This window comes from Erythrolamprus reginae, chromosome 1 (genome assembly GCF_031021105.1).
Source record: "Erythrolamprus reginae isolate rEryReg1 chromosome 1, rEryReg1.hap1, whole genome shotgun sequence".
In the NCBI taxonomy this organism is placed as follows: Eukaryota; Metazoa; Chordata; class Lepidosauria; order Squamata; family Dipsadidae; genus Erythrolamprus; species Erythrolamprus reginae.
Genome location: NC_091950.1, coordinates 97,108,453 through 97,180,541, shown reverse-complemented (window position 1 = coordinate 97,180,541; position 72,089 = coordinate 97,108,453). Strand labels below are relative to the sequence as shown.

Below are 72,089 nucleotides of genomic sequence, written 5' to 3'. Positions count from 1 at the left end.
GGAATCTTAATATTGTTTTAAAATCTTTGCATGGATCCATCTAAATACCTGCGATCAACTCAGAGGATATTCTGGAAGGGCTTGTGGGAACAAGTGTATTCCAAGAAATCTTAAGGTAAACAAAATATACCTAGTTAACTCTAGTATTTTTACTTATTAAAATAATAAGACAGAGACATTACACTCACTGTGATATTCCTATCCTTGCTAGACTCAAGAGAGAGAAATGTATTTTCCTTCATATGCAAAACTACTGGACATTGCGTAGTTGGCTCTAAAGGCCATAGGGAGACCTTATTGGCTGAAGGCTAAACATAAAACACTCTAACAGACCATACTATTCAGAAGACACCATAAATACAACATATTGTCCAATATGTATTTTAAAACAGCAGTGCATTAATCTAATAGACTGATAGAGACAACATGTTTCCTGGATCCCAGTAGTTAACAAGGTTTTACAGAAGGGATCCCAGAATATGCCCATCATCATATCTATCTATCTATCTATCTATCTATCTATCTATCTATCTATCTATCTATCTATCTATCTATCTATATCTATCTATTTATTTTTCTATGCCGCCCAATCCAAAGGACTCAGGGCGGCTTACAACAGTATAAAATTACAAATAACAATAACAATAAAAAGAAGTAAAGGAAAAAAAAACTAATTTCTAAAATCCTAATTAAAACTTTGGTCAGAAATCACAAGAGAAAAGCAGTCCCACAAGAAACCTAGCCCTGTGACATATAGGGTTTCAAAGGTGACAACTAATACTGTACTTTGAATTGAATCCAAATTTTAAGGTCCAGATCAGTTTATGTAACAGTGAGAGTACAGTGGAATACTGTGTACACTCAAAATTGTGCACACCAAATATTCTGGATTGGCTGAAGTTTATAACTCAAAGTAAGCTATTATCAAATCTTTACTGCACATGTGTGAACCCAAAGGGTTAAAGACATTTTCATCGTAGTTTAAGGAATATGCAGTACATTTTAGAAAAGAAGGGGGGGGGGAACCAGATAGGAGCATAAGATGGTCTCTAAGCTTTCTTTTGAATTTGAGTTACAATACATTGAAGAAGTGGTACCCAATAAATCTGCTTGTCATTTATAAAAAAAACAACAACAAATAACCAGAAAGAGATTTATAGGCAAACTGGACTGAAAGAATTAACCTAGGTATTTAAAATGAGTTTCATTAAGCACAAATTAACCAATACAACAATAGTAATAGTATTTCAAAACATATAAATATACCATCAAAACTGAGTTAATTTTAAGTGTTTCTATTTAATCATTTAAACAGAATAAACTTTATGGGCTTCCAAGAGTAACATTTAAAAATAAGCATTCCAAAGCTAGAGAATTAAGCAAATTATTTTATTAATACATAACTCACTACAAGTTTAGATAATACAGTTTTGTTTGTAAGGCTATATCTAATTTTAATACCAGTTTCACCCTGAAGTCTAAATGTCCTCTTTTTATTTAGGTTTGGAAACAGTCTGGGGATGTTGGGACACAAGGCAATATTTTCAATCTAGGTTACAGCCATTGAAGTAGAGATGAGATGAACATTTTCCCAAACATGATCTTCTATTATAATTATTACAGAGGCATTTGCATATTGTTTTCTTCATGGAGCATAGCATTTATCTCTTTTAACTACTATAATTGAAAACACAAACATCAATTGCCATATTTAGTTTGGGTCCCTGCGTTATGTAAGCTCTGGAAACATATGACTGTTTTCACCTACATACTGTTTTCATTCCCCATTAGATTTCCATATATACATGGAAGTTAGTACAAATCACCACCAGAAATAAGCATGAATATGCATAGGCATTGTGGATTTGCAATAGGTCTAGTATGCAGTCTAATTGTGACACTAAACTCGTTTATTAGAAAGAACATTTGGCTGTCCTCATATTTTTAGTGGATTCTGAAACAGTGACAAGCATTTGTAATGAGGCAAAATAAACTGTAATGGAACAAAACAATACTCTAATGATATTTCATTTTGGATTGGGTTTTTTTTTAATAAAGTCCAGGATGGTTTTTTTTAAGTTTTATAACATATTCACATATTAAATCTAATAACTTGGAGGAAGCTGGATCCAATTCTTATTCAAGAATAGCAATATAATGAAAAGTGCATGGTGTTTTTGTATTTAAACATCATTGATTTTTAAGCAATGTTGTGTGTCTTAACATTAAAACACGATGTTGAAGATGTGCAAAGATCAACATATGAATATGTATTTTGGAGCTATAATTCACCTACTTTTTCTTGATCTTTGGAAAATGCATTGGAACATATACTTATTTTGGTGAAGAAGAAGAAGAAGAAGAAGAAGAAGAAGAAGAAGAAGAAGAAGAAGAAGAAGAAGAAGAAGAAGAAGAAGAAGAACAACAACAACAACAACAACAACAACAACAACAACAACAATAGGTATTTATTACCAGTCTTTTGCATACTTATCTCAGCTTTGCCTATTTCTTCTCTTTTATAACTGCCTGCAGAGAAAAACAAGAAATCTCTCCTTTAGTCCTTTCACTCTAGAAAACTAAACTGAATGAAACAACCAACCAATCATTTAATTAATATGCATGAGCTAAGAACCACGAATTTCACATAGATGTCCTTTTTTTTCTGAAAGAGGAAGAGGAGGAGGAGGAGGAAGAAGACAAAGAAGAGGAAGAGGAAGAGGAAGAAGAAGAAGAAGAAGAAGAAGAAGAAGAAGAAGAAGAAGAAGAAGAAGAAGAAGCAGTTTTCTGCTACTAAAATCTGCACATCTCTATCTGTACAACTTCTTCATTTCTGAAGGTTTTTAAGAAGAGGCCAGATGGTTTAATTGGCTTTCCTGCAGATTGCTGTACTAGATTATCCTTGTGGTTCTTTCCAATTGTCATTGTTGATGTAAGATAACAAATGAGACTCATGAATATCTCCCTATATGGGAATATGTTGTTTCACTGAGCATCTGATCAGAAATCTAAAGGATTGAGATAATGCTAAGATTCCCTTCTCTATTCAGAGTTGTAGATCAGAGGTGTACAACTTTAGACCTACAATCTTTAAGACTTGTGGGAGTTGAAGTCCACAAGTTTTAAAGTTGCCAAGATTGGAGACCCCTGTTATAGATGGTTATAAATAGGTTAGGTATAAATTGATTATATGCATATTTAATAGAATATTAATCTCCTATTTTTTCTATTATATTTAGAATCTGAAGAATCAATATCCACAGTTAATATTGCAGGTCTGCAATAGTTACAATTATAATTTATATCAGTATTTTGCAATACAGGACATTTCTTGTTTGAGGCATAATGCATGTGTACAAATCTGATTCAAAGACTACAACTTTGAAATACTGTAAACTTTATGTCCTCAACTTCTTGTTTTCAATGCTGATGCCTTTGAATTGCAGTAGATTAATGAAACTCTAGTGCAGTGGTTCTCAGTTTTTCTAATGCCATGAACCCTTAAGTTCCTCATGTTGTGATGACTCCCTACCATAAGCCTAGTGACAATTCTCCCAACAGAGCTTTAAGCTGATTGGCAGGTAGGTCAGAGGGACACTCCAACTGTAAACGCCTCATTGGTCGGATTGTAAAAATACGTCCCAAGACATCAGAATAGACGCTTTGGTTCCTAATTTCCATGGGAAATTTCTCTTATCCCATGGTCTTAGGTTATCCCTGTGAAATGGTCGTTCAACCTCCAAATGGGTCCCAATCCCCAGGTTGAGAATCACTGCTTAGTGCATTGACAGAATGAGATTTAATGCTAGTTAGATATTTTTTCCATAGTGGAATGTCCATAATCAGTGACTTACAGTAAATAACATTTCCTCACCCTCAAAGACATGGAAACATTCACTTTCAAACATAATTATGAAAGTTGCATAATGTCTTACATTCTAAGATGCAATGCAGAATTGGCAGATTGTAAGAAATTTTGCAGTTGATTTTAATTGTAGATCACACATCATTGGCAGAACAGATGATAAGTAAGGTAAGGATGAAGGTCGTAATTCTATGCCATATATCCAATACTAACCTCCATCAATAAATAAGAATTTATTACTGATCAGAAAGGTATGAAATTGCTTCTTTCTATATGTAAATTGTAGTACTTTAAGATGTTGCTTACACACTGTTCTCTGGAATAAAAGATGAAAGAGATATACAGATTTGTAGATTTACAGATCAGCCAAAAATGTGCAAATGTGAATATCATATATGCATATTCATAAATATTTTTATTCTTTAAACTTTAAATAGTGTGCTCTGACCAGCTCAATCGTTTGTCCACAGAGATGAGAAGAAATCTGTTGTGCTTGAATTTAAGCCCAAACATACTTTATTTGTCAGTGCAGCACATTATTAAAAATATGTACCATATACATTCGATATAGATAAACAAATAAAACAATTAATGTGCATTTTGAATGACTAATGTAGAAATAGCACAAAATTAATTTAAAATTGGCAAAATGTGAAAGTGAGAGATGGAAATTGATAGAATCCTATCAATTTCCATACCAAATCAAGAACTATTATTTCTCTGGTTTTGTTTTGTTTAAATTCCTTAAACTAGGCTTAGATTGGACAACCCATGAAATGAAAGCTTTTTTCAGGAAAATAATTCTCCTTTTGTTAACTCTTCTAATAAACTATTGTCCTCCTTAAGGAGCGACACATAGCCACTCTAATGTCCTCTGTCAGTTTTCCTTAATGGGTTGACCTCCACAACTATTGAACCACAAGTTCCATAGACCCTAATCATAACCATCAGACATCTGAAGGAAACCATTATAACCTTGAAAGCCATTTTTTTAGTGTTCCTGCTACTTAAAAGATAAGCAAGAGCATAAAGGTATCAAATGTCACCCCAGGAGGTGGCCATTTTCCAAACTTTAGATAATGCCAGATTGAGGGAACTGTAATTCTTTCCTATCTTTTAAAAGAAAAATGAAATGAAATGAAACTCTAACATAAGAAGTCTCAAAGTCTAGCTGTTTTGAGAGATGACTTCAGTATAAAGAATGCTTTTTACCATTTAATGTTGTGGCCTTGAACATTAGATGCAGCACGAAACAAAACCGAAGACCAAATGTAAGAGGGTACATTTTGACCGGAAAAGTTTTAAAAACTTAAACACTTCTCTTTTCATTACTCCTGACAAATACAAGCAATCTTCACTTAAGTGACATGATCTTTAAGAAAAATATCACGTGACTGCAGCTTGTGGTGTTACTGTCACCTTCTTCATTGTCTCTGCTTGTCAGAAGCCATCTGTGAAGCACACAAATTGTAAGCACATGACCATAAGACCTTGCAGTGGTCATAAAACACCTGCCAATTGCAAAGTCCCCAAAATCTCAATTACATCATTGTGGGGACACTTTGATGGTCGTAAGTGCAAGAAGTTCAAGAACCATTCATAAAGTTACAGTTTTATCCTTGTCATAAGTTTGAACAAATACTAAACACAGCAAATATTACCTTTAGGCTATATCTTCACACTCTCTCTCTCTCTAACTCTCTCTCTCTCTCTCTCTCTCTCACCCACACTCACACCCACACCCACACACACGCACCCATACACACACACACACGCACCCATACACACACACACACATTGGTATTAAAAATCATCACATAAGGTCAATCATACAGAAAGCAATGAATAGCATAGGATAGGATAGGATTCTTTCTTGGTCAAATATGATTGGACACACAAGGAATCTGTCATTGATGTATGTTGTGTTCGTTTAAATAATTGAAGAAAATCACTGATTGGTTAAGACGCGGCTAATTGTAAGTTGCCGCCAAAGTTAAACGGTTGTCAGTTAGAAAAGCCTGCGCTTTATAAAATGTATAAATAGGGAATTGCTTTGCTGGAGAACACTTGCTCGTTGTGTTTTATTGAATAAACGTGTTATGGTTCAACAGAAGTCTCCGGTGCAGTGATTTAACAGTGGCGACGAGGAGGTCGAACTCCCGCCAAACAACCATGAGTTCAGTCGTGGCTCCACCACCACCTTTCTTCAATTCAGACTTGGAATCCTGGACATCATACATGTCCAAATTTAGAATTTTTCTACAAGCAAGCAACATACAAGATGCAGATGACGACAGGGATTTAACAATGTATATGCTGTCAGTGTACATAAGGAGAATAAAATGCATTCATCGAGAATAAAAAGATACAACACTTGGTTATAATCATATTACTAATAGCTATAAAATTGTACTAGGAAACAAATAAAAACAATATAAATTGAAAGATACAAAGTTTAATATTATATTTTTCTTAGTTTGGGTCATCCATAGGAAATGGAACAGAGGTGCAATTCAGCAGGTTCTGACCAGTTCTGAAGAACCGGAAGAAGAAATTCTTAGTAGTTTGGAGAACTAGTTAATACCATCTCTGACTGGCCTGCCCCCATCTATTCTTTGCTTCCCGAGTCCCAGCTGATTTGGAAGAAATGGAGATTTCACAGTAACCTTCTCTTGGAGTGGAGTGGGAATGGAGATTTTACAGTATCCTTCCCCTGCCACACCCACCAAGCCACAGCCACCTTGCCAAGCCAAGCCATGCCCACCAAGCCATGACTATACCTACTATTGAAAACAGCTTCAATGAAAACATATCTAGCATAAAGAGATTTGACTTAAAATGTGGATTGTCCATTGGCAGATAAATCTGGTAAACTTGTGCATAGTTGACCAGGAAAAGGACATCCAATAAAGCAAATAAATATTATTTTCAACAACGGACAATATAAACTTAAGGAAATCTGTAGAGAATTATGAACACTGTTTTGTTTTTCTTAGGCAGAATTTCACTGAGGGTTTTTCCTCCTCTTAAAGTAAATTTAGATGTCTACCCTGAATGGCTAAGGGGTAGTAAAATGGGATTTAATAACAGTTCCCTATTCAGTTGCCAGCTCTTTTTGTTTTCCTGATAGCTTTGTCTTCTGTTGTGTTTGGAACAGCGTGGAAGCCCTGAGTAGTGCTGTTTTTAAACAACTATTGTTATTCTTTTGCCTAGTGTGCAGAGCTGACCAGAGAGATGTGGAACAAAAATGTACTGCCAATTTATTAACAAGTGGTTCTCCAGTCACAGATTTTTCTTTATTCTGTTTGTTTGTCAAACATGTACAAGATAGCAGGTATACATATAAACATAAACATATACTGTACAAAGTAAGTACAGATACGTGAAGACAGTAAGACATGAATGGTAAGCAGGTTGGTGCACTTATGGAAACCCCTTACAGACCTCTTAGGAATGGGGTGAAGTCAACAACAGAAAGTCTAAGGTTAAAGTTTTTGAGGTTTGGGGATGAAACCACAGAGTCAGGTAGTGCATTCCAGGCATTGATCACTCTGTTGCTGAAGTTGTATTTTCTGCAGTTGAGTTTGGAGCAATTTACGTTTATATCTATTGTGTACTCATATATTATGATGGTGGGGATAAGGAGTGTGTGTGTGTCAAGAAAATTCTTTCCTTGGTGGTCCTGGTAAACAAACTCACAATTTTTTCTTTAGCTTTCCTTTTCTGCTGGTCTACTTTCACTTTATGGTCTTTAATGGTGTAGCACAGGTATGTCAAACTTAAGGCCCTGGGGGCCAGATCTGGCCCAACGGGGTGCTTAGATCTGCCTGCCCTAAAAACAGTTAAGGACTGTTCCACAGTGCCTCTGCCAGTGAAAATGAATCTCAGAGGGCTCTGTTTTAGCTGGCAGAGGGTTGCAGGAGATGAAAATAGTACTTGGGAGTCTGTTTTTGATGGCAGAGTGCTCGGGCCAACAAAAGCGGGCCCCGACATGAGTGACATTGATCTGACCACACTCACCCTGGCCACGCCCACCCCATCCTCCAAGGTCAAACACAAACACAACCCTAATGTGACCCTCAATGAAATTGAGTGCCAGGTTCCAGTAGAGTTTGATGACTCTAGTGGAGTATAATGGTGAAACCTCCCATTAGAGAACCTTGAACAAATATATATTTTTCCATCAACTGAAGACATCCATCCTGAAGGAGGACAGGAAATCTGGAAGAATCAATCAATTGTTCTCCTTATTGTTCTCCTCCACACATATAAATATTGTGCCATTTGGTAATGAATGATAGCAAACACAATAATAGCTGGACTGGGTTCAGCAAAAAATGGCCACAGAACATTTTGATGATTCAGAGACAGGATTTTAACTCAGCAGTAGAGGGTCCTTGAAGATTCCTGGTGAGGATGGAACTGTAGTTTAGGAGCTTTGAGGCCTCTGATTCATAGCATGAAATTACAGATTAACAAAGTTGGAAGGGTTCTTGTAGGTCATCTAGTCCAGCCCCCTAATCAAGCAGGAAACCCTATATCAGTGATGATGAACCTAGGACACGGGTCTCACAGGTGGCACACAGAGCCATATCTGCTGGCACGTGAATCATTTCCCTAGTTCAGCTCCATTATGCATGTGTGTGCTGGCCAGCTGATTTTTGGCTCACACGGAGGCTCTGGGAGGCTGTTTTTGGCTTCTAGAGAGCCTCTGGGGGTATGGGGAGGGCATTTTTACCCTCCCCATCTCCAGGGAAGCTTTGGAGCCCGGGGAAGGTGAAACACAAGCCTACTTATAGCTAATCTTAAAATTAACTTTTGACTCTATTTTTCAAAAATACCCTTCTGTAATATTGGTTATCAGGTTAACTCTCCTCTTTTCTGCAACATGAAGCAATTAATTTGAGGGAGGGAGGTGGATATATCCAACATTTTGCACATCAGATTCTAAAAATGAGGTGAGATATAATAATGTAAATAGCCATGGGCAAAGCAACAGCTACTGTACATGTAAATAATTGAAATAATTTGTTCAACCTGATAGGAAAGTAATCACTCTACATCCATCAGCCACATGAAACGTTGCATAGTATTGTGAACGAATATTCTTGTGAGGTAGGATATATGAGGTAAAAGTTCTATAATTTTTTAAAGCGATTTTTTTCTATTTTCTCCCTGAGGCCCATTTTTTTTCCTTTTTGGGATTTCTATTTTATATAATGCTCTTTCTTTCTTTCACCACTTGTGCTTGTCTGTTGACAGCAGGAACAGCTGCTGGTTCTGGTACTTCATTTTACATCATTACCTTTTTACCAAATGAAAGCATTCCCCTCTCCTCCTTTCCCCAAAATAAATAAATAAGGTGTTCAGATCATCTTACAGTTCTGCGGAGTAATTCCTCCCTTAAGCACCAATCGGTTGACAAATAAATCTTATCCCAGGTAATTGATGCTGCCAATGTATGCAAATACTTTTCTTGTTTTGAGCACAATTGCCAGGATTTTCTTTTGCTACTAGGTGCTTTCAAAGTACAGTGATACCTCGTCTTACAAATGCCTCGTCATACAAACTTTTCGAGATACAAACCTGGGGTTTAAGATTTTTTTGCCTCTTCTTACAATCTATTTTCACCTTACAAACCCACCGCCACTGCTGGGATGCCCCACCTCTGGACTTCCGTTGCCAGAGAAGCACCCGTTTTTGCGCTGCTGGGATTCCCCTGAGGGTCCCCTCCATGGGAAACCCCACCTCCAGACTTCCGTGTTTTTGTGATGCTGCAGGGGAATCCCAGCAGAGGAATCCCAGCATCGCAAAAACACAGAAGTGCAGAGGTGGGGTTTCCCAGCGAGGGGAGCCTCAGTGAAATCGCAGCATAGCAGTTCTGGAAGTGGGGTTTCAAGGATTTTGGTGTTTTTGTGATGCTGCGATTTCACTGATGCTCCCCTTGCTGGAAACCCCACCTCTGGACTTCCATTGCCAGCGAAGCGCTCATTTTTGCAATGCTGGGATTCCCCTGCAGCATCGCAAAAACATGGAGGTGGGGTTTCCCATGGAGGGGAGCCTCAGAGGAATCCCAGCAGTGCAAAAACAGGCACTTTGGCTGGCAAAAGGGGTGAGTTTTGGGTTTGCATGCATTAATAGCTTTTCCATTGATTCCTATGGGAAACATTGTTTTGTCTTACAAACTTTTCACCTTAAGAACCTCGTTCCGGAACCAATTAAGTTCGTAAGACGAGGTATCACTGTACTTTGTTGCATTTACCTGCTGATCACAGACAGATAAAAAGTCATATCAAAGGACCTTAGGAAACTCCAAATCCAAGGGTCTAATCTTGCACATGAATATTTCCTGAACTGACGTACATACATATTGTATTTCTTGACTTCACTGCTGGAACTCTCAGGGTGTCTATAGGAAATGGTTATAAAGTCAAGATGGATACCATGACAGTATCACAAAGATTCACTTGTTTTTTTATGTGCATTTCACGGGCAATAGGAGGTTAATCGCAGAGTCAGCCAGATGTTTAGACAGGATTTGCATTTTTATCCACATATCAAGTTCCTTCCCAGGACCTGGCATAGGCAGATGTTGTTCTTTGATGGTGTTAAGGATATTGTAGAAGGAAGTAAGCTGTTCCAAGTAAAACTGCCATTTGCAGTTGATTGATGGTGATTTTGTCAATGCCGATGGTGTTCAAATGGTGATCCAGATGCTTTGAGATTGCACCCAAGGTGACCATTATTATTGGTTCTTTTGCTATTATTATTTGTGTTCTTTTGCCACACTTGTTCCACTTCTACTTGCAGATCTTTGTATTTTGTATTTTCCCCAGTTCTTTCTCTTCTCTTATGCTGAATCCAGGCCCTTGTTATTATTTTACAATTTAATTTATTTACATGGCCTATGCACCTCTTACAAGGACTCTAAGTGACTCATAATAACCCATTTAAAAACATGCTTAAAAACAGAAGTAGTACCTTTCTCCCAAAGTGCCAGATCCCACATCTTTATGACTCAACTGTTATGCAAGTCCAATCCGGGGAGGAAGGATCAGGTTTCCCTATTAAGGAATCAGGTTTCCTTTTAAGCGCTCTGGAAAATTTAAAAATGGAAAAGCAATAAACATAACCTGTGTGTCTAGACAAACCACACACCACACATATACCGCAGCAAACAACTCTATTGATACGTTGCTCCTCAAGGCCTGGGAGAACAGCCAAAATTTTTAAACATATCCAGAGCATCATCAGTTCAGGAGGTACCTAGATTTCTGGGGAGACACCTTAGGAACAGACAGTGACAAGAGAAAGAAGACACATTTTTATAAAGTCTATCAAAGACACCTGAAAAAACAATATGTCCCTGGTGGTTAGTAAGGCTCAACAAAGACATTGTTTCTTTAGAGCAGGGGCAGGCAAAGTTGGCTCTTCTATGACATGTGGACTTCAAATTCCAGAATTCATGAGCTAGCATGATTGGCTCAGGAATTCTGGGAGTTGAAGTCCACAAGTCATGGGAGAGCCAACTTTTCCTACCCCTATGTCCTACAGAAAAATCAGGTGGAACAAGGGCTAATTACTTCTTTCTATTGGTCCACAATATAAAGTGTCCTCACATACTGCATAACAATGGTTTAACAGCCATGTTTGCCATGTTTAATAAACACGTGGTTTAACAGCCACAGACAGGAAAGCACTACAGAAAGTGATTAATTCGGCACAAGAAACCATTGGTTTCCCCCTAACACCACTGATATTGTCAGGTCTTGCTGTTTCAGCAAAGTAAACGAAGATACTTAGGGACAAACAGATTTAAAACAGCATTTACCCATGGGCTATCAAACTCCTAAACACAGCATAGCATCACAAACTGATTGATATGATGAATTTATTAGTGTCAGTGTAGTGTGTAATATGTACATACCATGATGTAGGATCATATACCAGATTAATATAAAAAGAGAATATGACATACAGATGAAAATGTATGACTAATTGTTTTCCTTATTACTTGTGTGAGGATTATTCTTTACATTATTCATGTTGTCTTGTATTCTTGTACAGACTGAACCAGGAGTGAAATCCAGCAGGTTCTGATTGTTTCTTGAGAACTGGCAATTTTGGTAGCAGAAATTTTGATTAGTTCAGAGGACCAGCAAATACTACCTCTGGCTTGCCCCAGAGTGGGATGGAATGGAGAGGTTGCAATATCCTTCTCCTGCTACACCCACGCTCACAGAATCATTAGTAAAAAAAATTGGATTTCACCATTGGACTGCACCAGTAGAATCTAAACCAATTTCGTTGTATACATTATGTACAATGACAATAAAGGATTTAAACCTTAAACTAAGCATGGAAAATCGCAGAATCCAGAGAACCCTCAAGTACATAGCCATTTGGTCTTGGCCAAATTGAGCACGCCTGTTTCTCCTCATTCAGATACAGACATCTCCGATCACTGAGACTGGATATTGATAGCGTCACCAGGTCACCCTGGGCTAATAGGTACATCTAGGTATCCCACTGCCTATTGATACAACTAGACTTCAAACTGATAGGCAACTTCCCCCGGATGAAGATGTTTAGCATCTTCATAAATCTCCTTCAGATTCATGAAGATGCTAAACAATAGAAGAGAATGTGCAGATCCCTATCAACACTAACTGGAACAGGCAAGTCAAAAAAGAAGCACAACATTGAGTTGCAGCTCCCAAACTTCAGTCAGGTCAGAAGATTACCATGTTTGATGGTATTAAAAACCACCAAGTGATCAAGGAGCACAAACATAAAAATTCCATCCCCCATCCTATTTCTGTCAACTGTCATCTGCAAGCAATACCTGTACTGAATCCTAACCTGATACTTGACTGAAATTGGTCAAATAATCTGCTTCCTCCAGGAACCTGCACATCCATTTTCTCAACAACTCTCTAGAAACAGAAAGTTGGAGACAGATAATTGTCCAAAAGCCATTGGATCCAAGACTTCTTAAGGAGCTGTTTGTATGATTGTAAATACCCTGGGAAACTATAGTAATGGGATGTCTTAAATAATGTTTCAAGTTCAAGTTACCAGTTCTCTCTTTCTGATTTTTTAAAATTTCCCATGAGTTTAAACTTGTTGGTTTTAATTTTTATTTTATTTTCTACTTAATCTCTAGTTTGTGATAGGGCATAATGGTTTTCCTCCATTGAAACAATGGGAGGATATTAATTTTGTCATGAAACAGCATGAATTTGAGTTATTCAGTGCCTGCTGATTAGAGCAAGCTCCAGTTCTGATCAGCTCCTACATCAATACTGCTCTTCAGATTTTTCAAAAGTAAATGTATCTTGTCAACATGTAATTTATGTAAGTATGTGTTTAGTTTGCATGGAATTACCTTTCTCTCAGGGGTGGGGAATGCAGTGAGGTAGCGAAAATGGAGCTCCACCCCAGAGCACTCAATTTGCACTGAAAGATGTTAAAAGAAAATGCAGGGGGTCCTGCATAAGCCACGCCCAGTGTGTTAGGAAAATTTTTTGTAGCCCTTCACTGCATTCAGTGTTTCTCATTCTCAGCAACTTTAAGAAGTATTCCAGTCGTAGAATTATCTATCCAGCATGGTTGAATATGCATCTTTCAGATATCTTGGTCTAGAATTTACAGTATCCTCTACAGCAGAGAAGTCAAACTCATGTCATCATGGAAGCATCACATGACATATTGGGACTTTTTCCGTGATGAATCTGGCTCAAGGGCTGCGAGTTTGACAACCCTGTTCTACAGTACTAACTAGAATAGTTATGAGAATAGTTTTGCCTTGAGATATTTCAGAAGTATCAGTTTGTGGGAGTACCAGTTTCTAGGATACACAATATTTCACCTAGAAAGGAAAAAAAGTTATTGTTCCACAGAAACTATGCTCTTCTTAGAGTAACACCATATTGCCGATTTTTCTCTCAGTTAACTATGAAATATTTTGTACTGTTTACAGTTTGGAATTATCTTTTTTTTTGCTAACGTTATCTACTTTTCTTAGCCATTGGATTTACTCTAGTATTCATTATTGTTTCTCAAAACACAGAACTGAGGTCAACCTGCAAGATAATTCAGTACATAGGATGCAGCTTACCCTCTGTCTCTTTTATTATTACAAAGTAAACCTATAGAGTCCAAATCTAGCAAGGTTACCAACCATAACCATCTGCTTGCTTGTAATTTCCTCCCCTGCCCTAGCTTCATCTACAGCACTACTATTTGGACTTTTTACTAATTCTTTAAGCTCTCACAGGATGTATAAAAAGATATCAGAAAGCAAACAGCTGGAAACAGGAGATTTCTCCAATCCATCTGCCTGCATACAGTAGACCTAATGAACAGCAGAATCTGTTCACCTATTTTAAAGAAGTGTCTTAGCTTTCACACATTCTTTCATTTAATACTCAGGTCTGCAACAAAAGAACACAATCTAGCCACAGTGTTCCAATGTATTCCCCTGTGCATTTACCCTGCTGCAAATATTCAGATTTCATTACCTCTTTGCACGTTCAGTCACCAGGTTGATTTTGGCAGGATTGTCTATTTAATTAATTCTCCCCACCACACAAACACACATACACACACACACACACACGTTGTTTTCATTACTTTAAATCACGCCATCTTGCTGACACCTTCCATTTTTGAGTGAACAGTTCCACTTTATCTAAGTGAGTTTTGTCACTAGAAGAAAGAATTTGTAATTAGTTTACCAAAATCTGTTTTAGGGCAGTCTGTGAAAATTAGTTTTTGTGGGAGGAAGGGGAGGGGAAGAAAAAAAAATATTTCAAGGGGTTTCTAAGCTGCCATTGATCAAGTAATGATAGAGGGGTTAAAGATGGAGTTACAACATTTCCGGTCACAATTCAAAGTGTTGGTAATGACCTTTAAAGCCCTACATGGCATTGGGCCAGAATACATCCGGAACCGCCTTCTACCGCATGAATCCCAGCGGCCGATAAGGCCCCACAGAGTTGGCCTTCTCCGGGTCCCGTCAACCAAACAATGTTGTTTGGCGGCCCCCAGGGGAAGAGCCTTCTCTGTGGCGGTCCCAGCCCTCTGGAACCAACTCCCCCCAGAGATTAGAACGGCCCCCACCCTCCTTGTCTTTCGCAAATTACTTAAGACCCACCTTTGTCGCCAGGCATGGGGGAGTTAAGTTATCCTTTCCCCCTAGGCTATTACAAGTTATGCATGGTATGTTTGTGTGTATGTTTGGTTTTTTATAATAAGGGTTTTTTAGTTGTTTTTATTAATTGGATTGTTCATGTTGTTTTACCACTGTTGTTAGCCGCCCCGAGTCTGCGGAGTGGGGCGGCATACAAATCCAATAAATAATAACAATAATAATAATAATAATAATAATAATAATAATAATAATAATAATTTATAATTTCATTTCAGAACACAACTTCCTTCCAAAGTGGCCTTCATGTAATAGCAAGGTATGATAACAATATATTAATTGATATAATAAATATAATAGATATAATTAAGAATACTTCAGTAAGCAGCATAAAACAATTGCCGTGATGCTAATAATCCATCTGGAATAGGGGTAGACAGCTGAAACAATAATTGCTTGTCTGTGGTGTCCTTGATGTTCTCTGAGCTTGGTAGATATCTTGCAGACATTTTATTACCCAACCAAGGGACATCAAATTCCACTTCCTTCTAGCTCTTATTATGTTACCTTGGTAATGGTACATCTGGAAGAAAACAACCAAGCTCAGAGAGCATCAAGGACCCCACAGTTCAACCCTGAACTACAAATGTTCACTTTTATTGACTTGTTCGTCTCTTAGACAATTAGCGATGAGAAGATCATGCACTAAATTCCATTACTTCTATTCATTTGAGTGTTTTGTTTTGGATAACAAAGCTTCTCATGACTTAGTTGTCCAGAGGAGTAGCCACGTTGGTTTTTTTTAAGGAAATAACCTTCCAATTTACATGACTTTGAAAACTGGGTCTACTTTCACTTACAGAATTTTGCAGATACACTCAGATTCTGTTTTTCTGTTCCCTCCCCCATGTTAAGCAAACTCATTATTTTGAATTACAGTGGTTCCTTGACTTTCACTGGTCTGACTTTTGCAGAAGGGCTATATCACGGGTTTTCAAAAAATATTAATGGAAAAAATACTGCACAACTTTTTTTGAATACCATGGGTTTTCCCGTGGCCGCCCGATGTACTATGCATTTTGACTCTCCTCCCCCCCCTCCACCCCAGCCATCCTGCTTCTTTAAATAAAAGCTCTACTTCCACACCAGCCTCCCGATCCCTCCCCTTTTATTCTCGGAGCATTGGTATGCTCCACTTGAATCTAAGCCTTGCGGGTGGGCAAGACCACCCTAACTCGCCTGAGGGGGGAGGAGCTAAGGGCAATGTTGGGTCAGGGGGCCGCGCACTAATCACGGGGATGGCTGGGCCCCTCACAACCCTCCGGTAGCCTCTGCCTGCAGCTCAGTGTCACCTCAAGCACCAAAGGGTGTGGCTGCCTCTTTTCCCGCTGCTGTTGCTTACTGCTGCCCACCGCCACCACCTCTTCTTCCCCCACCCACCTAAGCCATCTCCCTTAGTGGTAGTGTCCAACCTCCCAGCTGACCGGCCTGGAATCCCTGCTTCCAGTCCTGGCTTGCATCCTTTTTCCTTAAGCTTCCCCTTCCCCTGCCCTGACCCTGAGCACTGGTGCTGCCGCCGCCGCCATGGGAGATGCCGGCAACAAGCGCCATAAAGCCCCTAGCTTGCCACCCCATTCCCCCTGCAGATTCTGGGGGTAAGAAAAACCAGGAATGGAGGAGGGAAGGGGAGGAAGGAAGGAAGGAAGGGAACATCTCCACTTCATGGAAATTTGACTTTTGCGGGCGGTCTTGGAACGTATCCCCTGCGAAAGTCAAGGAAACACTGTATACTGTTTCAACTTTAACTGCACATACCAAAAAAAAAATAGTTACTATTAGGATTCCCTTCTCTATTACAGTTTCCAATTTAGGATATTATTTTAGCATAATGAAAAGACTACTAACCATGAAGCTTCTTAGCACAGTTTCATCAGTACAGAGAAAGTGCAGAAGAGAGCAACAAGGATGATAGAGAATCTGGAAAATAAAACATATGAAGAGCGGCTGCAGGAATTGAGTTTGACAAGTCTGGCGAAAAGAAGGACCAGGTATGACATGACAGCAGTGTTTCAATACTTGAAGGGATGCCACAGAGAGGAGGGGGGTCAGGCTATTCTCTATAGCACCAGAAAGCCAAACAAGGAACAATGGACGGAAGCTGACCAAGGAGAGAGTCAACCTGGTAGTGAAGAGAAACTTTCTGATGATGAGAGTGATCAACCAGTGGAACAGCTTGCTAGAGGAGGTTGTGGGAGCTCCAACACTTGCAACCTTCAACAGGAGATTGGACTGCCATTTGTCTCAAATAGTGTAGGAACTCCTGCTTGAGGAGGGGTTGGACTAGATGACCTACAAGATCTCTTCCAATAATGATGATGATGATGATGATGATGATGATGATGATGATGATGATGAAGAAGAACAACAACAACCACCACCACCACCACCACCACCATCATCATCATCATACTGTATGTTTTTATATACTTCCTGGGTTTCTTAAACGCTCTTGATTTAACCTCTTGATTTTGTCTTGTTTTGTATTTTGGCTCTTTAAACCATGTTTGCCTGATTCAGTATTCCCAGTAGGTTCTAAGTAGTTCAAACACTTCCATCCCTTCTAAATTTTTTAAAGCCTTTCATCATTATGTTGCTAAATAGCCTATTGTTTTTTTGTTTGGAGTCCATTGCATTATTGTTCTCTGTCTTTTTAAAATTTATTTTCATCATTTTTTCGGCCAAGGCTATGATTTTTTTTTTAAAAAAAATAATGAGTGGGGACAACATGCAATTATTTACATGGCTGCTGCCTCTTTTGTAATGTAATCTTACGATCATTTTAATGCCGGATGAGTATTCAGGCGACCAAGGTCTATGCCATGTACTCTGCAGTGCCAGGAGCCCTTGTGTATTGTTACAGAAAACTGTTTGTTCCTAAACATTCTTGATGGTTATACAGATGCCAGCAAAGTTTCTAGTGTGGTTTCAAGCACTATAAAAGAAGGGAAATGTAAAACTTACATCCGCCCCCCCGCCCCAGAAATGGCAGTGAGCCTTTGGAATGTGTCTGGAAAAGAGACAGACAGGCAGCCGGGGCTGATTAAGAGAGAAACAGGGTGATAAAACCAAGTAGAAAATCGATCTGCAAAGCTTGCAAATTTATTTGTAAAATTCCCCTCCAGTGGCCAAGCTTAGCTTCTGAATAAGAATATTCTGCCAAGAATGAGATTAACCCTTGGTAGGTTTCCTTAGCCTCATAATTGAAAGAGTTAGAGACAAGTCATTGCAGGATGCTCAGATGTCTGACTGCCTTCACAGTGTGTATTGCTTTTTATACACAATTCACAGTGTGTATTGCCTTCACAATGTTATTGCTGTTTTCCAAGCAGCAAATGGTACAAGAAAGTAACAGCATTTTTACTGGGGAATTCTCCTTGCCAATCCTTAAGAACATCCTGTTGGTACAATCTAGATGAGATCGCATACCAGCCAGGGATAATGCCCTACATTATCCTGGCTATATGAACTGGATTACAGCCAGGGGTGGGCAGCAGGCAGGATGGGGTGGAACGCAGTTCCAACAGTGGAAATTTATTTATTTATTGGATTTGTATGCCACCCCTCTCTGAGGACTCGGGACAGCTCACAACATAAATGAAGCTGTGTGGCCAGCTCCGGCTGACCGTCCCACCTCCCATTCTCCTCCTCGGAAAGCGGCAGGGAGATATTGGCAGTTCTGTGTTAGCAAAAACTTCAGAAGAAAAGGATTTAGGGGTAGTGATTTCTGACAGTCTCAAAATGGGTGAACAGTGCAGTCAGGTGGTAGGGAAAGCAAGTAGGATGCTTGGCTGCATAGCTAGAGGTATAACAAGCAGGAAGAGGGAGATTATGATCCCGTTATTTAGAGCACTGGTGAGACCACATTTGGAATACTGTGTTCAGTTCTGGAGACCTCACCTATAAAAAGATATTGACAAAATTGCACGGGTCCAAAGCCGGCTACAAGAATGGTGGAAGGTCTTAAGCATAAAATGTATCAGGAAAGACTTCATGAACTCAATCTGTATAGTCTGGAGGACAGAAGGAAAAGGGGGGACATGATCAAAACATTTAAATATATTAAAGGGTTAAATAAGGTCCAGGAGGGAAGTGTTTTTAATAGGAAAGTGAACACAAGAACAAGGGGACACAATTGGAAGTTAGTTGGGAGAAAGATCAAAAGCAACATGAGAAAATATTATTTTACTGAAAGAGTAGTAGATCCTTGGAACAAACTTCCTAAGATAAAATACAGAAAATAGTATAGGGGCAGACTAGATGGATTATGAGGTCTTTTTCTGCTGTCAGTCTTCTATGTTTCTATGTTTCTATCATTCAAACTACTCCCACCTGGTCACATGGCCTGCAAGCCACTCCTATCCAGTCACATGACCACGAAGCCACAAAATAAGCCACACCCACAGTGTGGTAGTAAAAATTTTGGCTGCCCATTACTGGTTACATCATGTAGACACGAGAAGCCCATTTGAGTAGGCAGTTTCCTGCATACAACCTCCTCATGTCCTCTATATCTACACATAATTTATTTATTTATTTATTTTATTAGATTTGCATGCCGCCCTTCTCTGAAGACTCTTTGTTTTCCCTGACTAATCTTTTTATCCATTTGCAGGAATCTGAAATCTATCACATTCCTAAGAGAAAATTAGTGTCATTGATTTTTTCCCCTAAATATCCCAAGGTTTCATTTAGGGTGGGGGAGGAGTAGGGAGACAGGGAGGGAGAGTAGGAGAGGAAAAAAAACAATTTTCTGTCCTTTAACATTCAAACAGCACATTTCAGAAAGAAAGCCTAAATGGACATTTGAAGGATTTGTGTATAAAGTTGGAGGTTTTGTTAAATAGCTATCAAAGCAAGCAGAGCTACAATTTCTTCCATCTCCAGGGGATGCACTATAAAGTGATTTTGGAATGGGGATAATGATTCTGAATTAACAGGAAGATGTTCTGTGGGCATTTTGCAAAAGCAGTTTGAAATGATAATTCAATCATTCTGGTTCAATCTCCTTCCCACATGCACAGTGAGATAATCCGAAAAGAGAAAGGGAACTCCTGCTGCCCTGGAGTCCATGCATGTATCACTGTATCTTATAATTGGAACTGACCATATGATAGAATGGAATAGAGTTGGAAGGGATCTTGGAGGACTTTGAATCCAGCCCCCTGCTCAAGCAGGAAATCCTTTACCATTACAGACAAGTGACTGTCCAGTCTCTTCCTAAAAACCTTCAGTAATGGAGCACCATGATTTCTTTTTCTTTTTTAAAAAGTTTTTTTCTTATTTTTTTACATGGTCATTGTGTGAACAGTGTGAAACCAGACTTACATTTTAGTACAAATAAAACAATATCCTTTGTATTTAATACAATCAATTTTATAAGCTTTTAGTATTAATACACACATTTTGTTGAATTGTACTCTTTCCTTAATTAATCAATATTTCAATGTTTTTAATGCCAATCTCCATATTCCTGATATAGCTCCTTTTATTACAAATAAAATACCAATAATCATATTTGTTGTTTAATACATTTATATAATTCTAATAGTAATACACTGATTTGTATTGAATCATAATCTTGGAGAGACATGGGCAAACCTAGGTAACCCCACGATAGCTCTTGCGGCCACATTCTGTGTGATCTGAAGTTTCCAAACACTTTTCAAAGGTAGCCCCATGTAGAGAGCATTGCAGTAGTCGAGGGCATGAGCGACTGTGAGCAATGACAGTCCAAATAGGGCTGCAAGTGGTACACCAGGTGAACCTGGGCAAATGCCCTCCTCGCCACAGCCGAAAGATGATGTTCCAATGTTAGCTGTGGATCGAGGAGGACGCCCAAGTTGTGGACCCTCTCCAAGGGGGGCAATAATTCCCCCCCAGGGTAATGGATGGAGAGATGGAATTGTCCTTGGGAGGCAAAACCCACAGCCACTCCATCTTGTCAGGGTTGAGTTTGAGCTTGTTGACACCCATCCAGACCCCAACAGCCTCCAGGCACTGGCACACCACGTCACTGCTTCACTGACTGGACATGGGGTGGAGATGTATAACTGGGTATCATCGGCATATTGATGATACCTCACCCCATTCCCTTGGATGATCTCACCCAGCAGTTTCATGTAGATATTAAATAGCAGGGGGAGAGAACCAACCCCTGAGGCACCCCACAAGGGAGAGACCTAGGGGTCGATCTCTGACCCCACACTAACACCGACTGCGACCAACCAGAGGGATAGGAGGAGAACCACTGAAGAACAGTGGCTCCCACTCCTAACCCCTCCAGCCGGCGCAGAAGGATACCGTGGAAGGATACCATATTTCTATATGTTAATTTCATAGCCATCATCATTTTATTCAAGCATACTCAAAATTAGTTAGAAGCCTAGGTTTTCTTCTTATTAATTCACTTTATATATATATATATATATATATTATTAATCCCCTTTTCTCTAACTTCCAACCCTAATTTCTGAAGGCCAGTTGTTCCACTGGTTAATTGTCTCATCACTGTTAGGAAGTTTCTCCTTAATTCCACATTGCTTCTCTCTTTGATTAGTTTCCAACCATTGTTTCTTGTCCTGCCCTCTGTTACTTTGGAGAATAATTTGACCCTCTCTTCAAATATTGATACCACGTGTGTTTCCAAAACTTTGATTTACCATGATTAAACACTGAAGTGGAAGACAATGGAAATGAAAAAGGGGGAGGGGGAAGCATGTCAAATGCAATAGGAAGATGTTATGAACATTTTAGCTTCTCAAGCAGGTGAGATTTATTTTGCTTTGGATACTTGTAAATAACCATCTTTGAGTAAATATTACATTTTTTTTTTACAAATGTTGGGGGTTAGGGGATGATACTATGGAGTCCGGTAATGAGTTACATGCTTCAACAACTCTATTACTAAAGTTGTATTTTTTACAGTCAAGTTTGGAGCGGTTAATATTGAGCTTGAATCTGTTATGTGTTCTTGTGTTGTTGTGGTTGAAGCTGAAGTAGTCATTGGCAGGCAGGACATTGCAGCATATAATCTTGTGGGCAATGCTTAGATCATGTTTAAGGCATCTTAGTTCTAAGTTTTTTAGGCCCAGGATTGTAAGTCTAGTTTCGTATGGTATTCTGTTACAGGAGGAGGAACACAGGGCTCTTCTGGACATTTTCGAGGGTGTTAATGTCTGAGAGGCGCTATGGGTTCCAAACAGATGAGCTGTATTCTAGGATGGGTCTGGCAAAAGTTTTGTATGCTCTGGTAAGTAGTGTGAGATTGCCAGAGCAGAAGCTATGTAGGATTAGATTAACAACTCTTGAAGCCTTCTTGGCGATGTTGTTGCAGTGGGCTTTGGCACTTAGGTCTTTTGTAATTAGTACTCTGAGGTCCTTAAACCGAATGGGGGTTTTCTGTGATAATTTGATTATTCAGTTTGTATTTGGAGTTCTGATTCTTTTTGCCGATGTGTAGGACAGAGCATTTGCTGGTTGAGATTTGGAGTTGTCAATTTGAAATATAAGTTATTCATCTATTCCTCTATTGGCAGTTATTAGTCTAATTTTCAGCAAGGGGGTATACTAATATCGCCGGCCGACTCACCGGCTTCCCGGCGCTTTTGCTGGAGGGCCGGCAGACTCGGGCCCTCCCGATGGCGGCCGCCATCTTGGTTTCGGCCGAAATCTCGCGATGCGAGATTTCGGCCGAGAAGGCCCTGCCCACGTGGCTGGGCATGACGTCGGGTCCGGGCGGGGCCTGCTGGCCCTATTTAAGGGACAGCAGGCCGGGAAGAGAGCCTTTTCGCCCGGACCTGGTGCCTGAGCAGACACTTCTTGGGTGCTGCTCGGCCGCCATTTTGGGTCTCCCTCGTGTCGCGGCCGCCATTTTGTGGCCTGCCGAGGGGGCGAAAAGTGCTGTGCTCGTTGCGCAACGAGGTTATCTGGCTCTTCTTCTACAGGACGACGTGTGGCCTTATCCTCCCTTCGTGTGTCTTCAGGATCCCCCTCGGGCCCGAGGGGGACTGGTAACCTCCTCCCGGCCGGGAGGAGGGCGTGCTGGGGGGTGCTTTGTCTGGGCCCCCGGTCTTGGGAGGTTGAATCACGGGCCTTGGAGGCCTGCCTGCGCAGGGAGGCTTGCCATTTGGGGGATATCAATCCGTTAACACTGTGTCAATCTCTCATTAGTATTATTCCCAATAAAGGGGGTGAAGGGTTGCTGGGGCTTAGGCTCTAGGTTGGCCCCTGCGTTGGGGGAGTTGGGCCTGCCACCCGGGCGGTGGGTTGTGGCCTAGTTTTATTGCTCATTGCATACAAGGAGCAGGGTGATGGCTCCTAAGAAGAGGCCTGCCTCTACCCCGATGGCTCCGCCAGCGGTGCGACCCAGAAGGGCCCTTAGGCCTTCTGCCCGGGCCCGGGCCAGCAGGGAGGGGACTGCGGGGGTGGTCCCTGACCAGGGGGGGGTGGTCGCGTTGCCTCCTGCCCCTCAAACTGATATTTCTCCTGCTTTGTCTTGGGCCAGGGTGTTGGAGAGGCTCGATGAGCTCGAGCAGTGGAGGAGTGGTGCAGTCCCCGGAGCGGCCAGCAACCAAGTTCCCGCAGCGTTGGGGAGGGAGCCGGCGGCGGCCCAGGCTGGGCAGCCGGCTCCGTTCGGACGGCAGGCCCCGGCAGGGCCGATGGCGGCTTTCCCGGGCCCCGCACCATTGGGCCCCCCGTGGATGTCTTCAACCCCGTACGGGGCAGGTGAGGCTGCACCACACAACACATCCCTGTCTTTTCTTCCTCCCCCCGCCCCGGGTTTTCCCCCGGCGGGGGTCGGGAGTGGGGCCAGCTTTTTGGGGTCCCCCGTGGGCACCTGTGGGCAGGTGTGGGCTCCGCCGGTACCTCCTCCGGGGCCGCCGGCGGCCAGCGCTGCTACGGTGTCTGGGACGGGTCCTGTGGGGACACCAGCGGTGTCCGGGGCAGGGGGGTGGGTTCCTCCGGCCCCTCCTGTCATGCCCCCGCTCCCGGTTTTCCCCTATCCCCATGGGGCGGGTGTGTTTGGTGTGGCGGCCAACTCGGTGTGGGACCCCTTCGCTTGTATTAAAGCGGGGGCCATACCGTGCGGGCTTCCATCCACCCCTCTAGGTTGCCACCTTCACCCGTCGGTCAAGGAGGCTATTTGGCGGGGCGAGTATGTGGATCTCTTTTCGCTGTTGAACCGCGAGGTTCCCAAACAGGAGAAGGAGATCGTCCCGGGGGAGAAAACGAAGAAGACCAAGGTAACGAAATGCTTCAGCTCATGGCTGTATGCCTTTCTTACCTATGGGTCGGTAGTGATACAACGGCAGCCGGCTATGGCCTCTGCCATGTTTAAGTATATAGACTTAATCGCCAGGGCCCATTTTGAATATAAGGGCACCATCTGGCGCCATTATGATAAGGGTTTCCGCATGAGGATGTCTGTGGAGCCCAACTTGCCGTGGGATATGGTGGTCCCGGACCTGTGGTTCCGGGCCACGCATATGTCCGGGAAGGAAGGGTGTGAGCGCACGGATAGTGGGCACTTTATGGAGGAGGAGCCCGGCGCGGCTTCGCCGGCCAAGGCGACTCCTGGTGTGGCTGGCAAGGGGGCCTCGCCCGCTTGTCATGAGTTTGCTGCAAAAGGGGCGTGTTTTCGTCCCTTTTGTAAATACAAGCATGCCTGCGGGAATTGTGGGGGGTCCCATGCAGCTTCAGTCTGTCCCCGCCCCAAGAAGGGGGCGGAGAAGAAGGGCGGGGGTCCAGGAAAACCTCCCCCTCCAGCTGGGGGAAAAGGGGCCCAGCCCAATTAATGTTTCTGTGCTAGAGGGTTGGTTGATCGACTACCACCCTCGCCCGAGAGCCGAGTTGCTCTTGAGGGGCTTCTCTGAGGGATTTAGGATCCCTTATGTGGGTATTAGGAGGGCCTTCATGTCCGACAACCTCAGGTCGGTTGTCGGGCATGAAGACATTGTACGGGCTAAGATTCGAAAGGAGGTGGCCGAGGGCAGGGTCCTTGGGCCCTTCCCGGAGCCGCCCTTTCCGAATCTTCGTGTGTCCCCCTTAGGTGTGGTCCCCAAAAAGGCGAGTGGTGAATTTAGATTGATTCACCATTTGTCTTTTCCAAAAGGGGAGTCAGTGAATGACTTCATTCCTGACGAGCTTTGTTCCGTCCGGTACGCATCCTTTGATGCGGCCGTGGCTATGGTTAGGGAGTGTGGGGTGGGAGCCCTTATGGGTAAATGCGACATTAAGTCGGCATTTCGGCTCCTCCCCATTCACCCAGGCGACTTCGAGCTGCTGGGCTTCCATTTCGAAGGTGGGTTTTATGTGGATAGGGCATTGCCGATGGGCTGCTCTATTTCCTGCTCCCTCTTTGAGAGCTTTAGTACCTTCCTCGAGTGGGTGCTCAGGAGGCGGAGTGGCCTGGGGTCTGTCGTTCATTACCTTGATGATTTCTTGGTGGCCGGGCCTGCGCTATCTGAGCAATGCTTTGCTTTGATGCGGGACTTCGAAGCCCTTTGTGCTCAATTGGGGGTGCCTTTAGCCTCCGAGAAGACCGAAGGCCCTGCCACCAGGATTACCTTCCTGGGTATTGAATTGGATTCAGTGGAGCAATCTTCCAGATTGCCCCTGGATAAGTTGATTAAGATCAGGTCCAAACTTGATGCGGTCCTGGGCTGCAGGAAGGTTACTCTTCGGCAGCTCCAGGAGTTGGCTGGGATTCTTAATTTTGCCTGTCGGGTAGTGGTGCCCGGTAGGGCTTTTTCTCGCCGGTTGTATGATGCGATGAAGGGGCTGAGTTTGCCCCACCATCGTACCCGCTTATGTGCAGGGGTCAGGGCTGACCTCTGCGTGTGGCGGGAGTTTTTGGAACGTTTTAACGGGTTGTCGTTTTGGCGGCAGGAGCTTCTTTTGGAAGCGGAGCTGCAGCTGTGTTCCGACGCCGCAGGGACTTGCGGTTTTGGGGTAGTGTTAGGTGACCAGTGGTGCTGGTCGGCATGGCCTCCGGAATGGAGTGCCTGTTCATTGGTTAAGGACTTAACCTTTTTGGAGCTTTTCCCCTTAATAGTGGCCTTAGAGCTCTGGGGGGAGCAGTTCAGGGATAAGACTGTGCATTTTTGGTGTGACAATCTAGCGGTTGTCCATGTTGTGAACGCCCTGTCCTCTAAGAGTGACAGGGTGATGCGGCTTGTCCGCCATTTTGTGCACAGGTCCTTGTCTTTGAACGCTTTGTTTTTGGCTAGGCACGTCCCTGGTTTAGATAACGGGGTGGCTGACGCCTTGTCCCGTGGTCAGTTGTCCAGGTTTCGGACCCTGGCCCCGTGGGCCCGAGAGTCGCCGGAGGTGTTTCCAGCCCACCTGTGGAGCCTGGGCGGGCTCTCGAGAGCTGGAGAGATGAGGCCTCCAGGGCGATCGCCTTATCGGTAGCTCCTAGTACCCTGCGAGCTTATCAGCGTGCAGGTAAGGAGTTTGGGGATTTCAGGCTGGGTAAGGGTTACCCTCATTGCTGGCCTGCCCCGGTTGAGCACCTAGCTGAATTCTGTGTCCTGCTGAAGGGGCGTGGCCTTTCAGTGAGGACTATCAGGGCTAGGTTAGCCGGCCTCGCCTTTCTGTCCAAGGCGGGGGGGTTTGGTGATTTTACGGGTGATTTTCGCATCCGGAGGATGCTGGAAGGTTGGGTGAGGGAGCGACAGGGGTTTCCCGCTGACGCTCGTCGGGCCCTGACGGTTCAGCAGCTGTCTCTGATTAATCAGATGTTTGGCAGTCTGTGCGCCTCTCCTTATGAGGCTCGGCTGTTCAGGGCAGCGGCTTGCGTTATGTTTTTCGGGGCCCTCAGGGTCAGCGAGGCAATGGCCTCCTCGCAGTCTGACTTGTCGCTCCGCGCCTTCCAGCTCGCTGATCTGTCCTTTAGACAGGGGGGTGTCTCCCTTTTGGTGAGACACTCCAAGACAGATCAGTTACACAGAGGGGTTAGACTTGAACTTAGTGCAGCCACCGATAAGTCTGTTTGCCCGGTGGCTGCTTTGCAGCAATTTTGTGTTTTGCGTGGGTCAGGGCATGGGTACCTTTTTATACACCAGGATGGTTCCCCCCTGACCCGGTATCAATTCTGGGCGATAGTGTCTAAGGCTATGTCTCAGGTAGGCATGGATCCCGCCGGTTATGGAACGCATTCGTTCCGTATTGGCGCCGCCACTAGCGCGGCACTTTCCGGTCTCCCGGCCCAACGGATTCAGGAGATCGGCCGCTGGCGGTCAGCGGCATATTTGGGTTATGTTAGGCCCGCTGAGGATCCGGGGCAGGGTTTAGGCTAGGTAACCTCTCTGTGTGTGTCCTCTTCCAGGTTCCCAGTCCAGGCAGAAACCGACGGCGCTGCTGTGTGGCCACAGCATGGTCTTCTGGGCCGGCCGCTCAGCTGCCAGAAGTGCCATCGGGACCCAGCTGTCGTTGGGACGGTGGGTCAATGTTGTTTGGATGGGCCGGAGGGGTATGCGGTGGGAGGGCCTCCTACCGACGCTGCTGGGTACGCAGCATCTCAGGGCGGTACCCGGCGCTGCTGGGCGGGCGGCTACCCAGGGTCGCGCCCAGATGGGACTGGGTGGTCGGCAGCCCATAGCCGCACCCAGATGGCTGGTCTTGCACCTTGGTGGCAATGACCTATGCCTGCTTGGCGGTCTACCGTTGATCGTCCAGGCGCGCGAAGACCTGCGGCGGCTTCGCACGTTGTGGCCCACCACGCAAGTGGTGTGGTCAGAGATCCTTCCAAGGATCGTTTGGAGGGACGCCATTTCCCTTAGGGCCATCCACCGGGTTAGACGTAGGGTGAATAAGGCTGTGGGAAAGACTGTCAAAGAATTAGGGGGGATTGTAGTTGCCCATCCCCTCATCACTGTAGATCGGCCGTGGCTTTACCGGGCCGATGGCGTTCACCTGTCAGAACAGGGGAACGCCATTTTCTTACAGGACCTGCAGAGGTCTCTGCGTGAGCTGGCGCAGATAGAGGGGGGAGTCGGGGGGCCAAGATAGAGATCTGACCCCCGCTCCGTGGCAGGTTAGGGGTGGAAATCTGGGTGGTTTCAGCAACTGCGCGTTCTCCCTTGGGCATCTTTGGGGATGATTGACAGGTTCTCTCCAAGACCATGGTGGGTGCTACCTGCGCACTTGGGGGGAACCTGTCTTTGGGTCCCGCTATTGAAGTCCCAGGGTAGGGTTGAGCCGGCGGGACCCCCCTCATGCGAGTGTATGGCAGGGTCTCAGGTGAGGGAGAGGTCCCTCACCTGGACCAGCATCGATTACGCCCATAGTTGCCCAGGAATGTTGACCTTTTACGTCATTTCCGCCCCGGAAGTGTTTGTTTGACCCTGCAGGTCCATTTGGTTCCGGGTCATAGTTCAGTATGTTGATTATGCAAATTATGCTAATTTATGCTAATTTAATTAATAAATTATGCAAATTTATTATAATAAAAATGACCCAAGTTTAAATCCAGCTCTGGTGTCCGAGTCGTTATTCCGTCTCTTCAGCAATATCGCCGGCCGACTCACCGGCTTCCCGGCGCTTTTGCTGGAGGGCCGGCAGACTCGGGCCCTCCCGATGGCGGCCGCCATCTTGGTTTCGGCCGAAATCTCGCGATGCGAGATTTCGGCCGAGAAGGCCCTGCCCACGTGGCTGGGCATGACGTCGGGTCCGGGCGGGGCCTGCTGGCCCTATTTAAGGGACAGCAGGCCGGGAAGAGAGCCTTTTCGCCCGGACCTGGTGCCTGAGCAGACACCCACCCGCCCTTCCCTATTTTGCAGTGTGCTTCGGGGTCGCCTGCGGGGGCCGAATGGGAATTTTTTGCAGCCTCGCCCATTAGGCCAGGCTGTTTTTTCGCCCATTCCACACTGGGGAGATGGATGGGCGGTTAGGGGGTGTTGGCATTTAATTAGGTTAATTGGCTTACCTCTGGTCATTGGGTAGGCAGGTTACGGGCGGAAATCTGGGTGGTTTCAGCAACTGCGCGTTCTCCCTTGGGCATCTTTGGGGATGATTGACAGGTTCTCTCCAAGACCATGGTGGGTGCTACCTGCGCACTTGGGGGGAACCTGTCTTTGGGTCCCGCTATTGAAGTCCCAGGGTAGGGGTGAGCCGGCGGGACCCCCCTCATGCGAGTGTATGGCAGGGTCTCAGGTGAGGGAGAGGTCCCTCACCTGGACCAGCATCGATTACGCCCATAGTTGCCCAGGAATGTTGACCTTTTACGTCATTTCCGCCCCGGAAGTGTTTGTTTGACCCTGCAGGTCCATTTGGTTCCGGGTCATAGTTCAGTATGTTGATTATGCAAATTATGCTAATTTATGCTAATTTAATTAATAAATTATGCAAATTTATTATAATAAAAATGACCCAAGTTTAAATCCAGCTCTGGTGTCCGAGTCGTTATTCCGTCTCTTCAGCAATATTTGTCCTATCAAGAAACCACTGGCCTAAAAGCAGCGCCTGTTAGCCTGTTGAGGTCTCAAAAAATAAAATCATTTGCTTCAATATGCTTCATTGCTCAAATTTGAAAATAAAGGCATTTGAATTTTAAAAAGGCAAATTTGGATCTTTGTGACAATTATTAGGAAACTAGTCATGTCATGTGCTAAAAGTGAATCAATCTTACAGGTATCTGATAGATACAAACCTAGAAGTAGCTTGCATAAGTAGCATGCATTGTATTGGCAGTTCTGTGTTAGCAAAAACCTCAGAAGAAAAGGATTTAGGGGTAGTGATTTCTGACAGTCTCAAAATGGGTGAGCAGTGCAGTCAGGCGGTAGGGAAAGCAAGTAGGATGCTTGGCTGCATAGCTAGAGGTATAACAAGCAGGAAGAGGGAGATTGTGATCCCGCTATATAGAGCGCTGGTGAGACCACATTTGGAATACTGTGTTCAGTTCCAGCAGACGTGGTAGATAAATCCACAGTAACTGAATTTAAACATGCCTGGGATAAACATATATCCATCCTAAAATAAAATACAGAAAATAGTATAAGGGCAGACTAGATGGACCATGAGGTCTTTTTCTGCCGTCAATCTTCTATGTTTCTATGTAATAAACACACAAATCCACACACATTTCCCCTAAGTAACTCATTATCATGGCTCATTATATTTAGGTCCTGTAGTATAAGTGTATATTCTCAGATTTTTAATGTTAGGGACCAGACTGCACAGGGCTTCAGATGTGCCCAGATATCATTGGCTATAGCAAATAAAGTTTAATTTTTATTTTCATAAATATTTCTTCCAAACGTTTTTTTTTAATCATTTCTGTGTCAAAACAGGCAAGATGAGATGGGTTTGGGCCAGAGGAGAGCGTTTTAAGCAGAATATCTTATTTGATTTTAATTTCACACTATTACAAACATTCTGCTTTCAAATACAGATTACTTGAGCTTTCCTGTGCTTTAGTAACTATTTTCTTTGTCATTTTACTTATACCAAAGTCAAGGCAAATCAATAATGGTATTCACAACAGACATCTGAGATATGCAGATCGAATCTAGGACATTAAAATTCAGATTCCATGGATCATATTCTCCCTTGTTCTCTCTCTCTCTTCTCTCCTCTCTCACTTTATCTAGTGAGAGAGGGACTGTTGCCATAGCAATGCCATCTTAAAGTTCTTTTCAGAAGTGTTAAAGAAATAATTTTCTTTCCTGCTCCTCCTTAACAATTCAGGAAAATGGAGCTTATTACAGAGAAAAATATTTTTCTTTATGAGTTGATAGGAAATGAACAGGGTATTTTCCAGACATCCAGAAAGCTGCCTCTTTCTGCAATGAGACATCCAGCTAGGCTGCTTGTTGCTACAATTGGCCTAGCCCAGTGATGGCGAACCTATGGCACGGGTGCCACAGGTGACACGCCGAGCCATATCTGCTGGCACAGGAGGGCGGTTTTACTTTCCCTCGGCACCTCCACTCGAAACAGAATACCCTACGAGACTAGACTTTCAATCCTGGCCTTAGAAAGCTTAGAACTAAGATGCCTTAAACATGATCTAAGTATTGCCCACAAGATCATATGCTGCAACGTCCTGCCTGTCGGCAACTACTTCAACTTCAACCACAACACAAGAGCACACAACAGATTTAAACTTAATATTAACTGCTCCAAACTTGACTGTAAAAAATATGACTTCAGTAACCGAGTTGTCGAAGCGTGGAACTCATTACCAGACCCCAACACTTTACCCTTAGCTTATCCACAGTTGACCTATCCAGATTCCTAAGAGATCAGTAAGGGGTGAGTACAAGTGCACTAGAGTGCCTTCCGTCCCCTGTTCTATTGCTCTCCTATATCTCCTATACCTTTCTTCTATTCCTATATCTCTTCTTCTATTCTTTGATATGTTTTATTCCTATATCTTCTCTTCTCTTCTTTCTTAGATATATTTTACTATGAGTATATCCTCTATAACCTTCATTATGTATTTTACTATGTGTATATCCACTAAAACCCTCATTGTGTATTGGACAAAATCAATCAATCAATAAATAAAAATAAAATAAATATGTGCCTACTGAGCCCACCAGAAGTTGGGAAACAGGCCCTTTCTTGCTGCCGATCAGTTTCCGGTCACAATTCAAAGTGTTGGTTATTACCTTTAAAGCCCTACATGGCATCGGACCAGAATACCTCCGGGATTGCCTGCTGCCGCATGAATCCCAGCAATTGATTAGGTCCCACAGAGTTGGCCTTCTCCAGGTCCCATTGACAAAACAATGCCGTCTGGCGGGACTAGGGGAACAGCCTTCTTTGTGGCAGCCCCAGCCCTCTGGAATCAGCTCCCCTCGGAGATTAGGATTGCCCCCACCCTCCTTGCCTTTCACAAACTTTTGAAAACTCACCTATGTCGCCAGGCATGGAGGAATTGATATATCCTTAGCTGCCTTTGATTTTATGGATGGTGTGTTTGGGCTGTATGACTGTTTTTAATAGGGTTTTTTTAAAGACTGTTTTAACATTGGATTTGTATATGATGTTTTACTGTTGTGAGCCGCTCCGAGTCCTTGGAGAGGGGCGGCATACAAATCTAATAAATTGTTATTGTTATTGTTATTTTCTCTTTCAGATTTACCAATCTTACATGCATTTTGAAGAAACAAGGAAAGAAAATAGTCCTGAGAGAGTGTGATTACTGCTAGCAACATCACTATCTCAAAAAGGAACATTTTGTACCCCAGACAATTGTGTTGACACATGTCACATATCTCTCCTGGCCAAAGAATTTGGTGGCATACTGAACTGAGGCTGTATGACAGCAATATCTGTAGGAGGGAAGGATCTGTAGATGTATGTCCCAAATAGGTCTGTGTGAATTATTTGTCTGTGTCTGGGGAACAGAAGCAATTGAATTTACATGTGAAAATGACTGCAAGAGTGTTAAATTTTGGCTGCAGCGAGAAGAAAATTCAATCCATATGCTAATTGACAATGTTTGCAAGTTTCTGCTTTAATGGGATTAGATACCACTGGAATCTATCCAAATTTGGACACTTGTATTGGCATCTTATGTTCATGTTAATGACTCTTCCTTTGGAAAAAAAAACACAATTACTCCCACATCTACAATTTTTGCTTAGAAGCATGCTCTTATTTGAAGTTCTCGCAGCCTTTTTTGATGATTTTTGCCATTTCATATAATCTACATATATAAAAATGCAGCATCTTTATTTTTCCACTGGAAATTTCCAGAGTGCACATGTACAATATTTAAGTGTTGTTCTTAATTTTAATTTTAGCACTCTTAGTAAACTGAGACATCTGTATGCATCCTCTTTGAATCTTCATCTCATTAGAAGTAAATAATAAAAATTCATTGCAGATTGATAGGCCTGAAATGAGCATCAGAGGTTTTTAACCGTGTCAAGCAGATCAGTGTATCAATCTCTGCTTATATACACAATATGCTGAAAGGGGGATGTCTATTTGTTTCCCCAAAAAATTATCTGGGTGGTGTTGTTTTTAAAAAAACTCATTGTCAATGGAATATTCCAGTACCGTAAAGTCTGACAATCTATGGCTAATCCAAATCCTATAATAGATGCCATGTGCAATTTCCAAAATTGCACTGTGAAGATTACTTATAGGGTGAATTTGGTTACAGGTAGATCTCACTTAGCAATGGTAATTGGGATCAGAAACTCTATTGCTAAGCAACACGATCATAAAATATGATACCATAAGACTGCCCTGAGTTATTTTTTTTAAAAAAAACATAACTTTATTAAGAATTTTAATTGCAGCAGTAAAAACTAATACAAGCTAAACTTAGAGAAAGAGAAAATGATTATCATTTGTATTGGTAAAGTGACAATACAGGTTTTCTTTACTCGATCACTCAGAATAGAACTGGAAGGGACCTTGGGAGTTTTCTAATCCAACTCTTAGGCTAGATGAGGGTTGGACTAGAGGACCTCTAAGGTCCCTTCCGGCTGTATTATGATTGGTTGATTGAAGATAACCTACATATTGTCACTTTACCAATAGGAAACCATATACTATTTCAGATAAATGACTGTCCAGTCTCCTTAAAAAACTCCAGTGATGAAGTACCCACAACTTCTGATGGTGAGCTATTCCACTGGTTAACTCAGTAACCGAGTTGTCGAAGCGTGGAACTAATTACCTTAGATTATCTACGGTTGACCTATCCAGATTCCTAAGAGGTCAGTAAAGGGTGAATACAACTGCACTAGGGTGCCTTCCGTCCCCTGTCCTATTGCTCTCCTATATCTCCTATACCTTTCTTCTATTCCCATATCTCTTCTTCTATTCTTTCATTGATATGTTCTATTCCTATATCTTCTTTTCTATTATTTCTTAGATATATTTTACTATGAGTATCTCCTCTATAACCTTCATCATGTATTTTACTATGTGTATATAGATATATACCCACTAAAACCCTCATTGTGTATTGGACAAAATAAATAAAATAATTAATTAATTGTCTTCACTGTGAGGACGTTTCTCCTTAATTCCAGCTTGCTTTTTGCCTTGATTAGATTCCATCCACATTCTTGTGTTGCTTATAGGTGATTTGGTAAACAAGTTGACTCCCTCCTCTTTGTGGCAACCTCTCAAATATCGGAATACTATTATAATATCACCCATAGTCCTTATTTTCTCTAGGCTAGCCAAACCCAAATTGTGCAAACATTCATCATATGTTTTAGTCTCCAGGCCTTTAATCATCTTAGTTGCTCTTCCTTGCACTTTTTCTAAAGTCTGAACATATTGTTTTGTAATGTGGTGACCAAGATTGGGTGCAGTATTTCAGGTGTGGCCTTCGCTATTTTACTCATCTTATTTGTCACCAGAGAAATAGTCTAGAATGAGCAAACACACTTTGAATCTTCCTTGACATATGTGAACAACATGAAGAGACAGTCATCATGTTTTATGAATTTGTAAGAAACAAAATAAAAATTGAAAAGAATATACGTACCTATCCAAAATATTAATTCAGCAGATTGTAAAGATTAAATTGCAACTAAAACCAGTTGTGCTCTCTTTGGGAACTAATGGACAGGCAGTTAGAAAACAGTCGTGGAATTTTGTTTTTATATCTGACCACTGCTGTGAGACTATTATATGCTCAAAAGTAGAAAAAGTTCAGCGCTATTCACAATAGAGCAATGGTTGGTGAAGATAATGGATTTTGCAGAGATGGCTAAATTAACTTTCTTGATCAGAGAAAAAAAATAACTTCATATATGGCTGACTGGAAACCACATAGATTTTTTTTGCATGAAATGAAAAATAATACACTTAAGATTTGTGGTTTTTCTGATTAGGGAAAAGACCTGTATGGACAGTTGAACAAGAAGGTACTAGAAAAAGAGTTTTCTGTAATCATTATTTAAGACATAAATTTGTAATTGTATTTATGTGTGCTGAAAAGGAAAGTAGAAGCTCCTTCCATTTCTTATTATCCTTATTTTCTTCTTCTTCTTCTTCTTCTTCTTCTTCTTCTTCTTCTTCTTCTTCTTCTTATTATTATTATTATTATTATTATTATTATTATTATTAGGACATGTTTTTATAGGAAAGTGAAAACAAGAACAAGGGGGCACAATCTGAGGTTAGTTGGGGGAAGATCAGAACTAACGTGAGAAAATATTATTTTACTGAAAGAGTAGTAGATGCTTGGAACAAACTTCCAGCAGACGTGGTTGGTAAATCCACAGTAACTGAATTTAAACATGCCTGGGATATACATATATCCATCCTAAGACCCAAGCTGCATCTGCAACGCACCAATAGTGGCCGTTAACAGCAATCTAACCCTGCTAGTTCCTGCAACCGTTCTTCATATGTTTTAGCCTCCAGTCTCCTAATCATCTTTGTTGCTCTTCTCTGCACTCTTTCTAGAGTCTCAACATCCTGACATCATGGCAACAAAAACTGAATGCAGTATTCCGAGTGTGGTCTTACCAAGGCATTATAAAGTGGTATTAACACTTCCTGTGATCTTGATTCCATACCTTTGTTAATGCAGCCTCGAACTGTTTTGGCTTTTTTTGTTGTTGCAGTTGTTGCACGTTGCTGGCTCATATTTAAATAGTTGTCCGCTAGAACTTCAAGATCCCTCTCACAATTACTACTGTTGAGCAAGGTACCAAATATACGGCACCTCTGCATTTTGTTTTTCTTGCCTAAATATAGAACCTTACTTACTTGCTCCTTGAACAGGAGCCATTTGCTCAAGAAGCTCCTCAGATTGCACACTGGATATGTCTGGACCAATATCCTCCTCCACTATCCTAAAACCAAATATGGAATGTTCCTAAAATGAAGAAGGTCAAAAATTCAGTGCTTTTTTTTTTTTTTTTGCTATAAAGGTAGACATTTTCTGCAATGTTAAAGTTTTACCTGCTACTGATGAATTAAGGTTACAACCAGGAGTGCAGTTTCATATTTTATTGATTTTCTCACTCACTTTTTATTGAGTGTATTGTTTTTAATTGTATTATAAGCTACCAGGAGTTATTCTGACTATGAAGGTCTATAAGTAATAAGTTGTAATTTAGCTGGAATGGACCAGTTTCAGCTCTAATAGCAACTCTATTATTTTTGTCTTTGAAAATCTATTTCTAATGTAATAAGCACAATACCATCAGTTAGAGCATAGAATTGCTTGTTGTTTGCTGCAATTATGTTGTCTCCTCAGACATATAGATACCAAGCATATTAAACCTAGTTTTTGATCAAATAAAGAAATTTTCTATGTGCTGACATGAAGGAATACCTTTCTATTCCATCCTAGAATATTCACAAATATAAATACCATTTGTGTACATTTATTTTCTTTCTAGATACAGAATTTTGAAGTAAAATAAAATGAATCTGTTTTCGGAAAGTCTTGTGAAATAAATGTGCCAGTGATGTTGTGTCTCTAAAATAGGATTATCTATCTGAGAGACTTGAAGATTTTGTAATACGGTTCTTTTCCCAATGGTATTCTTAAGCCTTCTGCCTTCCGGTGCCTCTTAGGTGAAATAGAGTGGTCATATCTCCTCACTTTCTTTTCATTTAGATGTCTTCTAAAGATCTATAGCCCTCACTGTCCTGTCATGATGGATGACAAGAAAAGAAAATCAGCTCAAGTGGTTGCATTTGTTTAGTTTCTTTTCCTAATGCAATTTGCAAAAATTAGTAGAAACAGCGGAATGGACAAAAACCACTCTCAAGAGTCCACCAACATGGGGTTTATGAAAAGCTGTACAGTACTATTATTTATTTATGTTTTTAATCACTGGCTATTTTTTTCTACTTGTTCTTGTTTGATTGTTAGCCATCCAGAGTCATATATATAATTTGGGCTGTCAGATGGTAGATAGATACAGTAGATGTATAGGTAGGTAGGCAGGTAGGTAGGTAGATTTAGATAGATAAATGGAAGGAAGGTAGGTAGATAGGTAGGTAGAAAGCTAACTAGCTAGAGATAGATAGACTTACTTAAATACTTACTTACTTACCTACCTATTTGTTTGTTTGTTTGTTTATTCCTGTTTCTTAACTATTCATCTCCCTTGGAGAAGATCTAAATTTAAACATTAAAATCAGAATACTATGAATCAAAAGGTTTAAAATTCTTTAAAAAAATATAAAAATTTCAGAAGGAGGAGAATTCCAAGATGGAGAGGACTAATGGTTGTTAATATATAGGCATTATTTAGAGTCTTATTCCAAATATTCAAAATCTTGCCAATGGATTAAAAACAATGTATTTCCAGATGCATTTATTTATTTAATTCTATTTTAGCACCACCCAACTCCAGAACAACTCTGGAATTCTAATGCATGGGTATTAATTAGACTTATCGATCCCTTCATAGTCCTTTACGCCTTTATTTGACCAAGCAGTAGGATCAGATCCGTCATCTTTGGTTAAGTGATAATTTGTAATTTTTGTGTATTAGGAGCCATGGTGGAGTACTGGTTAGAATGCAGAATTGTAGGTTAACTCATTGCTTACTGCCAGGAGTTACAATCTGACCAGCCTTCCAACCTTCTGAGGTCAGTAAAATGACCACAATTGTTGGAGGTAATATGCTGACTCTGTAAACCACTTAGAGAGTGCATAAAGCACTACGGAAGGGGTATATATGGTGAAATGTTTACTACCACACTGTGGGCGTGGCTTATGCAAGACGCCCTGCATTTTCTTTCAACATATTTTTAGTGCAAATTGGGTGCTCTTGGGTGGAGCTCCATTTTCACTACCCCACTGTGTGTGTGTGTGTGTCCCGTCAGGGTAGTAGCCCACCCCTGGATATATAAGTCTAAGTGCTATTGAGATATTGGGTTGCTGTAGGAGCAAAGTTCAGCCCAAAAAGTAACACCCGAGAGGTCTCAAATTTCCTCTCACAGTGCTCTTGTGGCATCTACACAGTTTAGTTCCTGTATTTGTGTAGTGAAGTGATGTGAACATTTTCGGCACTGAGTGCACACACTGGGGCACCAGAAATCCAAAGACCAGATGACCGGTGCGCATATGCCTGGTTTATTGAGCCATTTTCAGGCTGTTTTTCAGGTCATTTTCAGGCTATTTTTGGACCAAAAACAGCCACAAAACAGCCTGAAAATGGCCCAAAAAATGGCCTGAAAACTGGCCAAAAATGGCCTGAAAAACTGAAAATGACCCCCAAAACAGCTTGAAAAAGGCCCAGAAAATGGTCTGTTTTTTGGCCATTTTTGGGGCTATTTTCTGGGGTTCAGGCACATGCAAAGGTTAGCTGAGCAGCAGGTCTGTGCCTCTCTTTTGGCCATTTTTGGCCATTTTGGAGGCTGGTTTCAGACTGTTTTCAGACCTTTTTTTGGCCAATTTCAGCCTGGAAATGTCCCCATAATTGGCCTGAAAACAGCCTGAAAATTGGCCTAAAATGGCCTGATAAACTGAAAATGCCTCCACCCCCATCCCCACCCAAAAAAGGGCCCAGAAACAGCTTGAAAAATGGCCTAGAAAACGGCTTGAAAAATGGCCTGTTTTGGGGGCATTTTGAGGGTTATTTTTAGGCTCATTTTGGGGTGCTCCCACCAAGACCAAATGGCAGGACCACATATGAATGCTGGAAACCAGAAAAGCAGCTGGCAACAGTGTGTATGCTGACAGAGAGGGATCTGCATGCCACCTCTGACACTTGTGCATAGGTTCACCATCATGGCTATAGTGGCTTTGATTTGATTTGATTTGATTTGATTTGATTTGATTTGATTTGATTTGATTTGATTTGATTTGATTTGATTTGATTTGATTTGATTTGATTTGATTTGATTTGATTTGATTTGATTTGATTTGATTTGATTTGATTTGATTTGATTTGATTTGATTTGATTTGATTTGATTTATTTGATTTGATTTGTATGCCGCCCCTCTCCGTAGACTCGGGGCGGCTCACAACACAACACTGCCTTTATCTATCTCTCATGGACTGCTTGCCTGGGTAAACCCTGAGATGTCAGAGAAATGGAGTTCCCACACCCCATGTCACTTTGTGACAATTTGAAAGGGAATAAAGAAATAAATGAGATAAACCCCACAGCACTATCTCCATCACTGCAACAGGTGGCAAAGCCAATCATACATACACAAACATTTTGAGATACAGATATGGCTAGAGTTCCATTTCATGAAATCATGAATGTTTTTAGAAAAAAGGGAAAGCCAAAAGGTAGAAATCCTCTTTTTATATTCAATTCACATGGAAAACATTCAGTGTTGGAGGAGATGATAAAAATATAGAGCTGTTCAAAACATAGATAGCATCTGAAGAACATCAAATAGAAAACTACAGCCGGCAGTATAAAGCTCTGAGCCAAATACACAGTGCTACAGATCTTTTACTATACTAATATAGAGGCAGCTCTGATGCAAAAGGGTGCTAATTTGCATAACTACATAAGGATTGTGCACTTATAAAAGACCACAATCAACAGAAATAACAAATTAGACTTTATTATTATAATTAGATACCCACAGCCAAATTAAAAGTAATCTTACACAATATTTCTACCTAATGTTTTCCTTTCCAAAGATAAAAGACAGTCTCTGTTCTTTCTGGGCTCCCTATTAGAGCTCTGAGACTGGTAGTGGAAAAGACTCTGTTTCTCTTCTAAGTCCTAGCTCCTAATTTCCATTTTTCTCTTTTTCTTTTTTCTTATTTTTAAAGAACCAATTCTCTCCCCCACTCACCCCCATAGACAGAGTAGGAGTTGGGTAGTCTAATATTATATGTCAACAAGGAACTGGTCTTTGCATAGATATAGTGTAGATTCCGTGTCTTAAGTTAATGAATGTAGACTGAAATGCAGTTGCACATGACTGCCAGTTAATGTGAGGTAGAAGAGTACTGGGTTGAATGTGATTCAGCCCGGTTGTGCGAACCAATAGCAGTGGCAGCAGGAGGCTCTGCCCACCGGCCCGGGGCACTTCTGCGCATTGACTTTAACCAGGCATGTGTAGGCTTCCTCATGCATGCATGGATATGCAATAGGATGCCTACTCTGTCCGAGTTGCATTTGAAAGCTACTGGCTAAGTGCGGAGATATGTGACTACAAGGGTCGCCCACAAAGTAATGCACCACATTTTTTTTCTTCAACAATTATTTATTGAACATAATGAAACTTACACACAGGAAAGAATGATGTTTCTTCTACACTTCCTATTTTTCGATGTAATCTCTATCCCATTCTATGGCCTTGTTCCTGCAAGACACAAGGGTGTGTATGCCCTGTCCTTGTTCTGAACACAAATCTTGCTGCAAATCTTGGAGCTTTGGCAAACTGTCTTCCAATGGACTCACCCTCTGCGCCCAGTGACTAACCGTACTTCTGTCGACTGCAGATTCTCCATAAACTGTAAACAAACGTTGTGAATGTTCCCAACAGTTTCTTTCTCCGCAGTGAGACATTAAATGACGACACGCTGCTTGTAACGTACATCACTTACAGACGCCATTTTGAAACACTGCTGCAGCTATGCTATCTGTCTGAAGAAACACAAAATTGACACATGCACTCCTGACAACTCAAATAATGTATATCTAAAATATATCAAAAATAGATATCTTATTCTTCACCACCATTAACTGCAGATTATTAACCACTACAAACGTCCCAACCAACCAACCAAAATGAACCACAGAAATCTCAACAACCACACCCACTGCAAAGGTGCATTGCTATTTAAACTGTTCTAACCCAATCAGTTCGCAGCTTAGTCATTCTGACTCAGCAGTATGACTGCTTTGCATACTCACAACATTTTTACCCTAAATGGAATATTAACCCAGGACAGTATTGACTCTGACATACTCTTGGTTCTCTCAAGCAGAAAACCTAAACTCTTCCCACATACAGATAATCTTTGATTTAAGAGATATTCGTTTAATGACCATTCAAGTTTACAACAACATTGAGAAAAACATATCTTATGACTGGTCCTTGCCTTTAGGATCATTACAGCATCCCCAAAACCACTTAATCAAAATTTGGACACTGGGCAACGAGCATGTATTTATGTTGGTTGTAGAGTCCCAGGGTCTTTCATTTACCATTTGAAACCTTCTGAGCCACTTTGCTTTCCGACAAGCAAAATCAATAGGGGAAGCTGCATTTAATGAACAACTGAACAACTGCAGTGACTTGCTTAAGAATTGTGGCAAAAGGATAGTAAAATTGGGTATGACTCATTTAATGACCGCCTTGCTTAGTAACAGGAACTTTGGTCCCAATTGCAATCATAAATCAAGGATGACCTATAATCCCTAGTTTTGTAACCTTCTGCACCTTCTCCAGAGTTTCAATGTCTTTTTTGAAGTTTGGTGACCAGAACTGAACACAGTACTCCAGGTGTGGTCTGACCACGATGTAGTAGAGTGGTATTAAGACTTCCCTGGTCTTGGAGGCATACATACAACATACAGGTAGAAACAAATCAAGATCAACCCAAAGTTTTAAAAAAAGCATCCATGGATTGACTGACTGAGGAATGTCACCAGGGAGGTGGATCTTCAGAAAATTCAACCCAGTTCATAGAGTTCTGAGGCTAGAACAGCCCATCCTGGACTCCTCTTTTGACGTGAGGGAAAATGGAACAAACAAAAACCGGTCATATCAATCCACAATGTCATTTTCATCTAATTCTACCTTTCCCCTAGGAGATTGCTTCTTTTGATTCACCCATTCTCAATTTCTGTTTCCCCCATGATGGAACTGCCTCCTTTAGAAGCTCACCTGAAAGAGAGGAAGAAGGGAAAACTTTTAAGCTTGTTTGCTTAGACTTTCCTTTTTCTTCAATTTTGCTGTATTCTGAACCCCACACAGAAAGATTGATTGAGTCTTTCACGTCTGACTTTCTGGGAGTATTTTCCTCTCCCTTTTGCTACATCAGATAATTGACCTAGTTAGTGGTTCTCCAGCTCCTTCTGGTTTTAGATGTTCCCAGATGGTGTTTATAGGACTGTGTTAAGGCCTTCGAGGTAGGCAGACTCAGGAGAGAAAAAATAAGCACTTGGATTTCTGAAAAGATCTTTATTTCTAGTACAGAGTTGGAACAAAATCTTGAAAGCCTGCCAAGGAAATTCTCCAGTTTATACCTAAAGTAATTAGGTTGGAGTTACTCTGAGTCACTTTTCATGATTCCTCCCTCCCTCCCTTTGACTCAGGTACCTTTGCTTTAAAGATGCCTTGCTTTTCTCAGTGTCTCAAGGTCTGTTAAACATTCCATCACACTCTGTTTACCCAATTATTTTATCTGCCTTTGAAACCATTTGACAACTATGAAGATAATTGACAGAAAATTGCTGGAAAGATAATGCCACTATTAAGCAGAACTCTACAGTTTTCCCTGAGTTTTGCAATGAGACCCTCAGTCAGTCTTCTTTTTAAATCTATTTTAGCTTTGAAACTAGCTTTCTTTGTGTATAAGAAATCTGCTGTGGCAAAACTAATCTTTTAACTAAGCAGTGCTGGATGGGGTGCAATTATAGCTCTTTATTTGAGCTCTCCACATGGGATGCTGTGGGGCACTCAAAGTATTGGAAAGATATTTTCAAATAGGAGGAATGTTTTGACATAGAGTCCTCCAAAGCCCTTGCTGAGAAGCATTGTGCTAATACAATCTGCTGATAAGTATTTACTACTTCCAAATTTGGGAGATATCTATTTCCTTTCTTACATGCAAGTCTGCAGGGGCAATCAGAGGATTATACACTAAACTCAGCTACTTTCGTCTAGTGGTTAAGGCACCAGGCGGGAAAGTGGGAGACCATCAGTTCTAGTCCCACTTTAGAGCTCTGTTGTTATTTTAAACAATGCACACAAATTAAATTTTAATTTGTTTTGCTCCTGGGGTGTTTTATTAGCTTTTGTTTGCATGTTGCTCTTTTGGTTGACTTTTCATTTTTACTAGATTGTTTTTCAGTTGTTTAGGAGTCTAGTGGGCCACTTCAGAAAACTCAGTTTTGCAGCAATTCTTTTCAGCCCCAAGGAGCTTAAGAAATCTCTTTCTGTCTGTCTGTCTGTCTGTCTGTCTGTCTCTCTGTGTGTGTCTCTGTCTCTGTCTCTGTCTCATAGGAAGGAATATAAGATGTATTTGGAACTTTGGGTTGTTCATAAAAGTGATAAAGGGGGTATATAAATAATAGTGTCTTGATTTGCAAGTTCACTGTAATCATAAACATGGAGTGTCGAACCAGCAGAACATTTAAGTTCAAGTATTTGACAGTACTTGAATTGTGTTCTCTCAAGAGAGAAACAAAGCCTTTAATTTATGAAGTGCCACAACACATTACAAATCAACATATCTTAATATACCAATGCATGGGAGTTTACATTTGTTTGCTTTAATTCTTCTGATTAGCTTTTATGGGAGAAAATGTTCTGCGCTATTCAAAATATTCCTGGGTTTCCTTATTCTAGGCTCCTCTCATTTCCCATGAGATCATTACTTTAACAGAGTTGTCTTCTACTGTTTATCAGTTTTGTTAACAGTTTTAATGGGTTTTCTTAATCGGAGGTGAGAAAATGCCTTCATTTGTTTCTTCTCGATCATAATTTTCTAAGGAGGAGCTAAAAAATATTTGCCTTTTGTGTAAATGTATATCTGTGTAGGGATGTCCCAATGGTTAAGATGCTGGATTCGTTGAAGTGTTGAAGGATGGGGTGAGCTCCCATTCTCACCCTAGCTCTTGCCAACCTATCAATTCAAAAACATGCAAATGCAAGTAGATAAATAGGTACCACTTTGGCAGGAAAGGAATTGCATTCTGTATTTTCATGCTGGCCATATGATAATAGAAGCATCTTTTAGAATACTCGGATACCCTATGCTGAGAATCAGAGATAAGCACTACCCTCTTGACTTGGTAACAAGCCCTTATGAGCAGATGAACACCGACAATGACATCATCTAAATGCCGCTGCAGATGTTACCTAAATTGGCAATGAAACATTCAGAAACCAACTGACAATGTTGGAGAATATATAGCTCTCTCCTCTTAATTTCTGCTCCAGTCCAGCGGCACATTGGTGGGAATCCAATGATGATGCAATTTTCAGCTATTTTTTTCCAGCATCTTCGTGTCAGAAGAAGCCCTCTCGCCCACCCTCGTCTTTATTCTTCATCCGAAGCACAGCTGAAAAGCTGCTCAGCTGTGTTTTGGCTTGTAATGTGGTTCTGAGCATGTGGGGATGTAAAATTGCTTGGTGCGACGCAAGTGTGTGCCCAAATGTGCACCAGTAGCAAAATTCAACTGGAACCTGCCCCTGAGTCCAACCCATCTAAAGTCAGCACAAAGAAGAAAGTTCTGTTTCAAGGATCTATTGAGTAGAAAAAGTTACAAAAAATTTGGCAACTACTGGTCATTTCTGTACCATGCTGGCCTTTATCAGTCTGTCTTCTGTCCGTTTTGCTGCTTCCTGGCTTTGATTATTTTCCAGGATGTGAACCAAGTGGAACCAATTAAAAATGAACAGGTATTTTGTGAGTTTCACTGACTAAACAGCTTTTCTGAACATCTTTACACTCTTTGCCCTGAGTTTTTAAGAACTACAGTTGCTTACTAAGCAAATAAAGGTTACTGTTCAAATATTTTAACATACTTCAGTTTCTCTGCATTTCCTTTCTTAAGAAGTGAACATAGACTGTCAAGTACATAGAATATTCAGTTAAGGAGCATTTATATCCATGATCGGAGAGAAAATAAAACTAGAAGGGACTGTTTTCTAATGAAAACAGTCCCTTGTAGAACAAGGTATAATAGTTAACTCATTACCTATCCAACTCAGATAAATTTGCTTTCAGAGAAAAGGTGTAGGATATATTTAAGCAGTTTTCTAAAGCCAGGGTAGGCACATACATAAAACTGGTGGATTGAAAAAAATAGAAGGCTTACCAGACGCTATTTAATTTCTTATCCCTTACCACTTTTGCTCGTTTCCTAACAAATGTCAATATTTTGTGGCTGAATTTCAGCAGTGCCATGGTTTTGGAGTTTTTTAAAGAAATCTTAAATGGATGATGAGGCCACAAAATATATTGATGCTCCTTTTAGTGTATGGGATGCTTTTACTCTTGGATAACTAGAAGTGCAAAAATATCATTGTCTAGACAGCTCACTTGCGTTCAAAATACATGCATATGAAAGATTTAAAGGTATTTTTAGCACAAAAAAAGTATAGTGTTGGTTGAGGCAGGCAGGATTCCCTTGAGTACCATTTGTTGGGGGTCAAGGGAAAGGGTGGGGTTTCGCCTTCTCTTTCTGCTCAGGGCTTTCTGAGAGTGAGACAGAGGAAGGAGTCACAAGATCTGCCCCTGCCATTCTCTCCCAGCAGTCTTTGCTGGCAGCAATGGCCAATGTACCAGGTGGGATGCTGTTGCCACCAAAGGCAAGTGCAGGGGCACTTTGTTCATGCACTAAGACTCCGACCATGCCATTGCTGTGAAAGGGTGACAGGGAGCTGTGGCAGAGGGCCCAAAGAGCCACATACTGCTCCATAGATGGAGGTTGCCAACTCCTGGTCATGCAGGGGTGAAATTCAAAAAAATTGCCTACCTGTTCTATGGGCGTAGCTTGGTAGCATATCAAATGACCTAAGTGCCAAAGCCCACTTCAACAACATCGCCAAAAAGGCTTCAAGAGTTGTTAACCTAATCCTACGTAGCTGCTGCTCCGGTAATCTCATACTACTAACCAGAGCATACAAACCGTTGGCCAGACCAATCCTTGAATACAGCTCATCAGTCTGGAACCCACACCGCATTTTGGACATAAACACTCTAGAAAATGTCCAGAGATACTTCACAAGAAGATACTTCACTCCTCCACTCGTAACAGAAAACCCTACGCCAGTGTTTCCTAACTTTGGCATCTTGAAGAGATCTGGACTTCAACTCCCAGAATTCCCAAGCCAGCAAATGTTGGCTGAGGAATTCTGGGAGTTGAAGTCCAGATCTCTTCAAGTTGCCAAGGTTGGGAAACACTGCCCTACACAACTAGACTTACAATCCTAGGTTTAGAAAGCTTAGAATTACATTGCCTTAAACACGACCTAAGCATAAAATCATCTGCTACAACCTGTCAATGACTACTTCAGCTACAACCACAACAACATACAAGCACACAACTGATACAAATTTAAAGTAAACTGCTCTAACCATGACTGTAGGTCAGTAAGGGGACATGCATAAGTGCACCAGAGTGCCTTCTGTCCCCTGTCCTAATATTTCTCTTTTACTAGTATCATGTATATAATGAAGCCGGGGTGGCACAGCAGGTAGAGTGCTCTACTTCAGGCCACTGAAGCTGACTGTAGATCTGTAGGTCAGCGGTTCAAATCTCATCACCGGCTCAAGGTTGACTCAGCCTTCCATCCTTCCGAGGTGGGTAAAATGAGGACCCGGATTGTGGGGGCAATATCCTGGCTCTGTTAAAAAGTGCTATAGTTAACATGTAAGCCACCCTGAGTCTAAGGAGAAGGGTGGCATAAAAGTCGAATAAATAAAATTAAATAGATAGATAGGTAGGTAGGTAGGTAGGTAGGTAAGTAAGTAAGTAAGAAAGTAAGTAAGTAAGTAAGTAAGTAAGTAAACAAACAAACAAACAAACAAACAAACAAACAAACAAATAAATATTATTATATCTTTGTATACCACCAATAAGTACTTGACAAAACAAACAAACAAATAAATAAATATTGCAAAATCTCCATTTCTATCCCACTGCCTAGTCTCCAAACTACTCGAAATTTCTATTTTACCCCTGGTGTCACATAATTACATACTTAGAATTTTGACATACAAATGTTGTATATCAATATATCTCTTTAGATATCTCTTTATCTCTTTAGATATATTGATGGTTATGGGTCTTACCATTCCGAAATTTGCCCAACACCTCTGGCTCCACCCTTTCAGTAATCCCCTCCATGTTTTACAAAGTTGACTTTGGAGAGTGCATTAAATGATCTTCTGAAATAGTTTGTCCAAGCTTTTGTTTCTCAACTTGGCTGCAAACGTGACCCATTTACCACAAAGGAGAAAAAAAGAAATCAAAGTGGAACAAAAACAGCAGGGTCCACTGAAATTGGCAGCAATCAACACTTGACTCACACATATTTAGTAGGACAAGGAGATATTGTTGAGCTCTTGAGATAGGGTGATACTGCCAAGAAAAAGCAGCCATCTCTTTAAGTGTTTTCCACTGGTGAGAAATAACTAATGTATTTACAAGTTGTCGTTCCAAAATGCTACCTCATGCCAGCCTTTCTTATTCTCACCATTTTTCCAGCACTTTGCAAAGGGAGAAGCCCACAATGGGTGCAAAGATCTCATTTTTGTTCTTGGTTTGTTAATGCTCTAAATATTCAATGAGTCTATGGAGAGTGGCGGCATACAAATCTAATAAATAAACAAATAAATAAATTAGAGTAAAGGAATTCCATTTCAAAACCAGATATTCAATGTGTGGTATTTTCATACAATTAAAAGTGATTAGAGGTTTAAAATGGTAGGAGTGAGAATTTGAAGGAAACATACTTACAGTATGTACCTATGTACATACTGTATGTTTGTATGTATTTAAAGTTCTATATACACATATAGAACTATTTACAGTACAAAGAACTATTTTTTCCCAAACACCATCACTCTGCTAAACAAATAATTCCCTCAACACTGGCAAACTTTTTACTAAGTCTGCACTTCTATTCTACTAGTTTTTCTCATCATTCCTATCATCCTTTTCCTCCCACTTAGGACTGTATGACTGTAACTTGTTGCTTGTATCCCAAGATTTTTATTAATATTGATTGTTTCTTCATTGCTTATTTGATCCCTATGACAATCATTAAGTGTTGTACCACATGATTCATGACAAATATATCTTTTTCTTTTATGTGCACTGAGAGCATATGCACCATGACAAATTCCTTGTGTGTCCAATGACACTTAGCCAATAAAGAATTCTATTCTGTTCTGTCCTGTGCTGTCCTGTGCTATTCTATTCTACATAGAACTATGTACAGTTCTACAGAGGAATCATTGAGTCTGTCATCTGCACCTCTATAATTGTGTGGTTTGGTTCTTCAACCCAACAAGACCGACACAGACTTCAAAGGATAATCAGAATTGCAGAAAAAACAATCGCTGCCAACCTGCATACTGTATACTGCATGAGTCAAAAAGAGGGCAGTGAAATATTTACTGACGCCTCACATCCTGGACATAAACTATTTCAACTCTTACTCTCAAAACATCGCTACGGAGCACTGCACACCAAGACAACTAGACACAAGAACAGTTTTTCCCCGAACGCCATCATTCTGCTAAACAAATAATTCCTCACCAATGTCAAACTATTCACTAAGGCTGCATTACTATTGCTATTAGTCTTTTCATCGTTCCTATCACCCATCTCTTCCCATTTATGATTGTATGACTAAAATGTATTGCTTGTATCCTTATGATTTATAGTAATATTGATTGTTTCCTGATTGCTTATTTGTATCCTATGAGAATCATTGTTCCTCATGATTCTTGACAAATGTATCTTTTCTTTTATGTACACTGAGAACATATGCACCAAAGACAAATTCCTTAAGTGTCCAATCACACTTGGCCAATAAAGAATTCTATTCTATTCTATTCTATTCTATTCTATTCTATTCTACTCTACTCTACTCTACTCTACTCTACTCTACTCTACTCTACTCTACTCTATTCTATATAATGGTGGATATATTAAGACCAATGCTCCAGCCATAATTTGATTCACCAACTTCAATAAATTGCTACGAAGCAAAGGAGCAAATTGTAGTCCGAATTCTAATTTATATCTCATCTAGTACATAGGGCAGCATGAGAAATAATGTTAAAAGTGATATAACCAGTCCATCCTAAGAGTCAGTGTTTTTGTTTTCTTACAGACAAAGAATAAAGTATCTATTGCTTTGCAGTAAATTAGTTTTGTTTTTGCTTTTGTCCTTACTTATCTGTGATATATTCTTTGTTAGATTAAGTTTCTTCCATGCATCTTCCTTTAAAGTGAAATACAAGCTATATATGGAAAGCTTGTTGTTCTATTAAGAAGGATAATAAATACACATTTACAACATGTTGTTTTTGCTTATCTTTCTACCCTGTATATGACTTCTGTTCACTTTTTCTTGGTATGTGTTCAGTTTCACAGTACTTTTCCTGTAGATTTGAGCATCATAGCCTTCCACTACTTTAAAAATAATATAAAAGTGTAAAAGTGTTCTGTAAAAGAGTATAATAGTAGTACTAAAAGAGCCAGTTTGGTCTAGTAGTGAAGGTTCTAGACCAGAAACTAGGAGACATTAAGTTCTAGTCATGCTTTAGGCATGAAAGTGGGTTGGATGAATTTGGACCAGTCACTGTCTCTCAGTCCAACTCACCTGACAGGTTTCTTGTTGTGAGGCAAATAGGAGGAGAAAGAAATATTGAATATATTTGCCAGCTTGAATTATTTATAAAAACAATAAAGGAAGGATTAAGGAAATATTTTTTTAAAGTCATTCTAAGGAATCTTATATTCTCTGTATTTTAAAAGGAAAAGAGACTGCTGTTGCAATATTCATTTTTGTTTTTAAACAAGAAACTGGTGCAAGGGATATGATGATGATGGTGGTGGTGGTGGTGATGGAGGAGAAGAAGAAGAAGAAGAAGAAGAAGAAGAGGAGGAGGAGGAGGAAGAGGAAGAACAACAACAAGAAGAAGAGGAAGAACAACAACAACAACAACAAGAACAACAACAACAAGAAGAACAAGAAGAAGAAGAAGAAGAACAAGAAGAAGAAGAACAAGAAGAAGAACAAGAAGAACAAGGACAACAAGAAGAAGAAGAACAACAAGAAGAAGAAGAAGAACAAGAACAAGAAGAAGAAGAACAAGAAGAAGAACAAGAAGAACAAGGACAACAAGAAGAAGAAGAAGAACAACAACAACAAGAAGGATTATTTATTACCTGACTTTTGCATACATCTCAGCTTTGCCTATTTCTTCTCTTTTATAACTGCCTGCAGAGAAAAGCAAGAAATCTCTCCTTTAGTCCTTTCACATTAGAAAACTAAACTGATGAACTAACCAACCAATCAATTAATTAATATGCATGAGCTAAGAACCACGAATTTCACATAAATATCCTCCCCCCCTTTCTGAAAGTTTTAGAAAAACAAAGACCCTTTAAAGGACTTTTGCGCCTCTGTGAGTTCTGTATTGACTAAACTTTCACTCTGTTTCTGCCTTCCGCCCTTTTACTTGCTCTGATCGGCCAGTACATCACATGCAGAACCTGGCAAGGTTTTCCCTAGAAATCCCAGGGATTATCTCTCGTATTTCTTCTCAGATAATTCAACAGAAAAGTTATGCAGAGCTGAATGATTGGAAGGGTTTGGAATAATAGCTAAGTGCTTTAAATTGCCCACAAGTGCTAAAGTTGACAGAAGAATTCAATACTTACTTTATCTTTATTTAATTGGCTTGAGGGGGGGGGAGAGAAGTTTATCTTTTGTATTTTTAAAAGTTCTGTGTGATGTTTCAAAGGACCTCAGAAAGTTATCAGGGTTCCAAAGAGCATCCAAAACTAAATCAGAGTCCGAGGCAAAGTATTCCACAAAGTTCCAATTTGTTGGCAGAGCAATCCTGGCACATGTGGGAGAAACCCAAATCTGAAGTCCCGGGGTTTTCTCCACCCAGTTGAAAGTTCAAGCCCTTGTCCCCACTCCTCCCCCCCTCAAATCCATCGTGTTGACCAATCTCCAACTGCCAACTTGGCAGGATCCACTCATCTCCTTCCATGCAGGTGCAGGAGTGTGAAGGCAAAAGATGACCTTGACTACCTAAAATTTTTTTATGGCTACATACATACAGCTCTCGTCCAATTCCCCCTCTCAGCTTCCCACAGTAAATAATGCACATTTAAAGAACATCAAGTATGGCCGGCCAAAGACCCCAACTAAAGTAGCTTCAGCCTGCCAAAACTTTTGTTTCCCATCCATTTCTGTCCCCTCGTACGAATTCACGCATGCTCAGAAGGTGGTGTCAGCCTGAAACACCTCTCAGCTGTGTTTTGGGTGAAGAAATAAAGGTTGGTATTAACCCCAGGTGGGCAAGAGAGGTTTTTTTTCACAGAGAGGATGGGGAGAAACCATCCAAACACTGAAAAAATTGCTGAAAATTTGGAAAAAAAGATGGCGGCATACACAGACTGGCACAGACAGAACCAGATCTGGGACACCATCTTCACATCACCAGCTAATGGTTCGTGTGATCTGGTCTGAATTGGGAAGAATCCACCCCTAGTTCATATGTACCACCCCCCCAAGCCTCACCACAGCTGGCAAGGGGGTCATGAGAGGAGAAGCAGTGGAAGGAGGAGGAGGAGCTTTAGTATAGGTGTGAAGTAGCTCTGTAAATGCCTTTGTGCAACATTGTGCCTTTGTGCTTTTGTTCTGAAGGCAGCCTTTGCCTCCTGCTGCTGGGAGCTATAGCTTATGCCAACCATGTTCAGCCAAAGAGATGCTGGAGATGGGGAAGGGGACATGGCAAGGTGATGGTCGGAGCCTTAGTGCTGAGCATAATATGGCCCTATTTACCTTTAGTTCAAGGCAGCCCTCACCTCCCATCAACTGGACTCGGAGCTATAAACTGCATCCTGTTTTTAGGGGCGACTGGAACAAGGTCGCATTGTGGTTCCATGTCATAATGGGCTCCAGGAGGATGAGGGGACATCATCTCCCCCAGTGTGAAGAGCATTAAAGTTCACCATCTCCCCCAATGTGAAAAGTGCTAGAGGGGAGGAGAGAGGGGGAAAGAGTCCTAAAGAGAGAGACAGAGAGGGGAGAGGCATAGACACACACACAGAGAGAGATACAGAGAGGGGGGGAAATGGAGTAGAGAGACAGAGATACAGGGGGGGGAGAGAAAGAAAGTGGAACAGAGAGATACACAAACACAGAGAGATAGAGAGAGGGGAGAGGAGAGGGAGAGAAAGGGGAAGAGAGAAAGAGAGGGGAGGTGAAGGGTTTTATGGTTGCCGGTGTTTTTTTTTATGCAATCACGTGATTGGGTGGGAGGGAGGGAGTGACATTGACTTGGCTCCACCCACCTAGGTTTTGTGGCTCCCGATGTTTTCTTTTCTGAGACAAACAGGTCCAAAAGGCTTTTTGAATGTTTAAGGTTGCAGGGGAAAACATTGTATTAAATTTTCACACAAAAAAATCAACAATTTGTATCAGATTTGCTACGTTTACTTCCTAGGACCTTAATATACTGCAGAATACTGAACTGTCTGCATCTTATTTCAAAGTGAGTTTTTTTTAAAAGGTAATATATTATAGGCATGTCAAGAATTGTAGCTAATTCCAAAGGAATATTTGTAAAGTAAATACTGCAAGGGTTTTATGTACAGTGAAACCTTGTCTTACAAACTTAATTGGTTCTGGGATGAGGTTCTTAAGGTGAAAAGTTTGTAAGACGAAACAATGTTTCCCATAGGAATCAATGGAAAAGCGATTAATGTGTGCAAGCCCAAAATTCACCCCTTTTGCCAGTGGAAGCACCCAGTTTTGTGCTGCTGGGATTCCCCTGAGGCTCCCCTCCAGGACTCCTGGGGCTCCCCTCTGGACTTCTGTGTTTTTACGATGCTGCAGGGGAATCCCAGCAGGGGAATCCCAGCATTGCAAAAATGAGCACTTCGCTGGCAACGGAAGTCCGGAGATGGGGTTTTCCCATCAGTGAAATCGCAGCATCGCAAAAACACCAAAGTCCTTGAAACCCCACCTCCGGACCTTTGTTTTTCTTTGAAAACATTTCACTTCTCATCCAAAAAGGTTCTTCGGATCTGATTGAATGAGAAACAAAACATTTTCAAGGAAAACTAAAGTCCAATTGCCTTTTGAAAAAGCGTCTTTGGAACAATCCTATTGGTTTGTTTTCTTTTTTTCTTTTGAACAAACTCTTCTTGATGTTTACCGCTACTTTCTATTTCATGTGTCAAGAACTTGGCGAGTTGTTTTTTTTCCAATTCATCCTCTTTTATTTCCAAAAAGGAGACCCATTCCCCTTTCCCAAAAAGGACATGCCAAATCTTAGATTGTTCTGAGTTCGGGTTTTGCCCTGTGTAATATTTTGCATGTTTATGCGACGTTTCGGTGAAATCACATCCACCATCATCAGGCTGAAGTTTCCAAGCTTCGTACTGTTGTAAAATGGAATGTTTGCAACTGTCATTTCTTCCTAGTATATAGTGTGTGGGTGGAGATTTGGTTTGAATGTAGCAAATAGATTGGGTGATTATGTTTCAGTGATCTGATTGGTTGGTGTAATCATAATTATTAGAAGGATTGACATGGTGATTTTTATGAAGTGTTTTTTGTTTAAGGTTGGTTTCCAAATTTCAAAATTCTAAATTCATAATTATTAGAAGGATTGACATGGTGATTTTTATGAAGTGTTTTTTGTTTAAGGCTGGTTTCCAAATTTCAAAGTTCCAAAATCATAATTATTAGAAGGATTGACATGGTGATTTTTATGAAGTGTTTTTTTTGTTTATTTTGTTTAAGGCTGGTTTCCAAATTTCTGGTAGGCGGGACGTGTCATCTCTTTTATTTATGCAAAGGGGTCTCCTCTCAATTTCTATGGCTTCTAGAGCAATTCTTCTATATAAATTCTCTGTTTTGTGAAGTAATTTAGTTTTTTCAAAGTCAATTTCGTGACCTGTTTTTTTAATGTGCTGGACAAGGGAGGAAGTCTATACACACACACACACACACACACACACACACATATATATATATATTCAATATACCAGGGTGATTCGACACAAAATGTAACCCTTCCCTGGTACAGAGCTGAAGGGATTGGATACTGTAGCCTAGAGGATAATTCTCTGCCTTACAAGGCAAAGGTTGCAGGTTCAAGTCCCAGTGGGTATGGCTAGCTGATGAGGCCAAAATAAGGCCGAAATAGATCTATCCTAGTCTCCCTTAATTTTCAAAATTCAGCTTAAACATGTGACATATATATATATATATATATATATATATATATATATATATATATATATATATATATATTAAAAGGGGTAAGCTCTAGTAGCTTTAACAAATTTAAAAAGCAGTTTCCACTTCAGAGCCGTCTATATCTCAACACTACTGGCAGCAGTATTCTTTAGTAATGGAGTACAGTTGATTTAAAGTAAAAGGGGAAAAAAGATGCTTTGCGCTCTGCTCAGGTAGCTATGGATTTTGCAGGCTTGCTCAGTTATTTACTAGAGGGATTGAGAGGACTTAAGCCCAGATCCTCATGGCTTTGGCCAGGTAGTCCTAGGCAGGAGCCAAGAATAGCCTTCTTGTCTCAAACAACAAAAGAGGAAGGAATTGCTAGAAGAGACACTGCTACATCTCTTTTTTATGAATGTCCAAGGTCATTGATGCTGGAGCCAACTGAATTTGTAAGCTTTTTTTTTTTTAAAGTCTCCTACTGAGCCATTTTATCTCCACACACAGATAAGCTGGTCAGTAAATGCTTTACTGAATTTTCTCCGGCTTCTGTTTATTTTTGTTTTTCAGGCAGCCACTTCACGCAGGAAAAAAGATCCATTATTTTTTTGCTTCTATAGGTTGAACGTATTCATGGCTCCTGAAATGGTACCAATTTCTTTTGGAAGGTGTACCCTCTCTTCCTCTCTTTCCTTTACTGTGCTGCCTGACACAATTCGGGCCTGTTTCAAAAGAATTGACCCAGACTTGTTTACCAAAGTTGGAAAGGAATACGGCTTCCTCTACAGTCCCAGTGTGGCTGAACAAAAGAGGGGAGGCATTGGTCTGAACAGCACCCTGTGGCTCTCAGATTGCAATGCCACTGGTTGGTTGGTTTATTTTTTTTATTTTGATTGCTTGTGCAGCAGAACTTTGGCAGTTCCATTTTGATATAAGCAAGCACTGAATTTAGAGCCAATTTTCAGAAAATATCCAAGAATTGTTTGAATGTTTAAATCCTCAGCATTTGCCACATTTCCATTCAGTCATTTTGGGAAGAAAGGAAGGAAGGAAGGAAGGAAGGAAGGAAGGATGGAAGGAAGGAAGGAAGGAAGGAATTTCCTAAGGTATATATATCTACTCCTTCAACGTAGCCTCAGAGAGAGAGAGAGAGAGAAAGAAAGAAGAAAGAAAGAAAGAAAAGAGGGAGGGAGGGAGGAAAGAATTACCCAAGATATATATATCTGCTCCTTCAACTTAGCCTCACAGAGAGAGAGAGAGAAAGAAGAAAGAAAGAAAGAAAGAAAGAAAAGAGGGAGGGAGGGGGGAGGGAAGGAGGAAAGAAGGAAGGAAGGAATTACTCAAGATATATATATATCTGCTCATTCATCTTAGCCTCATAGAGAAAGAAAGAAAGAAGGAAGGAAGGAAGGAAGGAATTACCCAAGATATATATATATATATCTGCTCGTTCATCTTAGCCTCATAGAGATCTAATTAACGAATATACAGTAGATTATAGTGACATTTGATAGGGAATAATGATCTTCTCATTTTGGAGATTTGAGGAATGATCGGTTAAGGCTGCAGTACTACTGGCATGTACTTTCCTTGTCTTCTGCTTAGATTACTTTAGTATTCTCCTGGCAGGTGTTCCTTTGACTTCCTGTGGTGTTGAAAAGGTATTTTTCATAAAATGTTCACTTATTGATATTTCCTATAACTGGGGATCACAGTAGCACTGTCTTACCTGAAAGACTCAACATTAATGGTGGCTGCCAAGAGGAGTTTTTCCTATTTTGTCTTCTGCACCAAAGACAATGTTTTCCAATATGGGATTTCAATACATTTATTACACTTGATTTGAGGGAAATCAGTGGTATTTCTGTAGATGGGAGGCTGGCTGTAAGGAGGAAACAAAAGAGAAAAAGCGAAGGGAATGATGCTCTTAGAAAGTTAAGAAGTAAGATCACAGAATTCAAAGAATTATTAGGAAGAAACTGAATGTGGAGAAAGTGATTGCAAGTGTTCCACTCCTTGTCTCTCCCTGCTCTTAATCCAGAACAAGATTTTTCAGGCTGTTTTGAATCTTCCATGTTATTTTCATGTGCTTATTTAATGCTAAGTTCTTCATATTCCAGTAAAGCTCACTTTAAAGTTTCTAGTGCTTCTGGTTACAATCCTTCAATTGGAAGCTTCTCTGGATCTCTCTATCTGCCCTTGTTTTATCCTACAATTCTACTCATGGTTTACATTCCTCTCGACCAGGGGTAGGCAAAGTTGGCTCTTCTATGAAATGTGGACTACAACTCCCAAAATTCTTGAGCTAACTTGATTGGCTCAGGAATTTTGGGAGTTGAAGTCCACAAGTCATAGAAGAGCCAACTTTGCCTACCTCTGCTCTGGATATATCTTCTTTCAGTTATCAACTTAGTCTCTTTACACTGGAATCTTCTCTCTTCCTCCATTCATTTCTATGGAAATGTGGTAGTATAAAAAGAGAGCTTAAAACCTTTTAAATTTATTAGTAGGCTACTGTGTATGCTTTAGTTATTCCATCCTACTCTTAGTTAGACAGCACTTTAATATGAAGTCCTGTTTTAAATTGTTTTGAATGCATATATACTTTGCCCCAGTCTTCATTTCAAATGTACTGTTGCTGTACTAATTTTTTGAATATTCATCTTTGTTTACCAATTTCTGAGATAATTTTGTTGGCTTGATTTGTAATGATTGTCCTATTGGCTTTTTGTTTCATTTTATACCCAGTCTTGATAAAGATGCATGCTAAATTCATCATTATCATCATCATCATCATCACTACTAAGATACTACAGAATAAATTATTTAAAAACCATGTAAAAGCTTAATCTCTAAATTGCTTACTTAAATATGACAGTCATCCAAGGTTATGAAACACAAGCATATTTCATTTGGAAATTTACTATAGGAACAGCAAGGTTTATTCACTTCGAACCTTGAAACAGTAAATTTACCTGTACTGGGATATGAATGAAATTCACATTTCATCCAAATGAAATGGTTGCATGACTTGTTTACGACTATTGTCTTTGGAATTTTTGCTTTGGTTAACTCTTCTGTGTTCTCTGCCAGTATATGAAAATGTTATGATGGATGAGAGCATACAATATTTCTCAAGAGTCCCAAATGAAACATGTTTTTGTGGCTTTCCTATGTAAACGAAAAGGACAAGTTGCTTTGTGGGGCTCAGAAAACTTTGGTTGTCCAGCTCAGGAAATACCTGGGAAAACAGATTGTCAGATAATCAGTCATGTGTGAAAGCAATGAACTATGTTTAACATTTGTTTCATTAGTGGTTCATTAGCAGGGACTTATTTCTCAATGCCTTATCAATAGAAGGAGGAGAGTGGAGGTACGGTACCATTTTTTTCAGAGTATAAGGTACACTTTGTTACTCCCCAAAAGAGGGTGAAAACATGGGTGCATATTATACACTAAATGTAGCCCCACTCAGCCACCCCCACCCTTTGGTCTCTGCCTCCCAGCAATTTATCTTCTTGCAGCAAACGGCGCAGAGCCCTATTAGCACAAGCAATTGATTATCAGTCTCCCAAGCAAGGGTGGGCTACTGCCCAGACAGTGGGGAATGCAGAGGGGTAGCGAAAATGGAGCTCCACCCCAGAGCATCCAATTTGCACTGAAAGATGTGGAAAGAAAATGCAGGGCATCCTGCATAAGCCAAGGCCACAGCGTGGTAGTAAAACCTTTGGTAGCCCTTCGCTGTTCCCGACCCATAGCTGATTCAGCACAGGCAAGCCAGGTGCTAGAACTGAAACTAGCTACAAGGAGGCAAATTGCTGGGAGGTGGACTGCTGGCAATGTTGGACTGTTGAAACTACAACAAGGTAAGTCAATAACTATAAATGCTTATAGAATGTTCAAATTATTAGACTTATTTTTTAAAGACTGCTTTATTGTTCTAGACAACTTAACAAAATGAAGAAGCTTTTTTTTTTAAAAAAATGCTTGGTTTGAAGAGGCCCAGTGCTATTGTATCTTCTTTTAAATAGCGGAGAATACTTCCAGAAAGCCACATCAATTTTAAAGATCTGAAAGGGATAATCTGAAATGTAACAGTGTCCTGTTTTAGTATTAAGATAAGGCAGCTGAATTAAACCCTGATTTAGTCATATTTGGAGTGAATGTATTTAAATAATTGGGATGAGTTAGTGTGACTGCATTTAAGTAAACTTTCTGACATTAATATACTGCCATAATGTACATTTCTGCAATTATTTGCTGTTTCAATGGGTCAGTCACACATGCACAGAAATACACAGCAAATAGTGTATATCATCTGTACTGTGTGCTGTTTGCTGGGAGGCAAATTGCTGGGAGGCAGAGGCCTTTTTTCCTTGTTTTCCTCCCCCAAAACTAAGGTGCGTCTTATACTCCGGTGCGTTTTATACTTTTATTATTTATTTATTTATTATTTAGATTTGTATGCCGCCCCTCTCCGCAGACTCAGGGTGGCTCACAACAAAATAAAACAATTCATAACAAATCTAAATTGTAATTTAAAATATTTAAAAAACCCATTTACTAAACAAACATACATACAAACATACCATTCATAAATTGTATATGCCCGGGGGAGATGTCTCAGTTCCCCCATGCCTGACGACAAAGGTGGGTTTTAAGGAGCTTACAAAAGGCGAGGAGAGTAGGGGCAGTTCTAATCTCCGGGGGGAGTTGGTTCCAGAGGGCCGGGGCCGCCACAGAGAAGGCTCTTCCCCTGGGGCCCGCCAACCGACATTGTTTAGTTGACGGGACTAAACAACATGGTAGTTCCTTTCCCTATTCTGAATCCTTCTAGGATGCTTAGTTCTCTCCAGCTGAGTCTTCGCATACTAGTTATTACATTATAGGGAAAAGGGAAACAAAACACCGATGTTTGCCAATATGGGGGAACAAGCCAGATGATAATAAACACTCGTTTTGATAATTGCATCTAATTACAGAGAAAAGTCAACCACTAAAAAAGATGTTTTGTCTTAAATGTTGTAAAAGCTTTCTTACAGCTCTTTGTACTTTGAGGTGGTAAATAAATTGACTATAACTTCCCAAGCCTATTAAGCATAGCAAAATAAATCTCATTTTATTTATTAAAGATGCTTCGGTGAACTTCAGCTAGTGTTAAACTTAGCATTTAAAATGCCTGCATGTACACACAAAGAAAGAGTAACCTTCTAAAATGATGAGCAGCTTTTCCCTTCCTGGCCATTAAATCACGTAGCAGTTTAGGCCTGCAATATATTGTATCTATCTCTGTCAGGTAAGTATCAGCTGAAGAGCAATTCATTTTTATTAGTATACTACTTTACTAGCAATTATTATTCGCTAAATATTTATTTAGCTAGTAATTAACTATTGGGATGTGCAAAATCTATTGTTTTCAGTAAATACGTAGAACCATCTATTCTTGGTGTAGTGTATGGAAATACTTGGCATGCAAAGTGTAGAATTAGAATATAGCCTTGTTCCTTGCAGATGGCAAAGATTCATTGTATTTCTCCTCCTGTAGCTCGGCTGATAAAGTTATCTCCTTGTTAGTGTAATCCTTCGACTCTTGCCCTAGCGTTATGCTATTTTCAAAGCATTCAAGGGGCCATTGATTTTGGGAGGTTATATGTGATTTGAGAGATACAGAGTAACCACCGTTTTCAGCGAAGTCAAGCAAAGTTAGAAGATAATTTGTATCCTCTCAAAATTAAGTTATTTAAATCAGAACACTGGGGGAATAGGAGGCCTTGGGTTTATCTTGCCTTAGGAAGCAAATACAGCCATGTTGTACTTTTATTCTTGCCGCACGAATCCCAGCGACCGGTCAGGTCCCACAGAGTTGGTCTTCTCCGGGTCCCATCGACTAAACAATGTCATCTGGCGGGACCCAGGGGAAGAGCCTTCTCTGTTGCGGCTCCGACCCTCTGGAATCAGCTCCCTCCAGAGATTAGAAATGCCCCTATCCTCCTTGCCTTTCGTAAACTCCTTAAAACCCACCTCTGTTGTCAAGCGTGGGGGAACTGAGACATCTCCCCCTGCCTATGTAGTTTTAGTGCATGATATGACTGTATGTATGTTTTTTATATTGGGGTTCCTTGCTTTTAGATTTTTAAAATGTACAATTGTTATTTTAGATTTTAAATTATTAGATTTGTCAATTTAGATTGTTTTTATCACTGTTGTGAGCCGCCCCGAGTCTGCGGAAAGGGGCAGCATACAAATCTAATAAATAATAATAAATAATAATAATAATAATAATTTATTCAATACCATATTCCCAACTATTAGGCAAGGAAAAGGGTTGCATGATTTATTTTATTTCCTAATTCATTTCTCTTGGAAAGCATGTTCCCTGTCCCTTTATCAAAAATGCTCATTTGTAAGGGAACCACTACAAAGCAGTGGTTGTATAGACTTATGTAGTACTTATCGACTTATGTAGTTCTGAAAGAAAGCCTCAAAAGCTAACATTTACCCATACAGGTATTTTTATCCTGTATGACCCCTTTGACAAGGAAGGACTGTGCCATTTAATGATTGGCATTGCCCCCTTTTCCACAATGTTGCATATTTGTATGCATATTGGGAAACTATACTGATTAACCGAGCTCAGTTTGAGTCCAGTGGAAAAACTACCAAGATCTTTTTGCAGAAGTTCCTTTGATGGAGCTAGGGAATTTCCTATCATTTCCTATCTGAGATTTCCTTTCATTTGGTGTGCTAGGACACCATTCTCCCATCCAACTCTAGTGATTCAAACTGGCCAGGCCTAAAAAAAAAAAAATGCTCTTACATATTTTGTATTAAAAGGGAGCATGGCAAGGGAAGTTGGGCAATTGCTATATGGTTGTTGTTATCTAACACACACACACACACACACACAAACAATTGGCCAATTGGGAATTGTGCATGAGGCTCAAACATGGAAACACTTAATTGATGCCATGATACTGCTGAAGAGGTCAAAAAAGATGATGCCAGTTGAGATGTCTTAACTCTCTTACGATGGAGCGAGCAATCCTAATTTTACCTCCCCAGAGCAACAACACTGCTGATTAACTGTGTTTGGTGTTTTTAAATGGAAAGACACAATATGCCAAACACTGCAGAACTTACATATAAGAAATAACTTGCACGTAAGAGATTATTACTGTTGTGTGGGCACAACAATTTTGTAACCAATAAAACAACACAACAAAATAAAAAAGAATTAAAGGCAATGGTTTAATTTACAGCACAATGTAAAATCATAAGCATTGAAACTCCTCTGAGCTTGGATCTTGAGCAAAAGTAAAAAATTGCAACTTGGACAACTTGGGGGAAATTAATCTGTGTACACATTTCTTATTCTGATAGATACAGTAAGTATGAAAATCGCTAGTTGGTAACTGAAGTGAGGCAGTGTATCCACCAGCAGATAAATTACATATTCAGCTACTGTATTGGAAAATCTGCTAGTGATTTGTCCTAATGATCCCACCACCACCAGGAAATTGCAGGAAAATGGTTTCTGAATAGCCTAGCGCTTAAGGTCCTCCATCTGTCCCATGCCACAGAGACAAATATCCTCTTCCATAGGAGTTTTAAGAAGCCTGCCTTCTCAAGTGACAGCCTGAAAAACAGACCAGTAAATGTTTTTCAGATGCATTCTTGTCAGATTGGATAGATGCTGATAAAGGGATTTTTTCTCAATATAATAATGTATAGTAGTACCTCTACCTAAGAACGCCTCTACTTATGAACTTTTCTAGATAAGAACCAGGTGTTCAAGAATTTTTTGCCTCTTCTCAAAAATTATTTTCCACTTACAAACCCGAGCCTCCGAAACTGTAACCGGAAAAGACAGGGAGAAACCTCCGTGGGGCCTCTCTAGGAATCTCCTGGGAGGAAACAGGGCTGGAAAAGGCAGGGAGAAGCCTCCATGGGGCCTCTCTAGGAATCTCCTCCAAGGAAACAGGGCCAGAAAAGGTGGGGAGAAGCCTATGTGGGCCTCTCTAGGAATCTCCTGGGAGGAAACAGGGCCTCCACCCTACCTGTGGTTTCCCCAATTGCATGCATTATTTGCTTTTACATTGATTCCTATGGGAAAAATTGCTTCTTCTTACAAACTCTTCTCCTTAAGAACCTGGTAACGGAACAAATTAAGTTAGTAAGTAGAGGTACCACTGTATATGTACTGTAGTTTATGGTTGCTGTGAAGTCCTCGGTGCTTGGTTCTTTGCTTGTGAATGTTTCATTATTCAGCTAGTTTAGCAGCACGAAGGAGTGTGAGATTTGCTCCCTATTTATATACAGTCATTTGCCCTGCCTATGATGTGGGGGTGTGGTCTTCTCTTTGATAGTTCCTTGATTAGGGATTTTCCTCCTGCTTCATCGTTTGCCTGCTATGAATCCTTGATTATTGGGGTGTTGGCTGCTGGAGTTGATATAGTCTAGCTTTTTGTTTCCTTCTTAGCTATTCAATTGTTTTTTTCAAATGATGTGTAAATATGGTTTATTTCTATGTGTCTATTGATGCCTAATTTGTCTTAATGCCAAGCTTTCATGAAATTCCTAGTATTGTTGGATTTATCCTGGTCTAGGCTGCTTACAGTTTCTCACTTGAAATGATGGTTGAAAACAACCATATATTGTTAGACTAAAGAGTTTTCATCATGTTTTCTGAATGTTAATTGGTCTTCGTGGGTGCACTCTTCTAGTCTTTTGCATATTTATCCTTTATAATGGCTGTTACACTGTATATTCTACATGATGCCCATTTTTTCTTCAAGGTCTACTGACTTTTTTAGTTTACTTAAGTTGTTTTGTAGGGCTTTCGTTGATTGGAGTGCTAAGTAATGCTGTGTGGTTGCATCTGTAGTTAATTATTGGCATCAGTTGTCTGCTTGTACTATCTGTCTGATGGTACAATGTATAGATTTTTTTCTTTGTCCCAAGCAAAGAATATATTTACAAAATAAATAATAAATTATTAACATACCAATAAGTAAAGAAACCCTAACTCCTTCATGGATTACTGCCTTGTGGCGAAGGGGCTTGGGTAGCTCATTGAAGCTATGAGCTATGCTGGGCAGGGCCACACAAGATGGACAGATCATAGCAGAAAACTCTGACAAAACATGATCCACTGGAGAAGGAAATGGCAACCCACTCCAGTATCTTTGCCATGAAACCCCCATGAACAGTACCAAAAGGCAAAAAGATATGACGCTGGAAGATGAGGTTGGAAAATGTCCAATATGCTACTGGGGAAGAACAGAGGGTTAGTACTAGTAGCAGCAGAAAGAGTGAAGCGACTGGGCCAAAGTCGAAAGGATACTCAGCTATGGATGTATCTGGTGGGGAAAGGAAAGTTGGATGCTGTCAAGATCTACTCTCCATAATAACCTAGAATGTCAGGTCCATGAATCAAGGCAAGCTGGATGTGGTCAAACAAGAGATGACAAGATTGAGCATCGATACCTTAGGAATCAGCAAATTAAAATTGACCATTCAATACCACAGTAGTCTAAATCTATACCCAAACCACTGGTGCTGAAGAAAATGGAATTGACTGTTCTATGAAGCCCTACAGCACCTTATAGAATTAACACCCAAAAATGATGTCCTTATCATCATGCTAAAGTAGGAAGTCAAAAGATACCCAGCAAAACAGGCAGGTTTTGCCTCGGAGTACAAAATGAAGCAGGGCACAGGCTGGTAGAATTTTGTCAAGAGAATACGATGGTCATAGCAAACACTCTTTTCCAACAACCCAACATGGACATCACCAGACAGTCAACACAGAAATCAGATTGACTATGTGCTCTGCAGCCAAATATGTAGAAGCTCTATAAAGTCAGTAATAACAAGACCAGGAGCTGATTATGACCTTCTCCTTGGGAATTTGTGGCTTAAATTGAAGAATATAAGGAAAAACACCAGGCCACTCAGGTATGAACTAAATCATATCCCTGATGAATATACAATAGAGTTGACAAATAGATATAAGGAATTAGATCTAATAAACAGAATGCCTGAAGAACTATGGACGGATGTTCACAACATTGTACAAGAGGTAGCAACTAAAAACCATCCCAAAGAAAGAGAAAGAGAAAGAGAAAAAGAAAGAGAAAAAGAAAGAGAAAAAGAAAAAGAAAGAAAGAAGCAATTTTGCAAGAAAGCAAAATCGTTGTCTGAGGAAGTTTTGCAAATAGCTGAGGAAAGAAGGGAAGCGAAAGGCAAGGGAGAAAGAGAAAGATATACCCAAATGAATGCAGAATTCCAGAGAATAGCTAGAAGAGATAAGAATGACGATGCAGTAAAAATGCTACACTCAATTTGCCTGCAAATTTGGAAAACTCAACAGTGGCCGCAGGATTGTAAAAGGTAAGTTTACATTCTAATTCCAAAGAAAGTTCAAACTATCACACCATTGCACTAATTTCTCATGCTAGTAAAGTTATGCTTAAATTCGTACAAGCTAGGCTCCAGCAGTATGTGGATTAAGAACTACCAGAAGTACAGGCAGGATTTCAAAGAGGCAAAGGAACTAGAAATCAAATCGCCAACATATGCTGGATCATGGAGAAAGCTAGGGAGTTCCAGAAAAACATCTACTTCTGCTTCATTGACTTTGCTAAAGCCTTTGATTTATGGAACACCACAAATTGTGCCAAGTTCTTAAAGAGATGGGAGTATCAGACCATCCTATTTGTCTCTTGAGAAATCTATGTCAGTCAAGAAGCAACAGTGAGAACTGGACACAGAACCACTGATCAGTTCAAAATTGGAAAAGGAGTCCGACAAGGCTGTAAACTGTCACCCAGCCTATTTAACTTCTATGCAGAGCACATCATGAGAAAGGCAGGGCTAGATGAATCACAAGTTGGAATTAAGATTGCCAGGAGAAATATCAACAACCTCAGATATGCAGATGATACCACTCTAATGGCAGAAAGTGAAGAGGGACTAAAGAGGTTCTTGATGCGGGTGAAGAAGGAGAACACAAAAGTTGGCTGGAACCTCAACATTAAAAAAAGTAAGATCATGGCGACCAGCCCTCTCAATTCTTGGCAAGTAGATGGAGGTAGTGACAGATTTTATTTTCTGGGCTCCAAGATCACCATACACTGGGATTGCAGCCAACAAATTAAAAGACGCTTGCTCCTGGGGAGGAAAGTTAAGGCAAATCTAGACAGCATACTAAAAAGCAGAGACATCACGCTGCCAACAAAAGTGTGTATCATCAAAGCTATGGTTTTCTCAGTCGCAAAGTACGGCTGTGAAAGTTGGACCATAAGAAAGGCTGAGCACCAAAGAATTGAACTATGGTGCTGGAGAAGACTCATGCAAGTCCCTTGGACTGTAAGGCAATAAAACCTGTCAGTCCTAGAAGAGATGAACCCTACTGCTTTTTAGAAGGACAGATCCTGAAGATGAAACACAAATACTTTGGCCTTCTAATGAGAAGCAAGAACTCACTGGAGAAGAGCCTAATGCTGGGGCAAAAGAAGAATAAGACGACAGAGAATGAAGTGGCTGGATGGAGGCACTGAAGAAGTAGGTGTGAGCTTAAATGGACTCCAGAGGATGGTAGAGGAAGGAAGGCCTGGAGGAACACTGTCCATGGGGTCACAATGGGTCAGACATGACTTTGCAACTAACAACAACAAAAAGTAAAGAAAAATGCAATGTGGAAAAATGGAATGGATTAAAAACTGCAGCAAAGTAAGAACCAGATCTCTGAAAGGAGGCACATTTTTCTATTTGCCAGTCTTGAATATTTTATTAGTGTTTCATGTTTCTGCTAAACAAAACCCACTTCTTTTGTTTTCACATGCTTAAATCTCTGCTTGTCTCTGCCACAAAGCCCCACCAATTGGTTAGTATTTCCATAAACATAAAAGAAACACACAGATCAAGATTGAGATTTTATAACCATTTAACAATGGAAGAAAATGTTCTGCTTAAGAGGAAGAACACATATAAAAATCCTTGATCACACATTCTCACTCTCATCAACAGACTGATATAGAATTATAAGTAATCCTCATTTATAGAGCACTGCTGGGACTGGCAACTCAGATGTTAAGTGAAGTGGTTGCTCAGGGAAACCACAACTGTATCTTACTTTGGCTGTCCTTTGATTTACAAATCTGACAAGGCCAAAATGTGAGGATGTAAACTCAAACAATATGTACATTTGAAAGAACTATGTACTTTATTTTTCAGAGTATAATACACCCAGGAGTATAAGACACACTTTAGTTTTGGGGGGGCAAAAAAAGGGGGGAGAAAAAAAATGCCTACCCGTATTCATCTGGCTAGCGTCTTTAGTCTGGTTAGCTTCAGCACATTATTTTATCCCCTGGTTAGGGCTGGGGGGAAAAACATTCTTCTTAGGGAGTAGCAATGAAAACAAGCCTGTGAAAATTTAGGGCTGGGGAAAAAGCTTATTGAGAGGGAGTAGCAATGAAAATGTCTGTGAGCCAGTAAGAGCTGAGAAGAAATATTAGCACCTCATTAGGGCTGGGAAAAAACTTTGAAAAGTTACATTCAAAATATAAGACACACCCAAATTTTCAGCATTTTTTTAGGGGGAGTGTTCGTTTTACACTCTGAAAAATATGTTATATGTCTGTCTGTCTGTTTTTCTGTCTGTCTGTCTGTCTATCTATCATCTATCGTCTGTCTATCTGTCTGTCTGTCTGTCTGTCTGTCTGTCTGTCTGTCTGTCTATCTATCTATCTATCTATCTATCTATCTATCTATCTATCTATCTATTTCTTTATTGTATTTATATGTCGCTCACTCCAAAAGGACTCTGAGTGGCTAACAATTGGAATAAATACAACAACAATAAAAACAGTTAAAATATAATAATAAAAATAAATAATAACAATAATAACAATACAGTGGAACCCCGACATAAGAGCTGCTCTACTTAAGAGCAACTCGAGATAAGAGCTGGGAGAGGAGAGATATTTTTGTTCTACTTACAAGCCCAAATTCGAGATACAAGCGCCAAGGAGCTGTCTCCTGAAGCCAAACGCTAACTTCCGCGTTCGGCTTCAGGAGACAGCTGCGAAGCGGCGCGCGTGTTTTAAAAGGTTGCAGCCGGCCTGGGGGGCTCGGGGGGGGGGTGCTTGCAGCTTTCTTTCTTGCTCTTTTTCTTTCTCTCTTTTACCTTCCCTTCCTCTATTTCTTCTTTTCTTTCTCCTTCCCACCTTCTTCCCTCCCTCCCTCCCTTCACTCATTCCTCTCTTACTCTCCCCTTTCATAAGTTTCCTTGCTTCCTTCCTCTGTTCCTGTCCCTTCCCTCTTTCCTTCCTTCCTTCCCACCCTCCGTCCATTCATTCACCCATTCCTCTCTTGATTGCTTAAAGCCGGTCCCTGGTGCAAAAAGGGTTGGGGACCTCTGTCCTACAGGATTGGGTGGCAGAGAAGTTGAACATATGTAAATTTAAAAGTTTAAGAAAGTTTACAAGTTAAGTGAAAGAAACTTCATTATTCATTTATATGTACATGTACATTTCTTCATTAAAAACATGTCTTTCTGCATAATTTAGACTAACTTTGTGAGTTTTTTGAGGGCTGGAACCAATTAAAATTATTTACATTAATTCCTATGGGGAAAAGTCGTTCGAGATAAGAGCTGCTCGACTTAAGAGCCTAGGTCCGGAACGAATTAAACTCGTATCTCGAGGTACCACTGTATTGTAAAAAAAACATACATACTTACAAACAGCCTAATTTCAGGCCTGTCGGAAAAGCCAGGTCTTAATGGCTTTCCGAAATACCGGTAGGGTGGAGATAATGCGGATCTCTGGAGACAGTTGGTTCCAAAGGGTCGGAGCCACCCCAGAGAAGGCTCTTCCCCGAGGTCTCGCCAGCCAACATTGTTTGGCGGATGGGACCTGGAGCAAGGTATGAGGGAGGAAGCTGGATATACTGAAATAGGTATTTTTTTTTCTATGGAACACAACTTGCAAAAAATATGGACAAATCTTACATTGGAAGACATGTATATGGATGCTTGTGACAAATAAGATATAGATATAAGAAGAGATATAGGAATAGAAGAAAGGTATAGGAGATATAGGGTTTTTTTTCCCTGAATACATAAAAATTTAGTACAGGTACCTGCTGAGATTTTTTTTTTAAAAAAAAAGTGGTAAAACCAAAATGGACATAATCAAGCCAGTCACAGATTTAGTAGCATCTGCAAGCTGTGCATCTGAAGCTTCACGGGGAGCCTATTCTCATCCAAAATAGGGGCAACATAAACGTCTAAATCGGGTGAACCACCTGCTAACAGGTTCTCTATTTTAAATGATGCTTCCTCCTGTTTATTACCGAATCAAACACTGATTCATCACACCAACTGTTTTGTCTGAGTTTGCCGATGACTCCTTCCTTTAATTCAAACACTGTCTCAGGACAAGAGTCCTTCAGCTAATGTCTGTGGTGTTTCTGCATCCCTGTACAATGTCTACTTAAAGTAACGCACACATTGGTTGGTCTGTGCCTACAAAATTATACAACAGACCAAGAAGAACCAAGTTCCTTTTTAGCCCAATCCTCCATATGAGCTTTATAGTAACTCTTAAAATCTTGTGATGGCCTGGAAATTTATTCTCCCTTTCATTATTCCTTAAATGCTTTCAGGGGTTAATCTAATTCCTCCTCCTCAGGATAAAGGAAACAGACTCCAGCTTTTCAGTGTTTCAGAGAACAATGACAACCATGTATATGAGAAAGGGGATAAATAGATTCCTGGCTTTTGTTCCCATGGAACACAAACAAGCCAGGAAAAACTGAGAAGCAAGTCGCTATTGAAAATACTCTTCATGTTCTCTTTTGAAATTTTCCCTCCTTTTTCTTTTGAATTAGGGGCCGGTTAAGACTGAAACATGGGTAGCATATCGAAATGGTCTGAAGATCAAGAGCTGTGGGATGAGCTGGTACTTCATTTTAAGAATAATTCGTATAAGATTTAAAGTACATCTTTCTTTAGTGCCGGGGAATATTAATGAATCTATAGTTGATAATTCAGAAATGATTCAGATTTAAATGAGAATTATCTGATTCAGAATAATTAGCAGCATGCATGCAAATATATATATCACTTGTTTTTACTGAAATTTTAAAATTAAGAGAGACTAGGATAGCATTATTTTGGCCTTGTTCTGGCCTCATCAGCTAGCCATACCCTTACTGGGATTTGATCCTGGGGCCTCTGCCTTGTAAGGCAGAGAATTAACCTCTAGACCACCAGATCTAATCCCTTCAACTTTGTACCAGGGGGGGGGCTATATGTTTTTTTCTGTTGGATCACCCTGGTATATTGAAGGAACATCACAGCTCCTTTTTGCCTCTAGGCCCAACCCAGGGCCATTTCAAGGCAGTTAATTTATTCATAGCCAACAAACTATGTTCTGTATGTATCACTTGTTTTTGCTGAAATTTTAAAATTAAGGGAGACTAGGATAGTGCTATTTCGGCCTTGTTCTGGCCTCATCAGCTTGCCATACCCTTACTGGGATTTGATTCTAGGGCCTCTGCCTTGTAACTATATATATATATAGTTAATTTTTTATAGCCAACAAATAAATATATATATTTATTTGTCGGCTATAAAAATTTAACTGCCTTGGATACAGCCTCTGGAGCAGCCAGGAGGCAAAAAGGAAGCAGTATGCTCCCTCCCATATTTGGGTATACCAGGCTGATTTGACAGAAACAAACATATAACTCTTCCCTGGTACAAGCTGAGAGGAAGAGAACCTGTGGTCTAGAGCAGTAATTTTCAACCTTTTTTGAGCCGTGGCACATTTTTTACATTTACAAAATCCTGGGGCACACCACCAACCAAAATGACACCAAATGACACCCTAAGACGCTCTCCTCTCTTTTTCTATCCCTATCTCCTCCCCCCCTTGTGTGTGTGTGTGTGTATATATACACACTCTTGAACCATTTCCAAAAACAGGTGAGGGCTGGGGGGGTTTTCTCTCTTATTCTTTGGGTGCTTTTTATCATATGCTTTAAATCAAGAGTCACTTCTCTCTCGCTTTTGTTTCTCTCTCTTTCCTCTCATTGTCTGTCTCAATCATTTTCTCATTTCTCTTTTTTCCTCCCCTTTTTGCTCATTTCTCCCCCCTCTCTCTCCCTCTCCTTTTCTCTTTCTCTCTCTCTTGCTTTCTTTCTCTTTCTCTCTCTCTCTCTTGCTTTCTTTCTATCTCACTCTTGCTTTCTCTTTCTCTTTTCTTTCTCTCTTGCTTTCTCCTTCTCTTTTCTTTCTCTCTTGCTTTCTCTCTCTCACACTCTCTTGCTTGCTTTCTCTCTCTTTCTCTCTCCCTTGCTTTCTTTCTCTCTCTCTCTCAGAAAAAAGTTGTGAGACCGGAACCTGAGCTTCCTTCTTCGCGGCACACCTGACTATGTCTCGCGGCACACTAGTGTGCCACGGCACACCGGTTGAAAAACACTGGTCTAGAGTTAAAGCTACTCCTTTATTGGCAGATTCCCTAGGTTCAAATCCTGGTAAGAGTGTTGCTAGCAGATGAGAGCAAAAGAACTTGAAATAGATCTACACTAGTCTCCCTTCCTTTTCGTTATCAACATTAAAAATATATCTGTCTGTGTATTTTTACCACTTCTTTTTAAATGCAATTTTATATTCTGTCTCTTTCCCTCATGATTCCTTTCACGGTTTCAGAATTAAGTGACAGGGAATACCTTTATTAGAACAAATCATCTTAGTATATATTTGTGGGCAAACTTGAAATTTCTACATCTTTTTCTAAGGACTTGGTTCAAAATATTAATTCAGGTTGGCTGCTGGAGGTTCTCAGAGGTTTGGGAGAACCTCTAACTAATTGGAGAACCCCCAAATCCCACTCATAGCTTGCCCCATCTGGCTCCTCCCACGAGTCCCCACACAACCATTTTGGATGCAGGTAAGTGCAGAGTGCGCACGTAGGTTCAGGGATGGTGATAAATTGCTCTACTGGAAGTTTGGGAAGGCCAGAAATGGGCTCCTTTCCAGTGTCCAGAGGGACTCTGTAGCCTGGGGTGTGGCCAAAAATGCACTGGCTGTGATGCAGGATGCTGACTAGACCACACCCACCCTGGCCATACCCACCTAGCAACTGGGCAGAAAACCCCTTGCTACATTTTTTGAAACCTACCCCTGGGTAAATGGGATAGTTATATATGAGGGATGCCCAGAAAGCAATGCACCAATTTTTTTTCTCAGCCTACAGTAATGGTATGAATGCAAAACTTTAGATATACAGTGTTCCCTCGATTTTCGCGGGTTCAAACTTTGCGAAAAGTCTATACCACGGTTTTTCAAAAATATTAATTAATAAATAAATTGTGGGGGTTTTCCCTATACCATGGTTTTCCCCACCCGATGACGTCATATGTCATCACCAAACTTTCGTCCACCTTTAATAAATATTTTTTTTAATAAACTTTAATAAATAAACATGGTTAGTAATAATCTAAATAGTTGCTAAGGGAATGGGAAATTGTAATTTAGGTGTTGAAAGTGTTAAGGGAAGGCTTGTGATACTGTTCATAGCCAAAAATAGTGCATTTACTTCCGCATCTCTACTTCATGGAAATTCGACTTTCGCGGGCAGTCTCGGAACGCATCCCCCACAAAAATCGAGGGAACACTGTACATTATTTGAATTGTCAGGAGTGCATGTGTAAATTTTGTTTCTTCAGACAGATAGCATAGCTGCAGTATTGTTTCAAAATGGAGTCTGTAAATGATGTATATTACAAGCAACATGTCATCATTGAATTTTTCACTGTGGAAAAAGAAACTGTTGGGAACATTCACAAACATTTGTGGACAGTTTATGGAGAATCTGCAGTCGATAGAAGTATGGTTAGTCACTGGGCACAGAGGGTGAAGCCATTAGAGGTGATTCACAAAGTGAAGAAATGGC

At 40.7% G+C, this 72,089-nt stretch overlaps 1 protein-coding gene across 1 annotated transcript; it reads left to right on the top strand.

The window, feature by feature from the left end:
- The first annotated feature begins 57,727 nt into the window (after positions 1-57,727).
- On the top strand, positions 57,728-65,502 carry LOC139162176 (uncharacterized). Its single transcript, XM_070742297.1, has 2 exons — positions 57,728-57,986; positions 64,850-65,502. The coding sequence occupies exons 1-2, from the start codon at positions 57,728-57,730 to the stop codon at positions 65,500-65,502; spliced, it is 912 nt and encodes a 303-aa protein (XP_070598398.1).
- The last annotated feature ends 6,587 nt before the right edge of the window (positions 65,503-72,089 follow it).

Coding starts and splice junctions, on each gene's coding strand:
- LOC139162176 (XM_070742297.1), top strand. CDS start 57,728: ATGCAGAGGGGTAGCGAAAATGGAGCTCCACCCCAGAGCATCCAATTT. Junction 57,987..64,849: donor ACTGTTGAAACTACAACAAG/GTAAGTCAATAA, acceptor TTGTCTCTTGAG/AAATCTATGTCAGTCAAGAA.